This window comes from Mus musculus, chromosome 12 (genome assembly GCF_000001635.26).
Source record: "Mus musculus strain C57BL/6J chromosome 12, GRCm38.p6 C57BL/6J".
Lineage (NCBI taxonomy): Eukaryota > Metazoa > Chordata > Mammalia > Rodentia > Muridae > Mus > Mus musculus.
In genome coordinates this window covers 25,560,792-25,632,880 of record NC_000078.6, presented here as the reverse complement: position 1 = coordinate 25,632,880, position 72,089 = coordinate 25,560,792, and positions in this window count along the sequence as shown.

Below are 72,089 nucleotides of genomic sequence, written 5' to 3'. Positions count from 1 at the left end.
CTAACCAAACTGGTATTGTATGTAGACATGGGGCCTAAGAAGATACTTGAGATTAATGGAGGACATGAGAGTGGTACCCTGATTTCATAGGGCTGTTGCTATTCTGAGAAAAAGAGGCACTTGGGATCTGCCTCTTTGCCCTATAAAGATGAGTGGCCTTCTGCAGCCTGAGGAGAAAGTTTTTAGCACACTCCACAGGGGTGGCATCTGTCAATATTCTATCTCCACACATCAAAATACACTCTGAGTTCCAGAACTCTGGTCCGTGCTATTTTGTTGTGGCAGCTAAAGTTGACTGATACAATCGCATTTAGAGATTCTGATGGGGACTCTTCATCTCAGTGGAAGCAATGAACCTCATTAGGTTCACTCTATCCAGGAAGCCAGAGAAGATAATTATTTACAAAGATCATCATCCATTTAGAATGGAAGTCTCATCTATTTGAAACAGGACCCCTTGTTTCTCAGTAGTTTGAAACAAATGATGCATTATCCAGCAATGTGAATAATGGCTGTTCCTATTACCATAGCTGGGCACATGGGTGGGGTAAGCCTTGGTTTAGAGGCTCCCCCCTGTGTACTTGCAGCTGTGCTGGTTGGGAAATGTTATTTTTGTTGAAGTCTGGTGCTGCTGCCTCTGCACATGTGGTTATTATCCCATTCTCTTACAGACATATGGCACAGAAAGTTTAGAAAATACTGACCAATTTGTCTAAATACCAACTCATGGCCCAGCTCACCACAGTGCCCGATGTTTGAGGAGCAAGCAGCTGTATAATCTGATCAACATTGGTCAGAGGGAGAGCTGCGAGTTCAAGTGCAAATCTCAAGCCCATATTCACCTTGGCACATTTGTATCAAGCAGGCTAATGAGGGAATTCGAAGGGTAGAAGGATAGAATGTGGGAAGAGAGACATCCTGTAATCCTGACCTAAACATAAATTTAAAACATGTATCCCACTCGCCTATGCTGGAGAATATAAAGCGTGTATTTTTTTTTCTGTTCCCAGCTAACTCCCACAGTGCAGATTTCCAAGGTATAGAATTCAGAAAATCATGAAACTAATACGTTCCTGCAAAAAGAAAACAATGCCTATCTCTTAAACTCTACCTCACATCTACTCGAAGGAAGCAAACCTGCACAATGCTTCTCTCCTCCCTAGAAATGTAGATCATGGAGTCAGGAAACATTTGGACAGTAAATAAGGAATTTCCATTGTGCAGTTCTTAGAAAAGCAGGAGATCAGCATAGATGGATGGCTTGTGCTTAGGAACTCACTGATTCTGTCAGGGAACATGAGTACTTGCTGCATGCAAAACCATGGGCCAACACTTTCCAAAGAAGTCTGAGGGGTTGCAGGCAATGCCAATGCGCTTTCCATGTGTCTGCAAGGCTGGCTTGGCCCTGGGGACTCTGATATGCAAATCTCCCTTCTTGGGCCCTCCAGAAGTCTGCTTATCAGATCTCTTTCTAATTGCAACCAAGAAGAGCCTCAGCAAGCTAATTATGTTCACTTTCTGCCTCAGAAATACCTGGTATTTTTTCAAAAGCAAGACATCAAGAGTTCAGGTGGTGGTGGCCAAGCCATATGGTCCACATTACCAGCTTGTGTTCAGAGTATCACCTCGGCGATCGGGTTTGTAACAATTGATTGCAGTTTCTGTGGACTGCAGTAAAATCTGAAGGTTACACAAAATTGGGATGTTTTCTATTTTGTTGCTGAGGGAAATTTTCCTTAGTGAAATCAAGTCATTGTAAGCAGCTTGTTATCTAGGCTACTTCTCCTTCAAAGCTTCTTCATGGTTTTATGGCTCTATTCAGCTTTAGATCTTAAACAGGAAAACATGGTACAGATGATGCTTCCTCATGAGCAGAAAGCCTACTCCCAAGTGCCCAAGACTTTGAAGGTAAGAATTCTTTTTTTTTTTTTTTCTCCTCCTAAGGACAACATTTAATTGGGGTTGTCTTATAAGTTCAGTCCATTATCATCAGGGTGAGAACATGACAGCTTCCAGGCAGGAATGGAGCAGGAGGAGCTGAGAGTTCTACACCTTCATGCGAAGGCTGCTAGTAGGATACTGACTTCCAGGCAGCTAAGAGGAGGGTCTTAAAGCCACTCCCACAGTGACACACCTACTCCAACAGGGCCAGACCTCCTAGTGTCACTCCCTGGGCAGAGCACATACAAACCGCCACATTATTTAACATAAAAACATGTAGTCAGCAGTTTACAAAAATACAGATTTATTGTGTTTCAACATTTTTGCAACTGTACAGAGACTGAGATACACAGTCTTCATGTTAAATATAGACAAACACCAAGAATATTATAAAAACAAAGTTTTCTCTGGGCACCAATGGGAGTCCCTTGGTCCTGTGAAGGCTTGATGCCCCAATATGGGGGAATGCCAGGGCAGGGAAGCAGGAGTGGGTGGGTTAGTGAGCAGGGGGTGAGGGGATGGGATAGGGGGTTTTCAGAAGGGAAACCAGGAAAGAGGATATCATTTGAAATGTAAATAAAGAAAATATCTAATTTTTAAAAGGAAAGAAAATTATTTGTACTTGAGGCATTCCTCCTAAATTGCATAGTGATGGGAAATTCTTTTTTAATAGAAAATATTTAAATATGGAACAAAAAAGTATTCTCTAATCTCAAACACCTTTAGCTATTGTTCTACATTGTCTGAGCTGTGGAGGTTCATGCATGTGAATAAATACACACCATCCCAGTTCTTGTTCAGAATAAATTTCTCTTGACTTCAACAGCAAAACTGAAAAGATATACCTATTTTATTATAACTTTGTTCTTGTTTTTATATTTGAGATGGGGTCTCATCTAGCTCAGGCTGGCCTCTCACTTGCCTATGTAGCTGAAGGTGCTCTTGAGTCTCTGATCCTCCTGCCTCCACCTCCCAAGTGCTGGGGTTACAGCTGTACACTATCACACCTCAGGTATAAGATGCCAGAAATTGTTCCTAGGGATTTCTATATGGGAAGCAAGCACTCTTCAAACTGACCTACACCACCAGACCCCATTTCTCCAAATCTCTTGAGGGCTAAGTTATATTTCTTACATCTTTCAGCATGAGATGACATAATCAGTAAATTAAGGTAATGCAGTCATACTAATCAGAATCATGTCATTAATTGAAATAATCATTTATGGGAGCACTGCAGGGTGCACTTGCTCAAATTAAGATGACCATGACATCACTAAGGGATACAGTATCATGGGACTCTGGTTGTATACGCATTTGACCTTGACCAAAATGTCCCGATGCTGCATATGAATACAATTTCTTCATAACTATTTTCATAGTAAATGTAGACTTCCCATAGATCAGGCTGCAATTTGTGTTTGTGTATTTCTTCTACCCAGCAGTCTTAAATTGAATTCTCACAAATGAACAGCTCTCCATACCTTTATACTCCATAGGATACAGCATCTCCCCCCCCCCCAACACACACACATCATCTGAAGAGGCCAGCTCAGCCAACGAGCCATGATGACCATGTCCCTTCTCCCTCATATCTGACTTATAGAGCTTAATAGTCTTGCATCCACTGTTTCTGTGAGTTTTGCCTCTAGTTTCTTTTTTTGTTGGAGAGGACGAGGTTTTATACCTTCCCTGACATCATTTTCCTATACCATCCCATTCCACCAATATTTAGATTTCTTTTTACCTCCTTTGGGTTTCCCTCCCTTGACCTGAGTCATACAACATCCTGATTCGTTCAAAACAACCAAGAACTGTCTACTTTAAAGTTAAAATGCCATCTTTACCTGGAGTTAGAGTCACCACACACCTAGCCCTTTACCCATGCTTGCTTTGAGACCTGGAAGAATCCATCTGACCTCTCTCCCTAAAGCTAAGTTTCCTTATGAGCAGTCCTAGTAGCAATGTTCATCATCAACCCAGCCTTCTTCTAGGATGCTCAACTTCCTGATACACACATCCCTTACTTGCTTTTCCCATCATGTTCTCTTGTGGTTTCTTCATGTAGCACATCTGAGATGCCCTTTCTCCTTTCGCTGACCTGGGAAAGGTAAGGGATCTGTTTTCTTTGTAGTTGTGTCTCCACACAATCTCACTAATAGCTCTCTCTCCCATCTTCCTCAAGATCTACCCAAAACATATCCCCAAAGCTAAAAGTACATCTGTCTCTGAAGATTTTGCTTCCATGTGGATCCCAGAGTTTGACAGATTGATGATGTCACATACAGAATAATTATGATACAGTCATAAATGCACTGAGGAGATTTCCATGCCATGTCATAAAATTGAGCCATGGAAACAAAGAAATATGGCAAAGCATGATATTCCTGATTGTTCCTGTGATGCACAATCCACACCTTGAGAATGGTTCATTTTGGGACAAGCCATTCATCTACTGCACACAATCAGGCAACTCTGAGTAATGCCATGTTCCAGGAGCCAAGGATGCAAACAAATGCTCCCTCTGAGGAGGTATGGCATGACTGCCCTGTATTGTTTCACTCAAGTCACTGAGGTATCAATGTAGCTACTGGAAAATGGCTAAGACAGTCAGTATGACCATAAAGTGATAGCTAAACAAATAAGCATTAAAAGGTCTGAGGAGATGACTCAGTGGATAAGCATGAAGAAAATGTGTGGAACTTAATTCAGCTCCCCAGCACCCACATAGGTGGGCTGTGTTTGTGTGGGAGGGAGGTGGGGCTGCCTGTGTGGCATCACCAGCACTTGGGAGGCAGACAGGAGATTCTTATAGCAAGCTGGCTAGCCAGACAAGTCTAATGCATGGACTCTGGGTTCCAGTGAGCAATCCCACCGCAATATATAAGGTGGACAATAATTGAAGATAGCTGACATCAACCTCTTACCTCCTAATGATCCTAACATACATGTGAACCAACACGTGTAAAAATGCACACATGCATGCACACACAAAATCATATGCAAAGTTACATGGGAAAAATTAGAAGACTTTTTTTTAAAAAGAAGTGGTACATAAAAGAGTCAGCATTTGAACCTGGACTGGTCAGGACTGGCTAGTTGTACACATGAATAATGACATCAGAGGCAACAGAAAGGAAATAAAAATTACTCAGTTCTTTCCAGATCTGCTAACCTCCTGAAACAACACTCTCCACAAGGTGTCCCTGTGGTGTGAGGACACTCAAGCGACATGGTAACTGTACTTTCATCTGCTTAGGTCCTATTTAGGTTAATTTAATGTCTAAACCAGATCACTCAGTTCCAGGCTTTGGCTTCTTCCCATATCCCTGAAAATTGCATTTAATAAATTGTAGCCCTTGAGTGTCCCCCTGCTGCCCATTTAGTTGCTGTAGCTGCATGAACACATTCCTCGTTGGATATTTGTTATATTCTCCACACTAGCTGCTTCAGACCTTATCTAGGAATAACAAGCTCACACGTTAACATGCTGTTTACTGGGAGGGGAAGGTCTGCCTTTGTCCCCTGAGTAGCTTTTCACATTGGGGTGTTCTTTTCCCATTAAAATAGTCCATATCTCTCTCTGTGTGAGGGGTATGGTAGAGAGTCAAGGGAATCGGGTTCTCTGGTTCAGTTCTTAACTGGTCCTTGCTGGGCTTGTGACTCGAACCCATTCAATTACTTGCCTCATGTGCTTTTTTAAGTGTGTGTGTGTGTGTGTGTGTGTGTGTGTGTGTGTGTGTGTGTGTGTGTGTAAAAGAACAACTTGTGGGAGTGGGTTGACATTTCATCTTGTTGGGGAAGGGTCTCTGGCCTGTGCCCATAAACTTCCTATCTCCGTAGGACAATTCAGGCTGTGATTCAGGAACAACTTAATGGACAATTCCAAAGAGTAAGTGGAAGAAAAAAAAATCTCATCTTATTGGAGAGTTTCTTTCCATGGAGAATCCTGTGTGTTTACCAATACTGGGAGTTTTTCATTTAGGATTTAGCAGTGGAACTTCCATCAGCCCCTCTCGCATTCCCAGAGTTGGAGCTGGTGATTTAATTATTAATCCTAACCTGGGGCTATCTAACAACCTTATTCCCTATTCCCCACAGACCCATCAGTAAACTGAAATTTGAAGATTTCAATGAGGAGAGAGAGAGAGAGAGAGAGAGAGAGAGAGAGAGAGAGAGAGAGAGAGAGAGAGAGAGACTACAATACCACTGTCCTTAAGACTGTGGCCTTTCAATGTTGATGTGAAATGTGTGGCAACATAGATGTGTGAGGGGTCTGGATAGGGCCAGGACACTTAGCCAGATTCTTCACTGAGAGCCCACTCTGTTATGAATTCAAATCTGAAATAGTCTCCCCAGGCTCAGGTTTTATGCATTTCTACCATAGCTTATAGTATTCATCTCAGAGACTATGTGGCTTTTCAAATGCAGGGCCTAACTAGTGGTCAATAGTGGAAGCCTGTGAAAAGAGTCTCACTCCTATCAGTTTCTCTGATTCCTGGTCAGATATAATGTAAACATCTCTGTCACAGAAAACTGCAGCTGAGAACACTGCTCTACCTGCTCTGTCAGAAGAGACTGAAACTCTGAAACCAAGAACAAAAGCACATCTTTCCCCCTTTGAGTTGTTTCTATCAAGTTTTGATTGCAATGATCTGAGAGTAACACACAGGAAAGAAATTACAGAAAAAAATGAGATTGTTGCTTTGGTTAAAGGCCAACCATGTGATTCCTAGACATGTATTTCACAAGGACTGTGGAAGAGATTTTGAGACAGAGGCTAGAGAAGCCCTGGAAATCTATAAATAGAATTTAGTGGGTGCTTTGGGCTGGAATCCAAAAGATCAAAATATTAATAGGAATATAGACAGTGCCAGCTAGGCTCATATAGTTTCAAATGGAAACAAGAATTCTGGTAGGAATTGGATTAGAGGGGATTCATGTTCCATTCTGGCAAAAGTTTAACGTATGTCTTGAAATTTGAGTATGGCTTAAGAATGAAATATAATGGACTGATTAAGTGAGTAGGGGGATATTCAAGACAGCATAGTGTTCAGACTGCAGCATGATTGTTGCAAGCTCTGTTTAACCAGATATACAAAGAGAAAAGGAAACAAAAAGCTGAGCTCAAGGCTATGTAGAAGAAGGCAGTCTGGGCTGAAAAGAGCAGTGGTTAAAGGCACAGACAAGGGCATCAAAGCTTAAGTGGATCAACACTTCTAAAAAGAAATTGTAAGATTTGCAGCAGAGTAAGCAGGAAGTCTGGGGTATTTCAGGAGCTGAGGGAGAATATCTGTCCAAGATTCATAGGGTAAAACTACAAATGCATTTCAAATACTTTCCTTTAAAAAGAGCCACAGCGTTGCCTTGCAAAACCAAAGAATCCTAGGGAAATATTTTCCCAGGTTTAAGCAGACAGTCATTGCAACTTTAGCCCAAAGGCTTAACAGTTGTTTAAGCTGGTAGCAGAACATTGCTTAATCTTCATGATGCTGGGTAATAAGCATGCAAAATACAGATTCTAGGCTTGCACCTAGATTATGAATGGAAGTCTATGAGACCCAACAATGTGTCACAACTGGGTGGGAGGCCCGGAAAGGAGCCCTTGCAGGGTATAAGAGGGTGGAGCCTAAGTTGCAGTAGAGATCTTAAATCTTGACCATTGAATCTGAAATGTCTCCACACACTCATAGTTTAAATGATTGTTCTGTAGCATGTGGTACTATTTTTGAAGCTGTGGAACCTTTAAGGAGTGTGGCCTACATAGATGCAGCTCATTAGAGGCTTCCCCTAGAAGGTTCTGGCTTGCCTGTGGTTCCTGCTACTCTTTATCTCTGCTTACTGGTTTGCCGTAATTTGAGGAACTTCTGCCATATATCACTGCTGCTATGAACTCTATCATGTCTACCCTGTAATGATGGACTGAAACCCAGAGCCAAAATAAATCTTTCCTCCCTTAAGCTGTGGTCATCTCAATCAACAGGTGATGAATACAAGCCCAGACCCTTGAAGCACTCATAGCACTTGTTCTGGGCCAAAAGTATATACACTCTGTCCTGGCCATGTAATTTAATGCTTCCTTCCTGAATCAGGGACAATGGCTAGAGAGATATGTAATATCACTGATCCAATGCCAGCTGTGTAGCCATGGTTACCTTGACTCCAAAAGGAAGATGATAGAACCCAGAAGGGAGAGTCCTGGGCATGACAAACTTGCTTCTAAGTAGATTCAACCTTCTAACTCTGACATACAGTGATATATAGTCTCAGCAGAAGCATTTTAAAGACATAGTTTCTGTCTGGGACAAAAATCTCCTGATGAAAAAGGGAATATTTGGGCTTCCTTTTGGGGCTCTAAGATTCATTAATGAAAGAATTTATGAATGGACTCAAATGGAAGCTCAAGGATAATTTTATTAGAATTAAAAGAAACCCTTACCCATGCATGACAGGCATGCTCTTAATTGCAACAATTGCCCAGAGGAGAATGGAAGCAAAAAGGAAAAGAATCCATGCCACTTAAGCTGGCACCAAGGTCAGCCACACAGTGGGGAAGGAGGCTTTAGAAAGAATAAGGAGTCTAAAATGCTGGAGAAGCCTAACATGTTAAGGAAAGCATGCTTCATAAAAGAAAAAGAAGAAAAGGAGGAGTCAGAGATTTCAGTAGAGTAGGCAGTCTTAAGAAACTGGTAATCTACTATGATAGGGTAAGGATTCTAGGGAGAATACAGTATCTCAGTGAAGGACTAATTATTCTGTCTTTCTCTTTATTATGGTTTAAGATGAGCCTACCTTCACAGAGATGGTCCTTTGGCAAGAACCCAATCTAACAAAAAAAATCATAGGTCTCTACCTAGGGAAAAGAATTTCTTCTCATGATCAGAAGGTAGTTTCCTTTGATGGGTCTTTATTGCCATTCTTACACACACACACACACACAAACACACACACACACACACACACACACACACACACAAACACCTACCTTTTTTTTTCCAATTAGGATTATCAGTGACCATCTGTACAAAGTTTGCTCATAAGGAATTTCTTGTTTTCATTTCCTCTTGAACCATGAAGTGCGTCCTGCAGTTGAGTAAGTGTAGCAGCAAATCCTCTTGTCTATCCACTCAGTCACACAGAAAGGGGAACAGTAGAGTCTCCACTTTCTTTGGATGCAGTTTGCTGGGATGTGAGATGCTCTCTTGGACTCTTCAAGTCTCCCCTGGAGGATGTACAGCTAGGGATCCCTGGGCCCTGCTTCCCACTCACAGCAGACCTCCAGCTTCTTCTAGCCAAGACATATTTTTAACACATAGCTTTTGAGTTGCTGACCATCTGTCTGTTTTGAGCCCTGTAAACATCTACCTCATCGGCTCTTTCATCTGGCTTGGTTTTCTAGCATTTGGAAATTTAAAAGCAGAAGGAGGCCTTTTAATTCTCTTCCAGCTTCACCGAACTCCAACAGTATGTCTGCCATAGATGGACCTGTCCCAAATAATGCATGGTCTACAACACAAAGCCACTGTCCCGAAAGAGCCCCTCTCCTCTGGATTTGTTTCCTGGTACCACATCATAAGCATATTTTACAAATGACAATTATCTGTCTCCTAAACTAACAGCAAATGTTCAGACATTTTGGGATAAAAGTAACATCTTTCTCAGAATATACTAGAGGCTCCAATAGTCACAAATGAGAGAGTCATTACAGTTCATTACTGTGTCTAATCTTACACAGGTGATAGGAACTGTGGCTTTATCCATAACAATGTAAGTCATTGGAAACCATGATCTGGAGATAATTATTTGAAAAGGAAGAATACATATAAACATGTGTAGCCATCCCTGCACCAGCAACGACTCATCAATAATCAACATGACTTTCCTGCCAATACTTCCCTCTCTAGGCAATATGTGATTCAGCGGCTTGGCCATGCGTCTATGTAGAGGATGAGCCCACAGGCAGCACAGCACTATCCATGGCTGCCTCTACCCATGTTCAGATGCAGCTGTCACAAGCTGGCTCGCTTGCCCAAGCATCAGTGGAGAAACATGAGTCAATAAATACATTATTTGTGTGTATGTGTTTGTTATATATGCCATGGTTCTTATGCAGTGCATATAGGCATAAGTTCCTACCTGTGTGTATGTGGAGGCCAAGCATGATGTCAGATGTCTTCTTCTATTTCTCTCTGCCTTATTGTCTTGTGACAGAGTAACTCGCTGAATGAAAAACATCATTTCAGCTAGGCTGGAGGGCCATAGAGCTCTCAGAATCTCTCCACCTCCTGATGCTGGGATTACAGGAACCTGCAGCTATGCCTAACTGTGAGCTCAGGTCCTTATGGTTGCAGAGCAAGCACTATTACCCAATGAGCCATGTCCCCAGCCCACTAACACATCTGTGTATGGATACCTGTGGACATGAGTTCCTATGACAGGATATAGTCTTATGCCACTTAAGTAGCAATGTCTCTCGACCTGAAAGGATTTTATGCAAACCCATCCAAAGGACAGAGTGAAATAAAGAAAAACCCAATCAAATAAGAATAGAATTTAGAACTGAGAGGGAAAGAAAGCATAATTGTAACCTTTACTTTAGAGACCAGCAAAAAGATGCAGAAAGATTAGACCCCAGGACAAAGAGTTATGTCCCTCACAGGCTTATGGTTTGACTGTTTGATCACCAGTAGGACAGGATCTTAGGAAGCAGAGCAACCTACAGAGGCAAGGAGGCCTGGTTTGCAGATGTCCATATCAGAGTAGGCTTTTGAAGATGCTAGCCCTGATGCATTTCTGGTCCAGCAATGAGCTGAGCCCCTCTACTAGGCTTTCCCATGATGATGCAATTTTCACGCATGTAGGCCAAGAGCGAAAGCGCTTCCCTTGTGCTGCATCTGCCAGATACTTCTCACAGCACAAGCTACTGATGCCCAATCTACCCAGAGTACAAAACAAGTGCCCAGGAATCAAAAAGAGAAGTATTTGTTTCCACCAGCCTGAAGCCAGTCTAAGACCAGCTTGCACCCCAAAAGGCACTGAGCTCATTGAGTCAACACAGTATCGAAAAAACATTTATAAAGAAGCAAGTATTGTATTCAACTCTTGAGCTGACTGAAATAAAATCTGAGTTTCTAGTTTTAAGTTTTTAAAGATGAATTATTTTATTATGTTGCATATGTGCATGTGGAAGAGTGTGTGTGTGTGTGCGTGTGCATGTGCGTGTGCGTGTGCGTGTGTGTGAATGTATGTTCTCATGTGTATGTAGGTACCCACAGAGATGAGCAGGGATGCTGGATTCACCAGAGCTGGAGTTACAGCTTTGTGAGCAGTCTATATGGCTCTATCAATGAAGGTGTGGTCATCTGCTTGGCCCCTCTATTAGATAATGGGTCTGGTAAACTCATCTTTAAGCCATAAAGTAGTGATCTCTGGGCCTAGCTGCTGAGAAATTTGTCTTTCAAGATTCCTTTCAAGAAAACCCATTCTAGGGTCAGGCAGGCTACAGAAGAGCAGAGCCTATTGCCAGCATTCCTGCTGCTGGTGACAATGAAGATGTTCCCACTGCATGAGCCAAACCCGCTCCTCACAGATCCAGCTTGGTGTGAGCCAGCAGCTCCACAGACTCCTGGCTCCTGTCCATCAGTCTCAGGAGGAACCCAGCTACTGGGGAGAACAGCTCATGACTCAAAATCAGGTCCTGTTGCTAACACAGCAAGACCTCCATCCAAAGACAAAGTGTAATCAGAGGATGTCGGAGTTTATCTTTAGTAGAGACAAGATTCTCCATATGATCTCAGACCCAGCAAACCTGCACTGGGATAATGCTATGACCCAAGGCACATATATCCTCCTACCTGCTAATAGCAGCTTATAACATACTTAGACCTCCTGGTATGTACACACATATACTTATCTACCTGTTCATATATATATGTATGCACACATAATTATATATGTACAATATACTCATGAATGTACACAAATGCTCATAAATGCTCATAACATATCTTCACTCATACATACATATTCTTTCATGATCACACATCCATGCATATACATACTCTGGCCTGCACATATTCATGCTCTTATTCATGCAAGCCTACAAATCATTTTTGCAGCTGTAACAATGATAAAAACAAATGCACACACCTAGGTTTGGGCAATGCCAGCTGTTAATTCTACACAGGATTGAAGCCTGAGAAAGCCCCTCATAAAACCCATCTTTTGCATCAAGCAATATTCTTTACATAATAGTACATCTAGGGGACCATGAAAAAAAAACCTTTATCTCTATATCTCCTCATTATTTTTTTATTTACATGAGACGGAAGAAAGATAAGTGCTTAGAAGCTTCTGCCTGTAGTAGATGGTGATCAACACGAACTCTCACAAACAGCAAAGTTACAGAGAGTAAGAGACTGCAAAATGCTCAGCCCCGAGGGAGCACAGATTATACCCTCTTCTCCCAAGGTTCAGAGAGCATTGCATAAAAGTGAATGGAAAGAGGGTGAGAGCCACAAGATGACTGCAAGGAAATAGTATTTTCCAGACACAGTAGGGTAGCTCAACTCATGTCGGTCACAACAGTATGCACAAGACATACATAAAGTCAAGCAAGACCAAATCCCAGCATGGAGAGCAGATGTGCATAAAACCTGTCCCCGGCTGGGGAGTGATTGGCAATTGTTAGCTGGGGACAGAGAAAGGAAGAGAGAGACAGAAACAGAGAGTGAGACAGAGAGATAGAGAGAGTCAGAGAAACAGAGAGACAGACAGAGAGACAGACAGAGACAGGCAGAGACAGAGAAACAGAGAGAGACAGAGACAGAGAGACAGAGAATTAAGATGGTGAGTGGACTACACTCCAGTGGAAGGTCACACAACCAGGAATATATGAACAGCACAGATTCATCCCGATGCAAATAAATAAATAAATAGATAGATAGATAGATAGATAGATAGATAGATAGATAGATAGATAGATAGATAGATAGATAAATAAATAAAATTTTTAAAAGACATCAAGTTGCATGGGTAGTGAAAGTAAAGGATGGATCTGGGAAAACGTGGCTGTGGGGGTGAGGGAGAGAGAGACTATAATCAAGCTATACAAAGTTTTAAAATAAATTTAAAATAAAAACAGACCGTAAACAAAAGGTAAGTGCTCAGCTTGAGCACTGGAGTTTTTTGTGGTTTTTTTGTTGTTGTTGTTGTTGTTTTGTTTTGTTTTGTTTTTTACTAAAATGAAAGGTATTTTACCAGAAAAAGTACTAGAAAGTACTTAAAAATACTAAAACTACTCTGTCAAAATAGAATCTCAGACTGGTGGATTTCCAATGAAAGTATTCTACTTTTTAAAAAGTGTATTTGTAAAGCTTAACTGAAAGGCAATGTCCACTAAACCAAAGATGGCCTTTAGTATCTCTTTGAGTGAGCACACATCCATAGACTCTGATGCCATTGATAGCAAAGTGGGAAGCTAGCATGGCTTGCCCAATCCCTACTTTTAATGAGGAAATGGGAACGGGAGAGCCAATGAAAAGAAAGCACTCTGTCAGTTCCTATGAAATGCTTTGAATGTCTCTTTTTTGGAACACAATAGGATACACTAGGCTAGATGCAGTTTCCTTTGCTGGCAGTTGGATATCATATACTACCATAAACAAAATCTTAAGTATATGAGACACCCTTAAATTGTGCCTTTACCCACTGTTGACAAGCATTAGAATATGTGGGTTAACACTCAGTTTAGGGTTTGCTTGGCTAAGTGGATGAACCACTATGGGATGATGCATACTGTGACATGGCAGCTACTGGGAAAGGTGGGTCCAGTCACTGTAGCTTACAGACCCAAATGTTCTCCCAAGAAACACATCTGCTCCATAGCTATACAGGCATACAAACCTGACGCTTTCCTCCATGACCACTGCTGCCTCAGGCAGCTCTGTTCCCTGAAGTCATCCTGCCATTGGCCAAGCCTAAGACAGCTACTTTTATGAGCAAGGACACTGTGGCTCCTCAGCCACCATTCCTTAAAGTACATGTCAAATATAGTCCTCCGGAAGAGCCGCCTTGCCCCTCATGTTACCACAGAATCTTATAGAAATTGTTTCTTTATTTTTCTGGAATATCAAACAGCTAGAAGAAGAAAGGGGCATGTAATGAAGTAGAGATGTTATGTCAAGGTGACGTAAGGAAGCATTTGCGTGCCATGAGAAAGGGCTTATAGAGACTGTTAGGGGCAGAATATTTGCATGCAACTCAAATTCACACACTGAAGCCCTAACTTCCACTGTGACAGTATTTGGAAAAGGGGCTTAGGAGTGTTATTTAGATGAGGTCATGGAGTTATGGAAGGGGAAGCTGGGGAAGTAACTCATTTGGTAAAGTACTCGGCGTGCAAGCATAAAGATGCAAATTCAATTCCCTGGACCCATGTAAAAGAGCAGTGTGGTGGAGATGGGAGAAATAGTGCTAGCACAAGATATAGTTGTCTTGCTCTGTTACTTTCTATCTGAAAATAGGGATTGGTGGTAAACCATGTTGACAAACTTCTCACCACACATGGAGAGTGGTCTTTACTCTACCCAGCCCAGTCCAGTCAAGCAAGCATCCACTCTCAGCGAGTACCATAGCGGCCTGCCTCACCCTGTGTCTGGGAACCAGGATCACTTAGCTGTACAATGTATGTGCAAGAGAGAAGGTAGACACAGAACATTTTACTTTAGGTCTTCATCCCACCAACTATGTGAGGCCAACATCTCCCAAATTTCCACATAGTGACTTTAAACCTCAGAGACTGGCCAGGCCACACAGCTGGTGTGCCACTGAGTATAAATATGAACCCAAATCATAGGTCCCCCGGCTTTTGTTCTTCCCACCACATGAATTCTTTCTCTCCCGTGCTCAGCACATTTATCAGACTTCATTTCTCCAACTGGAAGCTGCCAATCCCACTGATATGAACTAGAGCCCTGGTCTCTAGGCTTTCCTTCTGGTGGCTTTCCCTCTCCCTGTGCCCTGAAATGAAGAGCCTTGAGTACAATAGGTTCCTGAAGAAGCAGAAGAAGGTCATCTGGGGGTCACCCAAAGTCCCGTCAGAGAGAGGGTGTGGCAGAGACAGGAGGGGTAGGAGGGGATCCTGGTTAGATGGATGAAACATAGGCGCCAGCAGCTATGTCAACAGAGTGGGACAGAGGGTGACAGAGCCCTGGGGCCGATGGGGGCCCTAGGAAGCAAGCTGGCCTGCCCACAGAGCCACAAAGTCTAGACTCCAGATGTGCTCACAGCCAAGTCAGTCCTAGTGGTAAATATTCCTACCAGATGACGAGGAGCTTCGCTACACATTGATCACAAAGGTCAGAAATAAGATTAGAGCTAATGCTGGACATTCCTGATGCTTGCCAGAGAAGAACTCATGCTCATTCCTACGTACTGTGTGTGTGTGTGTGTATCTGTGTATATGTGTTTCTGCTGTTTCTGTGTCTCTCTGTGTGAATGTGTGTGTGTACGTGTGCATGTGTACGTGTGTGTATCTATGTATATGTGGGTTTCTGTGTCTCTGTGTGTGAATCTATGTATATATACATGTGTGTGTGAGAACAAGAGCAAGACACTTCTCCAAGTTATTATTATGACAGTAAGTTATATATGTCCTTATATTTTTCTTGCTATGCTTTACACATTTCCAAGATAAATTGCCATAATTTAGTTAATTAGACACTTAAAATGACCTGATATTGGACACAATGAGAAAATCAAGCCATTTTCCTAAAGGGAGAAAGGCTTGTTTGGACTTCTGCGTTCTGCGGTCTCAGCCCAGGGTCACAAGCTCTGCTCTTTCTGGAGAAGCAGCTCATGACTGGCACTATGGGCAGGGCAAAGCTGCTTACCTCAGAGGAAGCATGAAGGATGAAAGAAGGCTGGACAGGGGCAGGAGAAGAGAGAAAGAAAGGGGAGAAAGAAGACAGAGAAGGGGCAGAAGGAGAGATAAAGAAAGAATAAGTGAAAAGGAGGGTAGGTGCTGTGTGACTTTTTCTGGGGGACATGAAAAACAAAAACAAAAACAAACAAACAAACAAACAAACAAACACAGCTATTCCCTGAAAATAGGTCATCAACAGCAGATGGAAGAAGAGATTCCACCAGAGTCCAACTTGTCAAACTAACAAGTTTATTAGGGTTATTCAAAGGAGTGTGGTTGAGGGGTTACTACATGAGCAGGAACATCTTAATACAACAGCATCACTGAAATGCCCACCCCTGCCGGGGTGGCAATTCATGAAACTCATGTCCCAGGACCTCACTGCATGACTTGCAAGTGGCTCACCAGGTCCAGGAATCTCTACTCACTGCTTGTAGAACCTTAGAAAGGGAGGGGTCTTGTGAATCTGATAAGTTTCAGAATTTTTCTAAAACTCGTGAGCTGATCACTTTCTGAAGTTTAAGGAGTCTCTTTCAAGAATGCAAATGTTTGGCTTTAGAGGATATTGCTTGGCAACAAAAGAGAGGAAATGAGGAAGAAAAAGAAGGAGGCAGAAAGATATGACCCCTATAGTCTTATCCCTAAAGACTGACTCCCTCCACCAGACCCCACCTCCTACACTTCCACCTCTTCCTAATAGTGCCGCACATTATCAGCACATCACAGATGAATCTAAGTATGAAGTCAGTGCCTTCACGATCCTGTCACTTCCTCCAAACTCTCCTCTCATCATTTCCTTATTGGGACCAAGTCTTCATCATGCATGTCTTTAGAGGCACGTTTTAAATCCAAACTATAATGGTTTTGTTGTTGATTATGGTTGTGTATGTATACTCTCATATGTCAGCAAGGGTGAGTGTGCAAATGTATGCTAGGTGTATGTGTCCAAGCACATTCAGAAGCCAAAGGAATTTGTTGATTTGTCTTCTTCTCATTCTCTGCCTTAGGTTTTTAGAGTCTCTCACTGAACCTGAAAGTTGAGGATTTGATTACGCCCACAAGCCAGTGAGCTCCTGACATCTGCCTGTTTGTCTCTCAAGGACATGGGTACACGGACAAGTAGTCAAGCTCAGATTTTTACATGGATGCTAAAGATTTGAATTTAGGCCCTCTTTCTTTGACAAATGTGCTTACCCACTGAGCAATCTCTTTGGACCCAACAGGGAGTTTTAAAAAAGGTTTTTTAGAATGCAAGACCATGAATTATCCATTTGTTTCAAGAGTTTTGCAGTTTTGAGGAAATCAGCATAGACCTGAATAACAAAAACCTAAAGATAGGACTGCCCTCCTGCTTCCCCAACCCAAATGTTTATCACTGTCTCCCACGCCAGCCCTCCCAAGAGTCTTCAGCTGGGTCACCTTGGTTACAGCTAGTCTCAGTGATGTCACAGGCTGATTTCAAAATCTGACTCTTTCCTGTCTCCCTCAAGCAATCGTAGGGAAAGAACACGGGGTTTCAATAATTCCAGAGTTGTAATATCTCCTTGCTTAAAATATATTGGCACCTGGTAGGAGGTAAGCTTTGACTTCCTTGTGAAATTACAGCCTTCCATATGTCAGAGACAGCAGCTGAAGCAAGAGAATGCTGGGGGTTTTATGAACTCCTTCTTCCATCACCAGGCTCCCAGGAGACTCCTCAGTAATATTGCAGCCACTTTCACTGTGTTCCTACTTTGTTTCTGAAGAGGACAAGGTCTTATTGGGAGGAACAGCAGACCCAGAGCTGGAGTCTAGATCAGTACTGCTTGGACTTAGAAGGGCACCTGCAAAGGCTTTTCCTTACTACTCAACAATCATGAACATGTTTGCTGACATGCGGCTTGTCCTAGCTTTTGCAATCCTCACAGTATCAGAGAGTTGCAAAATAAACCAATTCTATAGAGATGAAAGGATAGCCTGTGACTGGCAGAGGATTTGATCCCCATCCCAATGGTTTCAAAGTAGGAATTAAGCAAGTCCTAGAGAAAGTATTCAGGGTGAATAGATCATGTGGTGGTGACTATACAATCTCTGGCTAAAATAACCAACATTCTGTTTAATTTCTTAAATGTGCCCAATCTTATACAATTTGATGAGTCCATTATTAAGTATAAAGCCCCAACTAATGTTCACTTTCAGAGCAAACTCAAACCTTACCCCTCAGACAAACCAGAATAAAGTATTTACAGTGTAGGCTAGGAGATGGTTCAGCTGGTTAAGTGTCTGTTTCTAAAGAACGTGGACTGACTTTGGATTCCTGGCACCCGTGTACAAGCAAGCTGGACTGGTGTCTATGTCTGTCACCTTCATGCAGGGAAAACAAAACAGGTGAAGCTCTGGAGCTGAATTGCCAGCTAATTTAGCCAGTTGGTTATGGAGGTGGGTCAGTCGTTAGAAATGCCTTTACACAATGATGTTACAGCTGATGATTTGAGCTGAAATCCCCAGGACCCACATCAAAGCCAGACACAGTGTCTAACCCCCAGAAGCTCTTGGACCAGCTAGCCAGGAATACAATATAGTGATGAAACTTTATATAAACCAGTTGGAAATGTAGGGAACAGCATCTCATCTCCACATACATGCTATAGCATGTGCATATCTGTACTTCCCCCACATATACAGTGAAGATATGACAAGATATCCAATGTTGCCTGTTAGCCTTCACATGCATGCATACACACACAAATAAACACACAACAACACACCATGTAGTATATCTAGATCTGCAATCATATGTACTTCAAGAGCTGTCATGAAAATTAAAGGACTCCATACACAATCCTCTAACAGTTCTCCCTGAGCCATCATAGTGTCCATGAAGCAAGCCATCATTATCTCTTAAATGTGCTTCTGGGGACAATGGATATAGTATTTGAAACCTAGATTTTTCCCAGAATACCTACAACATATGGTCTCCAAAATTAGAGATAAAACATCCAATAACCAATATGTTTCTGAAAAAAAAATGTCCCTTAGAAACAGGAAACTAAAATTCAGTTCTGGAAGTTACCCTCTTAAGGGCAGCTTGGAATTTCTTTAATAAAAGATCCTTTTTTTGAGACAGAAGATGCTTTTTTTTTCTATGATTGTCTGCTTCACCATTTCTCTTTATATTATCTCCTCCTCCAAGTTGTCAGCATTCCCATTAAAATAACCCCAACATTCCCACCAGCACCCAAAATGCCCATTATTGGTGAGGATTTTCTTTCCCACCTCAATTCTTTGGAGTCTGACCCCCATGCCTACCCCACACCTCCTCCCAGTGTAGGAACTTCCCACTGAGACAATGAGATCACTTCCTGCTGACTCAGCATGTCTCTGGCTGAGTCAGGACTTGCTGAGCCACTGGGAAGGCTGTAATTAAGAGTGATTGCTGGAGCTAATACAAAGCCTCAGAAATGTCATACAAGAAGGCCTCAGGAACTGAGGAGACCAATTACTGAACTGCATCATCCTTGGGCACCCCATGGCCCCAGTGAATGTTCTCCTGGCTTGGTTTCCTCTTCCCATTCGTCTTTCTCGTTGGTTGCCAGGCATGACGGCTGAGGTCTTTTGGTATATTCAGCATTGTGTTTGTTGTTTGCCAACTATACGATATATAGAGATATGTATGTCTAAAATATATCACAAACAATATGGATTTATATCTGAATCCAAGATAGGCTTAACATTAGAAATTTGATAAGAATTATTGACCACTTTAACAGACAACACTTGAAAACTATGTTCTCAATGAATAGGGGAGAAATTAGATAAGATTCAAAACTCACTCCTGAAGAGAAATCAAAGGAGAATTTGAAAGGGACTTCTTTCCATTGAACAAAAACTGCAAACAATAACCTTGTAGAAACCCTAATCCCTAAGTTCACACAATGAACCTCAGAGGTGCCCGCAGGCATGCCCTGCCTCACTGCTCACTTTCAGTGCAACAGGGTTATGACACAGGGTGGAGAGGAGGGTTATGTGGAAAGTCACATTGAGTCCTATCTTATTCCTGACATTAAGATCAAGCCTTGTCTGATCTAATATAAGTAAAGAAGGCAGAGTAAAAACAGCCCACACCCTTAGTTCAGATCCCAAAGAAAGACCCAACCTGCTGTCACCATTTCCCACCCTACCACCTGCCCACATTGCCATGCCCCACCCCCACCTAAGATTGATATCCCCTGCTCAGGTGCAGGCCATGCCAACTCTACATTTGACAAAAGACTAATATCCAAAATATATAGAGAACTCAAGAAACTAGATGAAAAAAAAAACCAACCAAATAATCTAATTTTAAAAATGGAGTACAGATCTAAACTGAAAATTCTCAATAGAGAAATCTCAAATGGCCAAGAGACACTTAAATGTTTACCATATTTAGCCACCAGGGAAATGCAAATCACAACTACTTTGAAATTCCATCTTACACCTATCAGAATGTCTAAGATTCAAAACACATGTATAAGCTCATGCTGTTGACACATGGAACAAGGGAATGGAATACTCATCCATTGCTGGTTGAAGTACAAACCTATAAAGCCACTATAGAACTCAATATGACAGGTTTTAGAAAATTGGGAATCTACCTCAAGACCAGCTATACCACTCCTAGGCATATACCCAAAGGATGCTCTATCCTAAATAAGGACACCTGCTCAACTATGTTCATAGAAGCTTTATTCATAATAGTCCAAAACTGGAAGCAACCTAGATGCCCCTCAACTGAAGAATGGATAAAGAAAATGTGGTATATTACACAATGGATTATTACTCAGCTGTTACAAAAGAAGGACATCATGAACTTGTAGGCAAATGAATGGAACTAGACAGAATCATCCTGAGTGAGGTAACCCAACCCAGAAAGACCAACATAGTATGTACTCACTTATAAGTAGATATTATCCATAAATAAAAGGATAACCATACTATAATGCCCATATCTAGAGAGACTAAGTGTGGAGAGCCGTGAGCAATCGCCATTACAAGATGGCGCTGGCTTCTGCAGTGCCTAACTGGTAAACAAGTAATGTGTACAGGTGCAAGAGTAAATTTGTGCCAAGTCACTGCCCATCCCGGGGCATAGCAATGGGGTGATGGGTGAGCAACCAATCAGGTATAGACACGCCTCTCCTAGGCCTATATAAGCAGTACCATTTCTGGGGCTCGGGGTCTTCCTCCTAATGAAGCAATAAAGCTTTGCTGCAGAAGAATCCAGTTGTCCGAGTGTGTTCTTGCTGGCGAGAAACTAGCTCGGGATAACTAAGTAACAAGGGAGTTTAAGAGAGGACACATGGGTCTGCGTAGGAGAAGAAATAGAATAGATTCTTGAGGGTGGACTTGGGGCAAGTGTAAACAGAAACTGGAGGAATCTAGTGGTGGTGAAAGGAGTGAAAGAATATAGGGAGAGCTGACTGGAATTGGAGGTCATTTCAGGAGTGAGGTAGAAACTTATTGCAATGGAAACTCCCTGAAATGTATGTGGTGATCCTATTGAAGATATGGAAGGTATGGACCCTGAACCAGTGATCTTTTGTAACCAGGCAAGGCTTCCAGTGGAGGTACTGGGACACCAACCCAGCCACAAAACCTTTAACCTATAATGTGTCCTGCCTGTAGTATATGTTAGGGTAAAGGTGGTTCAAAACTTGTGGGAGTGGCCAATAGATGACTGCTCCAACTTGAAGCTCATGCCTTGAGAGAAAGCTCACTCCTGATATTGCCTGGAGGGTCAGAAATGAGCAGCTGGATAGCCCAGAGACAGGAAAAAAAACCAAGGAAATGATTCCCAGTGATGTTCTGCTATCCTCATAGATAGAGTCTAGTAGAACCATCATCATCAGAGAGGCTTCATCTAGCAACTGATAAGAGCAAATTCAGAGACCTATAGCTAAACATTAGGTGGAGCTCAGGAAATCCTGAAGAAGGGAAGGATTGGAGAAGCCAGAAGGGTCCGTGATCTCATGAGTTAGATGTCAGTAAACTGAGTCCCACCATAAGCATTTTGGACTCCTGGTGGAGTGGCTAGGACTTTTTTTTGGAGTCCTATAGGTCTGAATTTAAGCCTCGGGCTAAGTTATTTGCTATTTGTCTATATTGGCTACTTTTCCTGATGCAGTGGCCAAATGCCTGACAAGAAGCCACTTAAAGGAGGAGGATTTATTCTTATCTTACAATTTTAGGGAGTTATATTCAACCAGGGATAGGAAGATATAGCTGGAAATGGCTCCAAGATGGCAGGAGTGGATAGTTGGGATTCCCTACCCATTCCCATGTTGGTGGAACAGGAGGCAGAGTGTGGACAGGAAATAGGGCTGCTATAAAACCCTGTGCTAGCTATTTTTTTCTATTGCTGTGATGAAACCCCATGACCAAGGCCTTCTTTATAGAAGGGAAGATTTATTCGGGGCTTAACAGTTCCAGAGAGTTAGTCCATGATGGTGGAGGTGGGGAGGCACCAGAAAAAGCAGCTAGAGCTAGAAGCTGGAATCTGGGGGCTCATACCTCAAACCACATACAGGAAGCAGAGAGAGCAAGCTAGAAATGATACTAGTCTCAAAGCCTGTTCCCAGTGATGTACTTCCTCCCGCAACTCCATGCCTCCTAAGTCTTCCCAGATAGGACCAAACAGAAACCACCTATTCAAATGTCAGGGACTAGGAGGGGGTGTATGTCATTCAAGTCACCATAAACATAGGACTCCTCCCATCCTACCCCTGTACATGGCACACTTCCTTCAGCAAGGTTCCATCCACGCCTGAAAGGTCCACAAGTTTCCAAAACTTACCAGCAGAGGACCAAACACATGAAACTGTAGTGGATATTTCACACTGAAACCAAAACAAGGAGCTTGGTCAAGCTAACCAATTCCTCTAAGCTTCAATGTTGTGGAACAGAGCTGATAAGGCCTGTTGGAAGCATAGGTCATATATTAACTAAATCAAACATATGTATTTCTATTATTTTATTTGTTTGTTTATTTATTTATTCACTTCCCAACCTAATATTAGCCCTTCCTCACCTCCCAGTACCCCATCACCCAAGTTCTCCCCCTATTCAACCTTCCCTTTCTCTTTTGAGAAAAGGAAACCTAACTCTGGGTGTTACACCTCCCATAATCCCCCATTATTTTTATTAATGGACAGTATCAAAATTATATAAAATCCTGGACTCACTTGAAAAGTCTGACTGGTGATCATAGGTGGTTACTGGTGGGTTCCCTGTGCTCCACTGGATACACATATACACAGCACTAACTGGACTTAATGGGTTACCAAAAAAAAAAAAAAAAGGCATAAAGATGAAGTTGGAAAAGAGCTGTGTTGGGGGGATTTTGCTGTCTATCAATGGAGGGTGAGCTGACAGGGGCCACATTTTGAGCTGGTGCTCAGAAAAATTGGCTCAGAAACCATTGCAACTGAGGAGACTTGACAGGCATCGAATGGGTGGGTGGGAAGCCTCTGGAAGGAGTCTCCAAGAGAAGAAATAGAGATCCTTCGCACACACCCAATCCCCTGCAGAGTCCCAGTGAGAGTTCTTCCACAGGGCTGTGCATGAATGAGATCTCCACTGTTCCCTGAACTCGGGACATTTTCAGTTAGATAATTCAAGAACCCTGCTGAAAGCATGGACATTAAACCATGCAAATGTCAAACTGGATGCAGGTTCAACCAAAGCCACACATTGTTTGAACTCTCAAAGGAGCAGCCCAGCACTGTGCACATGCCCTGCCCAGTGATGTGGCTTAGCAACCCCACACAGTTAAAGACAGCCACTGGCCAGCTGGAACAGTGCCCGGGAAGCCTGTTACTAATGATAATTTGCAATGGAAAAACTTTCAAATGTTTCAGCATTTTTCCCTTTCTCTGCATCTAACTTTTAAATCATTCTTAAGGGGGAAGTTTGAAGGAAGGATGGCAGACACTGAGCCCTTTTGTAAAAGGGAAGGTTAAATGAGTCAATACCTAATACCTAGTAATCGTATTTCAAAGGCTACGGAATCACTTCACACATTGAGTCTGTAAGAAAGTCCACAGACAAAATGACTGGTGTCTTAAGAAATGACACATTCTAGAAACACAATCAAGTACAGTTAGGAAAGAAGACACTAAAAGGTGACAAATGTACCCCGTACTTGAGTGCTGACCCAAGGCAGTAACTGAAGAGTGTCATTATCATAAGCAGCTCTTTTGCTAAAAAAAAAAAAAAATTCATTTAGAATTTTATTCATGTGTATAGTGAAATACTATCATATAGACTCCCATCTTTTCCCCCTCCAGTTCCTCCAAAATCTCCACAACACAGATCTCTTTCAACTTCATCTTTATGCCTTTTTTGTGACCCATTAAGTCCAGTTAGTGCTGTGTATATGTGTATCCAATGGAGCACAGGGAACCCACCAGTAACCACCTATGACCACCAGTCAGACTTATCAAGTCAGAGGGCATTATAGTTAGAGGGCATTTTTGAATTGAGATATTTTAAGAAGTGTGTGTGTGTGTGTGAGAGAGAGAGAGAGAGAGAGAGAGAGAGAGAGAGAGAGAGAGAGAGAGAGAGTGGGAAAGACCTTTAAGGGAGATGCTAACAAGAAAGAAGTGATCAGAAAAAAAAGAATTTAATTGGGAGAAGGAAGGGACTCAGATACAGAGTGGCAGGGACACGTGGAAAGGCGTTAGGGAAGGGGAATCAGTGAAAACTAAGCATAAAGGCACACATGTATGAAAACGCCATCATGAAACCCACTACTTTACAAATGCACACATGGAAACATGACAACATAAAAGGAAGGGAAGGAAAAAGAAAGAAGAAAGGAAAAGGAAGTCAGAAGTTAGCGTAGGTAGAGGAGAGCTGGGCTGGGATCAGTAGCAGAAATGTAACCTTGACAAAAACACACAGTTCAAGATCTCCCCACCCACCCCGTCACCTCAACTGTGAATTCTTTCTTCAAGAGCCCGGCCACTGGAAAGTGTGCTTAGGAGAGTAAGGGCAGTGTGGCTGCTCTAGGGATGGCTGGGCACCAGCTTCCACCTGTCTTCTCTCCAGTCCACCTTGCTAGCAGGGGCCTCACTCTCAGCCCATGGCCCAGAGACTCTCTAAGAGAGACATGGATCTGGGATCTGTGGCGTGGAGGTTGGTCCTTGATGTATGGATCTATGGTTTACCTAGGAGGGGTCAGGCAGGAGCATCACACATCCATCCATGACTGGCCACCCGGGGAATGGCATGAAGATCTGGTTCCTGGGATAAAGGTTTTAGAGACATGTGACCTCAACAGATATCCCAGATTTCTATGCAGAATGCTAAGTATGCGTTCTCAACACATTTTTCTTACAAACCTGTCTGTGGCCCATGAATGATAATTCTTCAATAACCATGAAATACTCCAGAAGAATTCAAGTCAGCAGAAATAAGTCATCATTAGCATCATTATTGTTCCCTTCGGGCATGGGTTGGATCATTGTAGCCAGAATTTCCCACCTATGTGCGCGCGCACGCGCAATTTCCAAAGCTCTGAGTTTGGGAGTTTCAGACCCTGAAATGAACTGCTCTTAGAGAATATTCTTTCCTATGGTTTTGAGGATGCAACATTGTTTCTTGTTGCTCATTGGAAGAAACTTTGCCCAGTGAAAGGGGACACTGGTCTTCATGTGGTGTCCACTCCTACCTTTCATGGAAGAGTTTTACAGAGTTGAAACATTCCAAGGCAAGAAGAAGTGGCAGGGAGATAGTGTCATTTGTATCTGAACCAAGGCCTAGGGTCTCTCTGTTTATCTCTGTTTAAAGGAGCAGAAGTTCATCCCTTAGTATTTCATAGACCCAACTGTTTTTGCAATGGTGCCATTACCTTCTTAGACTCATTTTAGAGCTAGATTAGGGAATTATAATAAAAAAAGCAGATTTGCCTATTTCTCCAGCTTTCCTCTTGTGCATTCACATGGGCATGCATTTATACCTGGCCTCGACTGAGGGACTCTCTTACCTTGGAGGAATAGGTTCCTGTCATTCTTCTGGTGCTCTGTGGTGGCCACACCAGTACCCTGAAAACCCTTTAACCAGTGGCTTTCACTGGGAGTGTGTGCCCGCGCATTGAGAGTTTAGTATATCCAGCAATTTCAGTTGCTATTTTGGAGCAATCTGTCAGAAGCCTTGACAATCAATGAGAATTGAAAACCATTAGTTACAGTTGTGGATCTCTTCAACTTTATGGTCAGCATAACTTCCTAGAGAAAGTGCTGCCTGGAGGCAGAGGCAGTATGGAATATTGTTTTTAGGAAGACAATAGTACCGCTGCCTCAGGAAACAGCCCAACATTTCCCTTTCTTTGTTTGTTTAATCAAAGTTATTTCCACCTCCTAAAGGCTGGCTGATTTTCAGAAGTGACTCTGTGGCTCCCATCCCCATACACAGTGCACTTGGTGTTGAAAACTGTACAGCTAATCTGGGCGTGATGCTTCCACCCAGGAGAACCGTGAAGAACCGGAGTCCTTTCCTCCAATCAGAGACTTTTCTGAATTCCCCTGAAGCAAGGGAGGATTCCTGCTTTCTCTCATTCCATATCAATCACCCGGATGACTTCAGACTTGTGAAATAGGCACCAATCCCTCAGCTTCCGGGAGTGGTTTTGGGGAAAGAAAGGCCAATATGGAAGCTGTTCTCAGAACTGAAAACCCCATTTCTCCTGCTTTTTCTGATCATCAAATTGTATGGCCTCTGTTTTGATTTGTATCCTCGACTGCTTGTTTCTGGTCATGACAGAACAGTGCTGGGAGGAAATGCTCACTAAGTCCTTCCAAAGAGTTCTCTTTGTTGAGGTCTACAGCCAGTTTGGGCTTGTGAGTTCTAGAAGGCAGGAGGGGCTAGAACAGAAATCTATTCCTGAGTAGGTAGCTATGTGAAGACCTCTTTCCAGGCTAGGGATAGGGATGTGGGGGCATGGAGCAGGGCTTCACAAGAGAGACAGGTAGGTGGTCTTCACACACATTCATGGACCTAAGTAATGGATACAGCTCTGCTACCCATGATCCTCGACTGACTATAACTGTAGCCACCCCAATATAGTCCCTGTAGTTTCTAAGTCCTCCTCTGTGAATTTAGAGCAATCTCACTAACCTCCAGTAAATTTGTTGTCAAAGAGTAAAGTAACAGTTGCATTTATCACAGATTTGGCGAATAACAGACAACACAGAAATTTCACAGGGCTTGACAGATCTCATCTGTTTTTATTGTGGGCTCCCTGACTTCTGCTTTTATGACTAAGAGACAAAGGTGCTGGGTTGTCACTATTGGTTTGGTTCCTTCATTTCACTTGCCTCTGACTCTTCCCTGTTGCCTTCACCCCTCCTCTCTGCTATCCCGAGTTCATGTTGAGTGCCCTGGGAGTGGCCTGAGAGAGAAAGCAGCTGTCTGTATCCACATGCGCAGTTTAATTTTCCCAGAGTCCTTCTGTTCTTATCCCTCATACTGAGACCAGCATAGCTGGGTGAGAATATTGGACCCGCCCATGTCATCCTCATTTTCTTTTCTCCATTTCCCAGAATGCCTGGGGAGATGAAAGACCAGGAGACCACTGTACTCCTGAGAAAGCAACAGAAGGTTGGATTTGGGTCCAGAAACTTCTGGAAGGGGCATCCCTAAAGGGAACCCCCAGGACTGGAGATCTACATGTACTGCCACAGCCTCAGAGGAACTCCTTCAGTTTACCTCCTTGTCTTAAAAATTAGGTAAATCTGAAGCATGACGTGAAAATTCACTCTGCATTGCCCACATCTATTAAGATATATTTGGAGCAAAGGCTGCTGGAGGGGAAAAATGTTCTGACTCCACATCTCCCCCTCAGTGGTAACGAGAAGGATGGGAAGCTGCTGTTTCCCTGGAGCCAAAGTAAGCCACATCCATTGCTAGAGATCCTCTCTCTTCTTACAATCTGCAAAACAGAAACAACAGGAGACCAAAGCAAAGGCTGCCAACTTCTCCAGGCAGGTAGCAAGGAGGAGCTGGAGCCTTAGGACATAAAACTGGATTTACAGTCCAGGTTTCTCTTCTCCTTAACTTGACACTGGTCCCATGCCTGGGCCACCATACCGGCCATAGCTGTTGCAAATAGATTTATTCTCTGAGAAGGGTGAGATGTTACGCCTCACATCAAAGGCGCGACAGCTCTTCAGATGCTTCTTAAAATATACACATTACTTTTCTCTTTAGCTCCTTTCTGTTCTTTTTGCTGACTGGTGCTTTGGAGTGCAAAGCATAGTCATCAATCAATCTTCTTCCCTCCTTTCTTCCTACTTTCAAATTTTCCTTCCCTTTCCCTCCTTCCCTTCTTCCTTCCTTTCCTTTCTCTCTTACTTCTCTCTCTCCCTCCTCCTCCTCTTCCTCCTCCTCCTTCTTCTTCTTTCTTCTTGTTCTTGTTCTTGTTCTTCTTCTTGTTCTTGTTCTTGTTCTTCTTCTTCTTCTTCTTCTTCTTCTTCTTCTTCTTCTTCTTCTTCTTCTTCTTCTTCTTCTTCTCTCTCTCTCTCTCTCTCTCTCTCTCTCTCTCTCTCTCTCTCTCCCTCTCTCCTTTCTTTTCTTCCTTCTTTCCTGTGTGGGTTTAGGCATACATATATGGAAGGCAAAAGACAATCTCTTGTGTAGGTCCTCAGGGGACCTTCCTATTTTGTTTAGGGAGGTTTCTTGGCCAGAGCTCCACAGGCTACCTGGCTGAGACTGCTACAGCATTTTCAGGGGAGTCTCAGGGAAGGGTGTCCCACATGACCATCAGAAAGACTTCAAGACAGATGCTGTGCTGGGCTACTGTGCTGTCTACCTTGACAATGATCTCTGTAGTTCCATTCTTGTTGAATTTTCTCGTCTCTTTAAGATGGGGCAAGTTAGGAATTCAGACCACAGTCCTGGGGGGAGGTGGTGAGCTGAGCAAGAGGCATCCATGAAGGGGGGGGGACCTGCACTGCCCAGCAGGAACACAGCCTTGAAGGAAAACCTGACCTTCTGAAGGAAAGGGAGAGGCAGAGAATAGAGCAAAAGTGAGACAGCATAGCCCAGATGGAGGAGCACAGGGCTGATACCCTAACAGGACTTTAGGGTCCCTTTCACCATTTTATAACCTGAGAAGAAGCCGTTTGGCACTTTTGCATATTTGGTTCTTAATGTATGCAGTAAAGCAGTGCTGACTTCTCTTAGGAGCTTCTGGGGGTAACACTGGATGAGGTCCCAAGTGCTAGTCCTTACTGAAGTATGTATTAGATGCTCATTTTGAACCTACTGAAATCTGCCTGAGTTGGAAAGAGATAAAGGAGAGGCTGGGACCCAGTCCATGAGGAAGGGGACATCTCTTTTAGAAAAATCCTCTCCTTTCTGCTGTCCCCACCTCCGCAGGACCATGGTTCCCGAAGACTCTCCAGCTCCATGTAGTTCTCTATTCCAGATTCCATCCTTGGGGTTTCCAGAACCTTCTGAAGGCTTCAGATGCTCCACCTCACTGGTTCCAAGACTGCCTACCTACACACAGCTGCTCAGGGGTGCAGCTGACAGCCACATTCACAGGCAACAGGATGGAAAGAGAGTGACTTCAAGTGGAGTTGGGGTGAGCTATTTACCTTGCCTGCACCTGGGTATTAGGACACCTAAGATCTGGAGCCTGGCTCTGTGCCATGTGGTGCTTCGGCCAGGATGGGAGGATAGCACTAGAGATCCAGTCACCCATTTTTGCTTTGCCAACAGCACGTTTCCAATTAAAAGCACAAGTTTGTGGGTGTGATTCATGCAATTTGTAAAAATTCTGCCTTGTGATGACTTCTTTTTCTTGACACCAAATAAATTAAACACAGTGAACTTGGCCTACTTTCCTACCACTTCGTCTGTGGAGCCCAGGTTAACATAAAGAAAATTGACTGAACTGACAAGTAATTTGACTCTATAATTTAGATTCTGTAGGCAAATTATCTTAAAGAAATGAAGAGTCAAAATGCCATTTTCTTTTTCAACCAAAGGACGGATATCATCCCCAGGGAATCTTGGCAGCTGTAAAAGCTAACCTGACAGGTACATTCATGGGAAATGAAAGTTCAAGGTCCCAGGTCAGCGTGGCTGACCCCAGAACTCCTGAAGAGTGCTGCACTGCTTATTAAGGCTTCTCAGAGGAGAGACAAGACAGCAAGCATTTCAAAGCCAAGTCTAAACTTGAAATTAACTCTGCTGAGAAGAAACTGCCTTCTCACTGGCTAATTTGCTTTAAAAATATATTATTATTATTATTATTATTATTATTATTATTATTAATCTTTGTTGCTTTCTTTTTGTTCTGCTCTGTTTTGTCTTGCAGTCCTGGGAATAGAACCCGTGACCTCATGCACACTGGGCTAACATTCTACCGCTAACTTACAGCCTAGAGTTCCTGTGTTCCCACTGTACCCTTGTTACTCAGAGGAGCTCCTCTGAGGACAACCGTCTTGGCATCTACTAGCACATGGTCACGGGCACTGGAACACAGGCTGTAGTCAGAGCCTATCCCATCGGAGTTTGCATTCGGGCAAATAGTCCATTTGAAACTCAAACACAAAGTAATTAATTAACTGAATGCTGTTAAGTTTTGTGAAGTGTTGCCTTGAGATATATGTAATTAAAAAAATTATTACTAAACCACTTCATACAAGTATAGTCATATATACAATATAACCATCTTTTAATCATCTATGGAAATTCCAGATATTTACAGTAAACTCTGCCTGTATGAACCCTTGCTACTTTCCAGCCCATGCCCACAGTCCCAAGCCTCTTTCATTCTCAAAAAGCAACTAAAACCTAGATTACCCTCATCTCTTTCTTAATCTGACTTACCCATCACTTTATCGACTTAACTGTGTCTTCTACAAAGTACTGTGTTAGAGCCAACTCTCCAGTGTGATAGTGTTTCAGTGGCCCAGAGGAGGTTATCAGGGTCAGATGAAGCCCTTAGGTTTTCTTTATTGTATTCTTGTCCATACAAGGGACACCAGAGACCATTTCACCATCAGCCTGCTTGGGCCTGGGCTACCCAGACTTGTGGCAGAACATCATTCTGGGTGGGTCACTGGTCTCGTCTGGCCTTTGGGTTTGGACTGAAGTGTTGGCTCCTGAGTCCTCCTGACTGCTGGTTTTCAGACTAGAGCTTACTCCACTGACGCCTTTGTGTATTTGGGATACAGTGGCAAAAATAACACAGAGGATGGCCTAAATAAGAAACATGTGTTCTTCATAGCTCTAGAGACTAGACAGTCCAGGTCAAGAACTGGCAGTTACAGTGTTTTGTGAAGACTTGTTGCTGGCTTAGAGGCAGCCACCTTCTGGCTGTAACCTCACATGGAAAAGAAAGCAAGCTCTTGCCTCTTTCTTGTTATAAGAACCCCAATCCCATTACTTGGGTTTTGCCTTTATGCCCTCACCTGTTCTCCATCATGTCCCCGAAGTCCTACCTCTTAGTATTATCCTATTGGAGACCTAGGTTTCAACACATGCGTTTTCCTGGGATTTCATGCATTTAGTCCTCACACATTAAGCTTCCCTGGTCCTTTGAGTGGACCAGAATCTTCTGACTTCCAGAGTCTCCAACTAAGTAACTGCAGGTGTTCGGTGTCTTATCCTCACGCCTACTGGTAGGGTCAGCTGATACTACTAAGTACTCCCAGTTCTGCCCTAGGTCTCTTTAACTATCAAATTGACTAAGCCTAGATAGATGAAAAGGGAGTCTCAATTGAGAAGTTGCTGAGATCAGATTGGTCTGTGAAGCATTTTTCTTGATTGCTGATAGGTGTTGGAGGCCCCGCCTACTGTGAGCCACCTCATTCCTAGGCAGGTTCTTCTGATCTATATAAGATCAAAGTGGGCTATATGATCTAGACATGTAAGTCAAGCAAAACCTTTCCTCCTTTGAGTCTCTGTCAGTCAGTGTTTCATTACAGCAACAGGAAGGAAACTAGAAGTCACCCTACCTGGGTAATTACCCTCTCAGCTATATTTCTCTGGTGAGCTTTGAGTAGTGCAGTATCTTAAGACAGTAGAGCTGGGGCCACAGGTAGCAAGTATGAGAAAGGACAGTCCTTTCTGCTCCCCTTTCCTTCCCACTGACCAAATTGAAGAAAGATCTCCAGAGAGTGATCTATCTGGAAACTCAGAAGAGGGTGTAATAAGTAGATAGGGAAAAATATGACTCCCCGGGCCATGCTAGACCCATGGAATATTATCTATGTCCTGCTGAGGACAGACAACAGAGCTCAGAATGAGAGTCATATCACCAATGGACCAGGAGCTCAGACCTATTCCCCTTGCTCTAGTTTTCTTCCCCCCTGCCTCTCTTGCTCTTGAATGAGGCCAAAGGCATGAAGCTACAAGCCTCTGGGTCATGTGTTTCCAATGAGGCCAAAAGTAGCAGAGTCCCTTAACCTTCTCTCAAGATGAGACTGGTTCTCAGAGGACCATCTAAGACAAAACCTGGCCAGAAGCCCGTGACTCCTGCAACACTTTTAAGCTAATTTCCCTTTGTATCTTGAGTGTGTGGAATCTTACCTAATGGAGACTTGAGAGTCCATCTTATGAGCAGATTTTTTTTTTGTTGTTGTTGTTATTTTGTTTGTTGGTGGTGTAGGATGTTTCTCTTTAAGAAAAAAGATACAGCCTCAAAATATAAGTGAATATTTATTCAGAATAAGAAAATAAAGCAAATTTCAAGAAGTAAGAAAGAAGCACAAATACCACAAACATCTAAAAGACAAGCACAATTTTTTTTTTTTTTGTTAATTAACTGTTTGACACATCCCTAGGATACTTTTACTCTTACATTTTTGGCAGTATACTCAATGAAAAGTATTTCATTGGACAATAATTTGTAATCATTTTTAGCAACAAGAGAGGGGTGACTTGGTCTTCTTGTCACATAGTCTCTTAAAATTTTTAATTTCTCTTGGGATGTGTGAACTACAGCATCCTAACATGAATATGTGTGTCTGGGCCTCTCCAACATGGGGATTCGAAGAAAGTATATTTTGTATGAATCATGTGTGCCATTGTGTTGTCTGGGCTGAGTATTCCTGCTGGAGAAGAGCTTCCAGATTCAATAGGTATCCATGCAAGCAACATTTTTATTCTGTGGCTTTACGTGTCAGACAGAGAAAAGGACTTTTCCAGACTAACTTTCAAATCTGTGCACTCCCCTTCACGACTAGCATTCCACCTGAGGAAAATAAGCCAGGACCACCCAATGAGATGGCTGCTTATTTCAGGTGGCCAGAGCAAGCAGTCAACTGCCAGAGCTGAGTTTGAAGGAGCAGTGAGGGGCACCAGAACTTTCCAAGAAGCAAGAGGGGGCCTTGCGTGGACCCTTGTTGGAGGCTGCTGGCCTGGGAAGTTGAGAGGCAGCTAGCTAGAAGCAGGGCATCATTGCTCCATTCCATTGGTCCTGAGTAAGAAGAAAGAACAACAATTAAGAGATTGCTCCAGCAGTTTAGTCATGTCCCAGCCATCTGCAGCAAACTTTACAGAAATCGTTGCTTCCAGCCTGCCTGGTCATTGGAATAGCAGGACAGCTTTCTCAGTGTGGCTGATCAAAGGTTGGGCTCCTGGGTTGTTTGTGAGGAGAAGCAGGCTGGCTTCCTGGGTGAAGTGCTGCAGGCTGAGGAGCAGAGTTCTAATTTTAGATCCAGTGGCTGCTGGGATATTCAGCTTTTGGCCCTGCTGTCTACCAGGGATGTGACTGCTTCAGAAAAAGGAGTCTGAGCCCACTGTGTCTGTTTGTCTTTGTGTTTGTCCTGGAACCAGCTGAGCTTGGAAATGAGCTTTGGAGTGAACCAGCCATGTATGAGTTCCCCAGGCAGCCCTCTGTGGATGCCCTGAAGTCAGCAGGTACTTTGTATCAGGGTAGGCTTCTGTGTTTAAAATTAATTTTTTTAAAAAATTAGTTACTTTTCTTTTTGAGCCAGGGGCCTCACCTAGTCTAGGTTGGCTATGTATCTAAGGATAACCTTGAACTTGGGCTCTTGCTGCTTCCACCTCCTGAGGAGTGCCGGGATGACAGGTGAGGTGTGTACCAGGATAACTGCTTTAAGCAGTGCTGGGGAATGTTGGACAAGTATTCTACCAACCAAGCTCCACCCTCAGCCCAGGATATAATTCTTAAGTAATATAACAGAAGTATAATGATTATTGAAACCAAGAATCCCTCTGAGTCTTGGATATGTAGGCTAAAGCCCACCTGTGGTGTCTTCCTCTGGCAAGAGTTCATTGCTCATCATTCCTGGATTCCTGGGTTAATGGCACAAGGGGCTGGAAATACTATTTTATGAAGTTTATTCTCTGAAAACAAAGGAAAATCATGTTGTCATTTAAAAATGTAAACTGTATAAGAATTAGTTCCTAGCTGAGTTTTATTAAAGACCTCAAACTTTACTAATTCTTGGCCAAGAAATGCATGTACCACTAGCAAATGCTCTTCACTAATACAGTGGTTACTTTAGAAAAAGCTAATAAATGTTATCTGGAGTTAATTTTTGCTCCTGAGGAAAGTTTGCCAAGAGCTTAGGAGACATTGGTAGAGAAGTCTACTTGTTAGATCTGTGTACAGTGTTTGATGGACCCATGTGTGTGTGTGTGTGTGTGTGAATGAAAAAAAAAAAAAACAATGCACAGAGAGCTGTGCCCAGGAAAACTGAAATCTGATATGAAAATGGAAAAAACGTGAGGAATTTTGCATAATCAATCAAAGGAACTCCTGCAGCCAGCATTGCTGTCGATTTTGCCTTTGCAGTGACTCTTGCTTCAGTGTATTCCATGTGCAACTAGTGTTGTGTCAGTGAGCTTTACTTCCAGCCCTTAGCCATATTTTTCTTAAATTTACTTATAACTAACCTATTTACCAAAAGAATCAACAGAATAATAACCTATATTTTAGGACAGATTGTCTTGTTTTATGTTATCTTTTGTTGTTGTTGTTTAGATGAGATTTTGTTATATTGCCCAGACTGGTGTCTAACATCTGAACTTCAAATTTTCTCTTATCTCATGAGAATGGTGGCTTCATGAGAGTGGGAGCTACAGGTTCTTCCACCAACATGACCCAAGTCTGCCCCTTAGCCAGGAAATACCTCCATTTTTCTGCCACTGTTTCTCAGTTTACCTGCAGGTTTTATCCTGACTCAATAAGGAACTGGTGATAGAATAAAGGATCCAAGTGGGTCTGCTTGGGGTTTTAAACCATTTCACTCTGTACAAGCCTTGCTGATGTAAGTCACACCTCTTCAGGTTCTGGGAATTTGAGGCGGAATTTATCCTTACCTTGGCAGAATAGTGAGTTAGATTTAAACTTGTTCTTCATTGCAGAACTTATTGTGTGCCCAAAGCATTTGTATTAGAGTGAGAAACAAGTAAAGTTGTTCTAGCACCTCTCCCCTCCCCTCCCTTTCTTTTTCTCATTCATTTAGTGCTGGGGATCAAACCCAAAGACTTCCTCATTCTAGCTGAGCAATGTACCACTGAGCTACACCTTCAACACTCCACCCCACCCCCAATTTATTTTTATATGCCAGGCTGTGTGTAACCTGAGGAAGTCTTAAGAAAAAGATCCTTTGTAAAGCCGTACAGTGTGTGGAGTCTCTATGGATTTAAGAGTTCTTTCTGAGATTTTATTTTCCCCAATTTCTCTCTTGCACCCCCCCTTTATTTGCATCCTTTCCTTTTCATTCCTTTCTTTTTCCTTCCTGCTCCCCCTGCCTCCATGTCTTAGGGTTTTATTGTCCTGAAGAGACACCATGACCAATTCAACTCTTATACAGGCAAACATTTAATTGGACCTGGCCTCAGTCCATTATCATCATGGAAGGAAGCATGGCAGCATGTAGGCATACATGGTGCTGGAGGAGCTAAGGGTTCTACTTCTTGATCTGAAAGCAGGCAGAAAACTCTCTTCCACACTGGGTGAAGCTTGAGCATAAGACCTCAAAGCTCACTCCCACAGTGCTGAACTTTCTCCAAGTCCTCATCTACTCCAACAAGGCCACAGGTCTTAATATTGCCACTTCTATGGGCCAAATATATTCAAACCACCACACTCCACCTCTCCCCTTTTTGTTCTTTTTATAGGAAGTCTAAACTAGGTATTATGGCTATAAGAGAGTCCTGTTCAGGGAGAATAGTTTAGCATAATAGTTTAGCATAGGCTTAGGCAAGGTACTTAATATGGTGTGTGTGTGTGTGTGTGTGTGTGTGTGTGTGTGTGTGTGTGTGTGTGTGTGTGTTAGCAAACTGGGCTGCAGAGGGAGAGTTAAATAAGTAAACACATGGAAAGATACATGGAATAACCCTTAAGAGCCACTACCAGGAGGACTGACATTACAAATAAAAGCCATCAAGGGAGGGGTTAGCACTGACTGTGCTAAGGTCCAGCTCTGGGCCATTAAGAAGGAAAGCAACAGGAAGACATGGAACCCTAAGAGTAGAGGAAGAAACTAGATCAGAGGCTGGTGGTTGTAATGAACCACTTGCCTGTATTAATAATAAAAACCAGGAAACAATCTCATGGTGACTTTGCTGATTCAAAGAAGAATAAGAAAAGTAGAAAATTCCAAAAGTGTTGTAGTCTTGGAAATTCACACATCTTAGGACTTTGAAGTCAGGTGAGACTCTTGCTACTGTAGACAATGCTGTCAGAGCACTTTTAGCCATCAATCATCCTTTCAGTTAAGAGGGAAATTCTCTCAGTGGCTCAAAATTCAGACTTTGGAAAATGGATCTGCATGTATATATGTACTGGGTAGAGCAATGTGTGTTTGACATTTTTTTAGTAGTTTTGTATATAATTAGAGCAAAACTTAATTCACCATTCAAAGAAAACTTGCTACAAGTGGCTGCAGTGTACTGAGAGAAAGTTCAGTACATGTGTAGAATGAAGCTATCATACAGGCAGGGTCAGAGAAAGCTTCTGCAAGAGTGTGGCATTTGAAGTGACTTCTGCAAGAAAGAAACTAGAGATGGTAAGTATGACATTTCTAAGAAATGAACAAACATCAGTGCGTTAAAATACAAAGAGCAAGAGAGATACGTCAAGTTCATATACTGAAGAGACATCTGATACCTTTTCCCCAAATCAACCTTTAATAAATTGCTGAATCAAATAGAAAATACCAATGTTTGAAAGGGGTACATATAGGAAAGAACAAGGACCCAGCATGAGCACCAGGAACTGTCACCATGGACTGAGGCATCATTAGAGATGGTAGGTAATGCTATAAGGCAAGAAAAGTAGGACACATAAGGAAACTGTCTTGTTTATTGTTGGTATCCAGGTTAGCTTAAACTGCTAACTAAGTTGTCATAGCATGGACTCATCTCAGAAGGGAGTCTCAGTCAAGAGATTACCCACATCAGATTGGACCATGTTTGTGTCTATGGTAGATTGTCTTGATTGTTAGTCGATATAGGAGGCCCAAGTCCCCTGTGGATGCACAGTTCCTAGGTAGGTGGTCCTAAACTGTTTAAGAATACTACCTATCTAGCTAAGTATGAGCCTGAGAGTGAGCCAGTAAGCAGTATTCATTTGTGCTTTCTGCTTCAGTTCCTGCCTTAATTTCCCTCAAGAATGTACTATGACATAAAAGGGTATGCAAAATAAATCCTGTCTTCCTATAGGCTTCTTTTTTCTCATGGAGTTTGCCAGAAAAAAACAAAACAAAAGGAAATTAGAACAGTCAGGATGATAATAGATCTAGAAAATCAAAAACAAGAGTGAAATAATTGTTAAAAACTGTTATTAGACGCGTTCTCACGACCGGCCAGGAAGAACACCACAGACCAAAATCTTCTGCGGCAAAACTTTATTGCTTACATCTTTGGGAGCCAGGAGAGCAAGCGCCCAGCGCCCAGCCCCAGAAACGAAAGCCCCTCAAAAATTTTAGGAGCCAGAGCTCCGGCGCCGCCAAAGCGCAGAGCGTGCTCTATTGTTTACATCTTTAGGCAGCGAGCGAGCGCAGGGCGCGCAGAGCCAGAGAGATGCCAGCGAGAGCGAATGGCGGAAAACCCCGTCCCCTTTAAGGAGGAGTGATCCTTCGCTTAGGACGCATCACTCCCTGATTGGCTGCAGCCCATGGCCGAGCTGACGTTCACGGGAAAAGCAGAGTACAAGTAGTCGTAAATACCCTTGGCACATGCGCAGATTATTTGTTTACCACTTAGAACACAGGATGTCAACGCCATCTTGTGACGGCGAATGTGGGGGCGGCTCCCAACATCTCCCCCTTTCCTTTTAATAAGAGCAAATAGGCCACCCATATTAATGAGAGTGGAGATAGAGGTCAAATCCCCAGTGTGTAGGTAAAGGAGCCATGTACAGGATTAGCTCTTAGGCTCACAGGCTTTTACCCAGAGCAACCCTGACCTGCTCCCGTGTCGTTTTGCCTGGGGGAAGGGAACTAGGACACTGAACCTTCATGAAAGATGACATGTCTCCCTAGAATAGGCTCATATATGCCGCAGAGCCTTTCCATTGCAGTGCTTAGCCTTGCAACTCTCTCGGGCTGCTGAAGCACACTCACTCTATCCCGTGCAATGAGTCTAGCCTCGTGAGATATAAGAGCTGAGTGGCCAGCGACCTATTGCCTAAGCATAGATAACCATATAACAGGGGGAGCTCCATGTTCTAGTCCTGCAAGCGCCTGGGCAATAACCACCTTGTCTCTCTTAGTTTGGGCCTTAAGCTTACAGACCAATCAAAGAAGCAACACTAATCCACAGCAAAGTGTATCTCCACATAATATTAATCCCACCCATTTTTTAAAGAAAGAAAATGCTGAGGAGATCCAATTGGGTAATCCTTTGGTCAGCGACAGGTCCAAGCGCGTGGAGTTGACCTGAAGTCTCAATTCTCGAAGGATCTGTTCAAATTCAGCCATCCAATTCTGTAACATATACTGAAAAAGACTTTTTGACAAATTAGCTGTCCTAGTAAATTTAACATACTGAATGGAAATAACACACAATCCCGGAAACTTTTGTTCACATCCCAGCTGAGTTATTTGTTTTCCAAAGGAAGAAACATGTGTAACATCCAATTGCCAGACCTGTAGAGGTCGAATGTCACGTGGGTTAATTCCCACATGAGGAACTGGCAAGAACTCACAGCAGCTTTGACATTGAGTAACAATGTCACGGGCTTCTTTTCTTGTCAAGGAGAAACGACTGCGTAATGTTTCAGCCGTCACATGAAAATTATTATGAAAATTTCTTGCAGCCTCTACCGGGGATGATAGGGCAGCAGCCACCACTTTAGTGGCCTTATCTGCCAAATCATTTCCCAGAGCCATGGGGCCAGGTAGGCCTGAATGGGCTCTAACATGAGTAATATAAACAGGAAATCTTCTAGATAACAAAACTAATTGTATCTGCTGAAAAATATTGGCAACTCTACTGGAAGGCTTAATCACTCCAGCCACTTCTAAAAGATTTACTGCATTAACCACATAACAGGAATCTGACACAATATTAAGGGGTTCTAAAAAGGTTTTTAAAACTTCTAAAACCACTAAACATTCTACCACTTGAGGTGAATTTTCATTATATTGTTTGGATACCACTTTACCATTAGCCACATAGGCACCTATGCCAGTTTTTGATCCATCAGTATATACCACAATCCCATTTTTAAGTGGGTTTCTTCTAAACATGTAAATATTGATTTCTCTCAAAGGAGGAAATATGCGTGACATCCATTTGTCAGACCTGTAATGGCCTGACGCCACGAGGGTTTACCCCTACGTGAGTAGATAAAATTTGACAACAATCTAAAGGCATTATTAAGTAATCAGAATCATTTCTAGTAGAACCAATCCCTCTTGCAGCTCTAGGAATACCAGAGGAAGAAAAAACAGCCATGTAGGCTTGGCAAAATTATTAGTTGAGCTATTTTGTCCCCTTGTGATATAGAAAAGACAACTTGAGGACAAGAACAGAGAACCTGAAGTTCCCCTTTATAATCTTGATCTACAACTCTAGGGTGGACAATAAGACCTTGTAGGCTGTAAGAGCCTGCCTCTGTCATTATTGTCCAGTGGCTTCACCTGCTCGGGAGAGCGCCTTCCAGGCCCTAATAGCCTTTTCATCTGATTCAGAACTACTAAGAACTGGCTTCTCTAATTGATCTTTTTTCTTTTCTTTTTCCTTCTCCTTCCTTCTAATCTCTCCCCAGGTATTCTTACCTGACCTAAACTTTTCCTCAGGTTCAAGACCCTTGGAAAGGCCTGTATACTTATTTTGTGTACCATATTTTCTCTTTGCTCCTATTCTCTCTCCCCGCTTTACTTCTGATAGATTGTCCTGAACTTCATCCAGAATCCGCCCTGCCTTAACCACTTGATAACATGTGAAAAGGAACAAAAGGGCTTCTAACACTAGAGAAAGTTCAAGGCCAAACATACCTTATAAAGCTATTTTCCACTTTACTTCTGATAGACTGTCCTGAATTTCCTTAGAAAGTTCAAGATCAGACTTACCTCGTAAAGCTATACTTACGGGTTACCGCCGTTCCCCAGCTGAAAAGTTCTGAATTCATGCAGTTGAATCCTTCTTAACAGTCTGCTTTACGGGAACCTCTATCACCGCGACCCGCAGTTCTGGTTCTGGAATGAGGGATCTTCCCTGCGCCGGTCCCGAGTTTTTTTTTTTCTCGTCCCGGGTTTCGGCACCAATTGTTATTAGACGCGTTCTCACGACCGGCCAGGAAGAACACCACAGACCAAAATCTTCTGCGGCAAAACTTTATTGCTTACATCTTTGGGAGCCAGGAGAGCAAGCGCCCAGCGCCCAGCCCCAGAAACGAAAGCCCCTCAAAAATTTTAGGAGCCAGAGCTCCGGCGCCGCCAAAGCGCAGAGCGTGCTCTATTGTTTACATCTTTAGGCAGCGAGCGAGCGCAGGGCGCGCAGAGCCAGAGAGATGCCAGCGAGAGCGAATGGCGGAAAACCCCGTCCCCTTTAAGGAGGAGTGATCCTTCGCTTAGGACGCATCACTCCCTGATTGGCTGCAGCCCATGGCCGAGCTGACGTTCACGGGAAAAGCAGAGTACAAGTAGTCGTAAATACCCTTGGCACATGCGCAGATTATTTGTTTACCACTTAGAACACAGGATGTCAACGCCATCTTGTGACGGCGAATGTGGGGGCGGCTCCCAACAAAAAACCAATAAATAATACTTAGCAAGGAGTACAGGTACAAGGTCAATTATTTCAATACTGCTTTTGGTTCTTGACAATTGAAAAACATAGTCAATACTTTCTCTGTTGACAATACTAAGATGACTGGTTATTTATTTAACAAGGATGTCAAAGAGTCAGTAAAATCCAGAAACATTGAATGAACCATCACATATGCCCATGATGGACATATTAATCAATGTGACTTCAAAAGCTCATGTGAAAGTTTTAAAACCTACTGGCAGAAAACAATGCCACATGCCCACAAAAGCTGACTGAGGCACAGGGCTTGGTTTCCTGATATTTCCAAGAATTTATTCTGAGAGCACTTAAAGCACCCTGGTCAATCGTCATCTCTCTTGTAAAGCCTTTCCCTACACATGTGGTGCTGATTCTGCATTCTTAGCACCACGCACATCCCTCTAACTACCCTCACATACCATATTTACATCACCTATATGGTTCTTTTTCTAGACTCTGGGTTCTTAAGGACAGCTTTCATCTTTTCTTTCAATTTTGTACACTTCACTGGCAAACACAAAATCTGAAATGAATTGGGTACTTAACAAGCAGCTAATGATATATGTAAAAAGGGTATCATTAACTCTAGATTCCATTGCCTGGACCATGGATTGATATGGATTTATAGATGTAAATTATATGTGATAAACATGATATGCATCTTGTTTAATAAAAAGATCATTTGGACAATGAATACACTTTGGGTTTAAGTCTATAGCATTGTATTATTCCTGAGCTGTAAAGAACTTGGAAATATTGCAGTAAGAGCTGGTTGTGGGTGTAGCTTGCTGTTTGCTATCCTTAGTTTGTCAGCTGTTAGGGGCATGAGAAATCTGTTCCTAAGAAATGCCTTGAGATGCCCATGTGACCTGAGTACATATTCTTGCTGGAGACTGCTTACTTGCCCAAGGGGAGCTTGAACAGTTAAGGCAGCACAGTTGCAAACTCATTTCTCTTGGGTCAGCCTGAGAACCCCCATTTTCCAAACTGCTAGAAAGTCTTAAGTGAAAAGGGAAGTGTTAACTCTTAGCCACACACAAGGTACCAGAAGGGGAAGACTCGTGGTAGGTTCTGTATTATACCATGGCAGCCCAGCACTGGACTAGCAACTGCTCAGCATCAGAACCACAGTGTCTGACTTAAGAATGTTGAGATATTCCAGGCATGGCGGGAGGCCTTGTTTATTATGTCCACAGGGCCAGGAATTGTGGGCGATCCAGCAGAATAGGAACCAGGCTCTCCATGTGGGAATGTGATATTCCTAGCCATGGTTTAGGTTGCTGGGAGGTATTGTGGTCTAAGAAACACATGTGTAAGTAACAGCATTGAGTTAGAAGCTGAGACTCAGACCACTCCCTGATTACTATGCAGCATAGCCAAGTGCTTAACCAGAAAACAATCCTTAATGAGCAGTTCTGCAGATGCCTGGAAGAGCAGAGCAGTGACACTCTCCCATATTGTTTGCTAAAGTGAAAGTGCAATCAAGAACAGGGTAGAGGCTGGGGTTGTTGACTGAAGCCATGGAAGAGCAAGATGGCGCCACACCTGCATTCTTGCTGGATTCCTGTGTGACTTGGCTGACCAGAGCAAACTCATTCCCCCCACCCCACCCTCACACACACATCTGGCTGTCTTTAAACCATGAATGATGGAAGATACTAAAGTCCAGGAACCTAGGAGGGGCAGGTCACACCTTGTCAATGCTTTGGGCTAAAGTGAAAGGTGAAGGGAGAATTAGGATACATGTTTTCACTACTCATAGGTGAAGCAGTGACTTCTGGCATGAAGCCTTTCCACATTTGAGGAAAACCTTTGGATAGAAATGTCCTCTGGGATGCACTGAATTACAAAGCTGCTTATCACACTTCAGTTACTTCCCACCATACCCAGGTGGACACAGCCTGTGAGCAGAATATGGAGGACTCAGAAGTGTATATACACTGTTTGCCCATGAGTTAGGCAACTGCTCATTTTAGAAGTCCCAGGGCAGCTGCTCAGAAATGGAGAGCAGGTAGCTGAGGTCTGAAAGAGTTATACCTCAGTATTCATGAGCTTTACCTCAGCTGAGGGAGGTTCCCATCGCAATCTCTGGAGGCAGAGGGACCTTCGTCTTAGCAGAGCCCCATAATCCTGGGAGGCATGAAATGAATACTTCCCTCTTATCAAATGGTTTTACTAGTTTTATAAGATTTTTTTTCTGTTATTTTCTTAATGTATGTAGGTCAGGCTGACCTTGAACTTGTAATCCTCTTACTTCATTCTCCTCATCATTTGCCTATCACCATGGCCACCACAACTATTCTATAATCGTTTCTTCCTCTCTCTACCCTTCCTCCTCTACATCCTCTTCCTCCTCTTCCTCCTTCTCTTCCTATTCTCCCTTCTCCTTATCTCCTCCCTCTTTCTATTCCTCTTCTCTCTCCTTTACTTTATCCTCTCCTCCCCTTCCTCCGCTTCCTCCTCTTCCCATTATTCCTCTTCTTCCTTATCCCCTCTCTCTATTCCTCCTTTTCTTCCTTTGTCTGTTTCTTCCATTTCTCTTCCTTCTTCTCTGTTGCTACACTGAAAGATATGCATCAATTTATTTTTTATTCCTTCATAATTTGACACTTGCATATACTGATTTTTGATCATCTTCTTTCTGCATTACACTCAACTTCTATCTCCGCTGTTTTCCAATAAGCCCCCTACTTTGATATTCTATTTTTGAACCACTGAGTTTAATTATGATTGTTTGCATGAGCATGAAGGGGGGTTATTTATTGGATCGTGGACAACCTATAAGTGGATACATCACTATAGACAGTGACATGCCTTCCTTTGGACACAGGAACTCTCTCAGACTTTCACGAGCCCTTCCTCTGTGCATAGTGAAATCCCAGTGGACTCAATCCTTTTTTTTTTTTTTTTCCATTTTTTATTAGGTATTTCGCTCATTTACATTTGCAATGCTATACCAAAAGTCCCCCATAGCCACCCACCCCCTCTCCCCTACCCACCCACTCCCCTTTTATGGCCCTGGCGTTCCCCTGTACTGGGGCATATAAAGTTTGCGTGGTGGACTCAATCCTATGCAGGTCTTGTGTAGGTAATCACAGTGACAGTGAGTTCATGAGTACAGTGGCTTTGTCAAGTCCAGAGATTCTCAAGTGAACAAGGCCATGCTTGTTCTGCTTCAAAGGCCACTGATGAATTTTAAGAGACAATACTTTTATTCTTTTTCCCTGGATCCCAGATAAGAGTATTCTGCCAGTTGCCATGTGGTTTCATAGAGAGTTCATGGCATTGCTTTGTGATGAACTGAATTCTCCAGTAGATGGATTGTTGGGTCCCATTTTGGCCCTGGTTTGGGCCTTGAGAACAAACCCGATCCTGGCTCAAGTTTCTGCAGCCTTGTGGGAGAGCCTAAGTTTTAAGACCTGTCTCAGTTACTTCTGTATCAGGGTGACTCAGCAAGACCTGTTTGGTCCTGCCTCTGCCCAGCTGTTGCTGATGTAGAGCTTTGCCATTGGCCCTGTCAGTCACTCCATACCCTCTGTCACCCTTTCCTGCCTCCTATGTCATCTTACCCCCCCCCAAAAAAAAGAAAACCTCAATATGTCCAGAACTTATATAAGCGAGAGGCTGATGCCATAAAGTTGAGTTCCTGCTTTGACAAGACTCCTGGCTTGGTATGTTTCTTTTGGGCCATCGACACTTTCCATCCCACTCAGCCCCAGAGAGACCCTGGAGGGACCAGGACCCCTCTCCAGTCTTGCCTGGACCTGTGGACAAGGGGCCAACAATGGATGTCTCTTGAAAGCATGCATATGTCACACATGAAGCATCTTTGTAAGTAAGAGTGAACCCTGCAGTGCGGTGCACAGTCCTCACTTTGTTGACACCTAGGAGTAGTACATGAAGTACCCTTGGATCCCAGAGAGACAATTGCCCCAAGTCATTCTCTTTCTTACTCTGTGTTTTCTAATGTCAGGTTTGGTGTTATGAGAAAGAACCAATAGGCCTATATATAGTTCTGGGGGTGAAACAGGGGTATGAATAGGTATTAGTTTGTACAGACTGGGATTGCTGTAATGGAGGTATTCAAGGGACATGATATAGAAGAGAGGGTGGTACCACTTGTCATTCTAGTGGAGTAACACAGGTGGCAGTGGCTCCTGCATTAAGGCTGTCTCCATTTAAGGCTCTCGTTCTTCTTGATGACTTCGGTTTGGCTCTCCAGAGCAATACCAATTCCACTGAGCTGCTCTCTTGTATGTGCTTTGTGTAGACTAGACCACAGCTTTCATATCTCCCCCAACTCTTTTCTTCAGTGGGCTAGACATTCTCCATTCCTTTATATTTCCCCATATTGAGTGGTTTCTGAGACTTCAACTTCATAATTTTCTGTATTGTCTGTTTTCATTTGTAAGTTTTCTTCTTAAAGCAGGGCTCCTGCAACGCTCCTGCTGTAGGGTATGCAGGGGGATATGCTGGGGCCATTTCATTCTCTGCCATGAATACCAATCACTTGCATTCAATCCTATCGACCCAGGCATCATGGTTCCTATGGGAAAACACCATGTATAGACCATATGCTTGAAAACTTGATCCTCAGCTGATGGCACTGTTTTGAAAGGTTGTAGAAACTTTAGAGGGAGGGGGACTCTTGTTAAAGGATATGTATAGCCCAGTGGTACATTCTGTCATGTTTCTGCTTTCTGTTTTACTGAGATGTGAGGCGTTCCAGGAACATAGTCTCACCAACAGAGTTCCCTACCATGGTGACTCTACAATGACGGACTATATCCCTAAAAACTGTAAGCCAAAACAAATCCTTCTCCCTGAAGTTGCTTTTGTCAGGCTCTCAGACACAGCTAATGCTCTAGGAAAACACATGACAAGCCCCTGCTCCTCGTTCACTAAATAGGCCATTTAGTCATTGGTTCTTGGATTTGGACACATTGTCCCAAAATTCCAGAACCTTGAATTATATTTGTAAAACTGGCAGCAGCTTAGAAAATACTATTCCCTGACTCATACTCAGAGACCCAAAGACAGCATTTCTTAGGGAAATCTGTAACTTCCTTCATGGTAGTAAGTCCAGATGTTTATTAAAATGTTAACTTCTTGTCTCCATTTGAGACCCACAGTTTCACACAAGCAAAGGTGGGGCTTCGGCTCATTATCTTCAGCCCTAGAGTTTGAATGAATCAAGTGATTAGCTGTTTGTAACATGAATAATGGACAGTAGTTTCAGGGCAGATGGTTACATCTGGTTAGTGCACTGAATGATGATTCCGTAGGTGAACACATGTTCAAAGAGCTGTGTTTCATTTTGAGACGGAGCCTTAGCTGACCTTGAACTTCTGATCCTTCTGCCTCAACCTCCAGAGTGCTGGGACTATAGTCACGTACCACTATGCCAGGTTTATATGGTTCTGGGAAGCAAATAAGGCTTTGCATGTGTTTGCAAATATTCTTCCAACTGAGCCACATCTCCAGGCTGTACTGATGAACTGGTGCCAAAGGAACCCTTGGGGAACTTGTAAAAACCACTGACCTATGACATCTTCCCCCGTGAGCTTGCTTCAACCCAGGCCAGGGAACATTTCCCCGGCTAGCTAGAGGTACAAACATGAGCTTGGCATTGTGGCTGTGGTCGCTATGCTGAGTGACATGAACTGCTCTTCTGCTTGGCTGTAGGGAAAGGCTAACCTCATGCTTGATTGGCAACACCTTTGGTCTCCCTGGACTCAGGAGCTCAAAACTGAGGGAACTGACTCACAGGTCTCTCCGCACACCCTACAGCTGACTCTACAGCTCTGACTTCACACCACAGTAGACAGTGTGGGCTTGGCGCTGTGCTGGGGAAGAGCCTCCTGGAACATGTATTTACTGAGTCATGACTCTCTAGACTAAGCTCTAAATTTATCAATCCAACATGGCTGCCAAGGTTCTACTATTCTCCTGTGGCTCTGATTCCACTCAGCTGTAACAATCACTATTTTTAATGCTGAATGAATGTCACATTTTTCTCTCTCCTTGGAGGATTCTAATTATCTGTTTGTCAGACCCCCCCCCCGAGAAAATGAATGTTCAATATTTCTTGAAGGAGGTCTTCTTATTCTGACTCCTCCCTCTTTTGGCAGCCATAAGAGTGTCTGGAGGTCATTCTATACTTTTCCAATACCTGTCTATACCTCTCCTATGATTTCTTGCAACTTACTGTGTATTAACATTTCCTTCAAAATATATTATATTGAAGCCTTTCTCTTATTTATAAACATATCCACTATCCTCTACCATTATCTGTGATATCAAGGAAAACTTTAAAAAATAAAGATGCTTATTCTTAAAGCAAACATGGTCATAGTTTGAAATGTTGAATCTAGAAGCATGGGGGAACCTATCATTAATTACATTATATCAACACTGCTATCTTATAACATAGTGTGAGAAACTCCTCCCCAGATTAAGGTCATGTGCACAAATATAACCTCATGGAGATACCTGCCTTCATTTTTCATTAGCAGATACCTGACTCATGTCCTCATATTAACATCAATTAAAAATCATTGTGTGGATGTTCCATTGTGTTGACCATAATGCTGCTTCCTGTAAGCAATTCCACAAGTGTCTTCACTTTAAGAGTTTTTTCAGTCTCCATATCTTTTTTGTCAGGATAAAAAAATAAGTGTGATACCAAGGGGACATTGTTAAGGTTCTTGATATATATTTCCCAGTTGATTTCCAAAAAGGGTTTTATCCCTTTAAACTCCTACCAGCAATATGTGAGTGTATTTACTGGTATAATGTATCTTATGAAAACCATAGTTACACATTCAAAGGAGGAAAATAGCATTCTATATTAGGAGAATGGTAGAAGTGTTTTCTGAGTTGAGCAGCTCTCAAGACATTTGAAGCACTTAGTCTATAGAAAGCTCGGCCAATTGCTTGTCCATTGCTTATAATGGGGTGGGCTTTCCAAAGCAGGAGAAAATACCAGCACTGTATAACTCAGATGGATTCTATGTTCAATGACCAAGCTCTCTGCCAACTCTCATAGTCAGTCATCCAGTGTCACCAGGAAACCAGAATCATTTGATAAGTTCAGTGTTGCAGGAATAGAGGATCCCAAGGAAACATTTGGGAGTGGCCTTACTCAGCAGCAGCAGATGCTTCTCCTGGGAGGTGACATATCGGCTGAGCTAGGAGACTTGTAGGCTATGGAGAAAGAAAGAATGGATGTTTCACAAGGAACTCTACCATTTGCAAAAAATGCCTGGAATCCCAGAAGGCACAGTGTCTCCGAGGAACTGAAAATGTTACTGAATTAGAGATGACAGGGTTAGGAAATAGGGAGCTATCAGGTTGAGAGCTGGGCAAGTCCAAGTCACAAAGGGAACTGTGCATCTTTAAAGTGTTAACCCTTGACACAGCCATTAGAGAACACAGACAGGTTCTAAGCAGCAGGTGGAACATGCTTATAAGGAACAGAAGTAGAAGACACAATCCCTAGGATAAGCCAGGAGAGTCAAAGCTTGGTCTAAAATAGTGGTATAGGGAGAACTGACAGACATACTAACCAAGTGAGAGCTCTAGGACTTACTTGAATAAAAACTTTGAAAACTTAGGTCAATTAGGATTATCATGTTCCTGAAGATTATACCATTGAGGAAAGAAACAAAAATGATTGAGTTGAAGAAATATGAATTTAAACCTTGTAAATATTAAATGTTAATGAAAAATTCAGGTAAGAAGCCATGTACATGAATCTCAAGCCCATGTGATTCTTTCTGACTTGGTAATAGAACTAGGCATGAGCACACAGGAATCAAGACATGGCAGAGGATGAAGCTGCCAGGACATGAGTGGTGAAAGGCTACTGTGGTACTTAGACATGGCATAGAAGCAGCCATAGACTTAGTCAAAAGGACTGTACTGTTATCATTCATGCTTCACATGTTTTTCTCTGCTCACTTATGTATCCATGTTCTAGTTTTATTTCTGTTGATATGATTAAAAATTTGTAACCAAAAGCAACTTTGGGGAGAAAGAGGTTTATTTTGTTTACAGTTCCAGGTTAAAGTCGATCATCAAGGGAAGCTGAGGCAGAAACTTGATGTCAAGCCTGTTTGCGACTTCACACAGCATAACTTCTGTTCAAGGAACTCACATTGAAGGGAGTAAGCTGGAACCATGGAGGATTCTGCTTGCTAGTTTGTCCTCAGCTAGTTTTTGTATCTATCTCAGGACCACTTGCCTACATATTGCTCCACCCACAAGTAGAGCTGGGCCCTCCTACATCAGTTAACTATCAAGATATCAATCACCCATAGGCACACTGGCAGGGCAGGCTGATCTGGGCAGTTCCTTTTCTGGGCATCTCCTCTCAGATGAGTCCAGGCTATGTCAAGATGACAGTAAAACTTCACTAAGACATGTATACTTGTCATCTTTCCTCTAATAATTCATGTAGATAGTGAGCAATTATTAAATCAGAGGGTTAAACTCCAAGGCGTCACACATCGATGAGACACTTACTCCTCTGAAAGAGGGATACATCCAGTCTAATGGCAAAGGCAGGCACGAGGACTCCAAATGGCAAAGCAGGTTAACATGCCTAATGTTAGCAGGGCATCATTTGATTTAGGTTGATCTTTCTCAGGGACTGTTTTTAAAGGTGATAATGCTCCAATGAGTGGAGACTTAAAAGACTAAAAACATATCCCCAAGAACTGGATGGGGAGGAAACAGAGTCTGACGAGATGGGCATTATAGATCAGAAATACATGAGCATTTGGAGAAGTCCAATTTGTCCAAGGTATCTGCACCTAGGAGGACTTGGGAGGTAACTGGAAATGAGGTAGGCCTTATTTCTAGGCACCCATGATGTAGGACACTGTGTGACATAATAAGAAATTCAACCAAGTTTTAGAAATATCACTGGGAGCCTTTCTTTGGTGAACAAGGATTTAGATTTTTCTTGGAAAACCTCTCACGTGCCTTATTCTATGACTGATTGGTGTGTGTTTTGTTGGTTGGTTGGTTTGGTTTGGTTTGGATTTTTGTTTTGTTTTGTTTTGTTTTGTGCTTTGTTTTTTTTTGTTTGTTTGTTTGTTTTTGTTTTTGTCCTCACCCATAACTCTTAGCATAAAACTCTTTCCTCATGTTCTAGTGTCCCAGACTCACAATAGACAGGCCATCTACCAGCAGCAAATCAAGATCCATGGTATAGATGGAGGGAATTGTGTGAAAATTTTACCTGTTTCTTTTTAAAGACAAGCCATATATTCTAACATGACCTACTGACCTACCTACGATTTACAAAGAGGTTAACATTTTAGCTGGTCAGTCACCCTGTCCACGTTAGAAGTGTTGGTTGGTAAGCCTGTTTATTTTTAGTTCTCAAAGCCTATCCCTTAGGAGGTGGAATAGAGAGGCAATAGGAACATTACTGTTCATTTCCAAAGCCCAGAGTCCTGTACTGAGAGAGCTTGGCCACAGGGTTTTGGAATGGCCTTGATGAGTATCTGGATGCTTGGGAGGCATGGAGGATATTGCAGAATGTGTTTCCCCCTGACCGGGAGTGTGAAGTGTTCTGAAAAGCTTCCCAACTATTTTCCATAACAAGGAAAACGCTAGTGGCTAATCTCAAGCTTGTCACCTATGATGAGTATTCACTGCGAGCTTTGGCTCTCTCCAAAAAGAAGAGCATGCAAACTCCCTGGTGGCCACTCTTCTAACACTGTGTGCTTTCTCACTGATGGGTTATCCACTGGGTGAAAAAATGCTGACAGAGAGTAAGAAATGATGAGCTCGGCGTCTCCGGTAGCGTCTTATATGCCTTCCTGCAGCCCTTTGACTCACCATGAGCTGTGCATCAGCAAGCATCAAAACAATATTTTCTGATAATAATTTTAGAGTCCTCTTTATCTTCTAAAGAGATTACAACTGTGGCATGCATGGTGAGAAAAAAATAACTAAGTAAATCAGATATAGCTTCCTAGCTCACATGGAGGATTCTTATAAAAGAATATTACAGATTCATTCAGATCAGTGAGATGTGTGTGTGCATACATGCGTATGTGGGGGTGGGACGTTGAGAAAGAGAGAGAAGAAATAGAAAGGCCAGGGTGAGAAAGAGAATGGATGTGAATGTCACCTGTTGTTCCATTGTCACCGGACCAAAGCCTCAGTGGAGTTAGTAGTAGCTGGTAGAAATGAAAAGCAAAGACAAGCCAGTATGGATAGCATGGGTTTTACAGTTACAATCAGGAGCTGCAGAGCATACGATCAGTGTGGCTTATTGAGGACTTGTCCCCACTACCACTGCCTCCCTACCTCTCAAGTCTCTCCTCTACCCAACCCCTACCTAGACCATGGAATTCACCAAGGCAGGTACCCTTCCTTGAACTAGACCTTTGCCTTAGGATTTCAGCTTTGCTTTCCCCTCCTCTTGAGCGTTATGCATTGGCTGTCTTATCTGCAGCCCGGTGGCATCCCCATTTTTCGACAGCTTTGGGATAGAGCTTCTAGGAGATAGGATTTTGTGAGACCTCCCTCTTCTCTCTCAGAATCCAGTAACTCAATAACATGTGACACATGCATGTCAGTAGCAGGCTTCCCTGATGCAAAGCTGCACAGGACAAAGATTACTCTAACCTCTGGGACTCTGTGGACATGCTTCATGTGTCTACTCTATGAGAACCCCATCACTCCTCAGTGTTCAGGTCTGTAATCCAGAAATCTTATTTCTGACTGCATCCTTGAGGTATACAGAATCAGTAGTTTCAAGAGGTACCTGGCCCCTTCTTACACTCACCACAATATTAGCTGAAGAGTAGTCAGTATATAGACACAACCCAAGTGTCTGCAGTGGATGAAGGGATAAAGGGATTTTTATACACACACACACACACACACACACACACACACACACACACACGAAAATCACCCACCTTAAAAAATGAAAGGAATTGTGCCATTTGGGACAGCGTGACAAAACTGGAGAGTTTCCCAAGTGATGGGGAAGATCTCATGCCACAGAACAAAAAGGGAAAAATAGAAAAAGCAAGAGTTTAAAAAATTACAGTGGTTCTCAACCTGTAGGTCACAACCCCTTTGACAAACAGTTTCTAAAACCATCCGAAAACACAGATATTTATGTTACTATTCATAACAATAGCAAAATGACAGTTATGAATTGGCAATGAAAATAATTTTATGGGTGGGGGTCACCACAACATAAGGAACTGTATTAAAGAGTCACAGCATTAGGAAGATTGAGAACCTCTGAATTAAAGAAACATTTTATGAACAGTTTGTGTTTATGAATATAGTCTATCCCTGAACATAGTCAAATGTATGCCACAGCCACAGAGGAACGGCCAAACCATACCGATGGGTTAGATTCTATAACATCCTCTCTTTCCCACCCCACCTCTGACCATGGAAGAGTCATAGGAAGGAGTTCATCTCCTCTGGCTAGTCCTCCCCTCTGCAATTTCAAAGGGAGGAAACAAACAACAACTGGAAACATTCTCTCTAGAAAAACACCAAGATGGGAAAAGAATTAAATTCTCAAGGGGTCTATTCCTCCAGTAACACGGGGCAACAGAATAAGAGAAAAGAGAGAGGCATGGGGGAGATGGAAGACTGAGCCAAAGTCTAAGGGCGGGGGGTGGGGTGGGGGCTGTGCCTGTGAGCGCAGCCGAGATGATCGAGGTAATCGCTGTGTTTAAGGTGTTAGCTGGTAGGGGCAGGGGAGTGTTTGATACTGAGAGACTTACAGAGCAGAAGGAGAAAGGAAAGCAAGACCCCGTGGTACATTGTGCACAGGAGATAGGCATAAATTATTATTTGGGCTGTGCTTTTTAAACTATACTGTTTTTAGACTGGATATTATAAGTGATGGTTCAATAAGAATTGCAGATAAAAATAAAAGTGTAAGAATTTTTAATGTGAGATTTTGAGGAGGGTTAGAAAAGAAATAGGGATGAAAGAGAGAAAGGAGGAAGCCAGTTAAACAACATAAATTTCCTGAACACCTGTTCTGTTCTAGGTCTGGCTGTGATCCTGGAAAAAGAGATGACTAACAGAATCGCCCTTGCTCTCAGGCATCGCACAAATAACAGGGAGGGAGATGTTTTTATCAAGAACGCCTAGGCATGTTACACGGGAAGTGTTACCACAGTGCTTCCAAACTCAGAGGCTCATCCCACTGGCCTCAAACTCAAACAACCGAGTATGATGTCAGTGTGGGACGCCAAGGCAGACTGGCCAAGAGAATCCTGCATCCATATCCGTGGAAAGCAAGATGAACAGTTCACAGTGTAGCATCAATGAAACACTCAGAAGCCCGTGAAAACCTATCCATATTTATCAGTGGCTACGAGGTAGATAGTACACCAAATGCTTAAAAAAGGATTCTCTCACTTAATCTTCCCACTCACCATATGCGTTGTAAGATGGTCACTATAACCATCCTTAGTTTAGAGAAGATCCTGAGCTTCAATCAGGGAAAATGATTTCCTTGTTTGTCACAGGACCAAGTGTTAAGTTGAGGCAGGAACAATCAACCCATGGCTCATGGTTTGGGGAGAGCAGGAGTGGGCATGCCCGGGAGAGAGGCGCGGGGTCTGGTGGTTCTGGGAAGATGACTAGGGGACTTTGGCTTTCTTCATTAGGACTCTGGAGTCTATGTGTGGGCTGCAGTGAGGGTTAGAGATCAGAGTTCTGCCTGGAACTCACTGCACAGTGTTGATGAAAGACCGCAGGGGCTGTCAGTGAATCAGAAAAGATGAGTGTTGTGCTGTGTGGTATTTTGGGCAGTGTGTAGTGTGTATGTGTCCTTGAGCGTGTGTGTGTGTGTGTGTGTGTGTGTGTGTGTGTGTGTGTGTGTGTGTAAACAGACAGAGTGGTGTAAACATGACAAAAAGCACGATCTAACATTCAATATATACCCATTGAGAATGTACACTAAAGTCCTATGTCACTGAAGAACTATGATATGTCCTTCGGCTATCCTTAGCTCCTATCATGGTCAAATAAAGTTATGCCTATCATTAAAAGGTGAGTGGAATTTTTATTGATGGAACTAGTGCTGTTTAAGAGATGTAGAGTCAAAACAATAATTGATTAAAAAAATGCTTTGAGTCAGTGGGAATAAAACCTAATAGAAAAATGGTCATAAGATAAAAACACCTTCCATAGCCAATAAATACTTGATCTTTGTAGGTTTGTTGAGATAAAAATGGAGACCACATTGACAGCACTTTATCCCGTTAAGATGTCAATAAGTTAATGGTTGAGAATATCACAAAGGTGTCCTGGAGAACCTCTTTAATTGGTCATAGGAAAAGCCATTCTATGTGATCACCATGGAGAACCAGCTGCCATTTCCTCAAATGCTAGCACAGCAATTCCACTACTTGATCTATACGCAAGAAGGGCAGACCATGAGTCTTGAGCAAGAATGTCCATGGGTATTTCTTAAGAGTGGCAGAAGCCAGCCACCAGCTAGAAAGTAGTTGAATAGATAGATGAAGTAAAATGGGCAAAACAAGCTAGAGCCATAGGCACTAAGATGGGGAGTGCTACAATGGAGAAAAGTTAATGTCATGGGTACTGTGGTTTGAATGAGATGTCTCCCATAGTCTCAGGCATTTAGATACTTGGTCCCCAGTTTGTGGTGCTGTTTGAGTAAGACCAGGAGGTGTAACCTTGGGAGAAGAGGTGTGTACTGAAGACAGGCTTTTGAGATTTAAAGTCTCCCAATAGTTTGTGTTTTCTCTCTGTTTCCTAATTACAGTTTCAGGATGTGAGCTCTCAGCTTCCTGTTCTGGCCACTATGCCTCTACTTTGCCATGATAGATTTTTTTTTAATTTTATTTTTTTATTAGGTATTTTCCTCATTTACATTTCCAATGCTATCATAGATTCTTATCCATTTGGGATTTTAAACCCAAATAAACTCTTCCATAAGTTACCTTTGTCATGGTGTCACAGCAAAAGAAAAGTCAGGGGGAGGGGCATTAATAATATCTTATGGGTGGAAAATTCAGATATAGCCAACAGACCTTCTCCATTTTTAGATCAAAAAATTTAAAAGAGCACCACATACTCTTATTAGAAACACATACAGATACAGCTGATGTGTATGAATAAGAGACTGACCATTCCAGAGGAAGGTGGGCTTGAAATAGAAGCATGGCCAAGGTGGCTGACTCTTAAGCTTGCATGCAACCTTCTCTTTTGAGCTGGTAGATTCATCAGTACTTTATGTATAGTGAAATATGAATTAACTACAACTAATGGACAAACATATGTAGACTGACTAGTACCACTTTCCAACCATTTATGGCCTTGCATGGACAAAGAGGAAAAAAATGACTCTTAAGCCAAAAGCTCTGACCACATTAATTGCTTCTGAAAAGGCCTTTGTTACCTGACTTAAACAACAAAGTCCTTACTGCTGCCAGTGTCACATGGATATCAGGCAGCTATTTTATGTGAACCATAGTGTTGGACAGAAAAACAGCAGGGTTTATTGTTCCAATACAATAGACTGCTGGTGCCACTTGTACCCATTTAGTGTGTGTATGTGTTTTCAGTTTAAGGCTTATAACAAATCTCTAAGTTCTAGAGAAACCTCATGTACATAAGGAAAGGTATGTTCCAATGGTAAAGATGAGAGGAACTTACCTTTGTGTATCTATACCAGTGGGTTTATTATTAAAACAGGAATGCAACTATATAATTGACTGCATGGGGAAACGTTATAGACATACCTAGCTATTGTCTATCCATATATCCATCTACTATCTATCATCTCTCTAACTTTCACGGATCCTCTACCACTTATCTCTTATTAATATATCTATCACCTATCAATATATCTATTTACATATACATACATACATTAATTCATTCATATATCATCTAATCTGTCTCATGAGGAAAGACAGATTCACTAACCAAAGAAAGAAATCTAAGGGAAGAAGCAGTTTAGAGAGGACAGTGAAAGGATTTCACACTGGAGGGTTTGAGTTTCCAGGGAGACTTAAGAGTTAAAGTAGGTCATTGTCTCAACTTTATGTTTGAGGTGACAGGATGGGTCATAACAACAAAAAAAAAACCCACAATTTAAAATTCACCTAGTTGGAGGAAAAAGTTTCCTGAGTAGTGAAACTCCAGACATAAACAGAAAAAAAAAAAAAAAAACGAAAAACAAAAAACAACAAAAAACAAAAACCATGTGGAGTGTGTAGAACAAGGATTCTGTCATATAGAGAAGCCAGAAGGGGCCAGAGGGGACAGGGCAGAGCAGTGCTGTCTGGGGGTTAGCAGGAAAGGCAAGACCCTTGGCAGTTCCGGGAAGAGAATGCATGAAGAATGGGGACAGAAGAAGCAAGAGCTGCATAAGCAGTGTTCCAAGGACATGGGAGAGGAGCTAGACAGGGGCAGTGCAGGAAGGGTGGCCAGCCATGAAGCGACTGTTGCACTGAACATGGACAAGCTGGGTACTGTACTTTTTAGACTCATGCATAAAAGTGAGCGTGCAGAGCTCTGAAACCAGTGCCAATTTTAAGGTGGTATCAACAGAGTTTGGAACTGGGCACAGGCAGGGTCTTATGAAGCACAGATCCTCCGATGACTGCACATGGCTTACACCCACAGTGCTGGCCTGCTTACAGCCCATGTCCAACCAGGATGCAGCTAATTACAGGCCTTGGGGAGGAGGATGTTAATAAAAGGGCCATGGCAGGAGGGAAGCAGGGTGGTAGAGAAAGGAGTCTAGCCAAATCTTGTTTCTTTTTTGACATAAAGACTTGGGGGATTTTTTTTTCCTCCACATGGGACTTCTCCCAAGCAAAGAGAAGTAACCCAGAAACGACAAAAAGAGCCATATTGGTGCCAAATCCAGAAGTGCAATGCCAACACGGGGCTGCATTTGAGCAAAGCTGTTAACACCTAAGAGCATCCAATAGGCCAGAATGGGAGTGTACCCCAGGCTCACGATTCCATAAAGGGTCATGGACATGAACAACGATCAGCTTATGAAATCCTCCACACCAACAACCACAATGTGTAACAGACAGGTATGTGAAGGGTCCCACAGCTGATACACTGATATCGCAATGTTTATTCCTGAGATGGGGCCACTGTTGGGCAGGGCCAGGTTCATCATCTCTCCCCTGATTAGTCTGCACATGCGTGAATCAATCTCTTGCTCTGTCTCATCTTTTCCTCCCCGACCCCCTTTCCTCCCTGTTACTTTCTCCTTCTTTACCCCAAATCTTTTATTTCCTTAATACTCCTACATCAATTCTTAGCTCCCGCCCCTCCCAATCACATCGGAAACAGACGGGCAGATATCTACCTGGCTCAACCAGGAACCCAGGAACCTCTCAAATTGATGTCATATTTTCAAGCTCTACCAATCCATGGCCTCAGGGGCCTCTTCCAAGGTGAGAAAATGGAAGGATTTTTGTGTTAACAATCCTGATACCAGAACTAGGGAGCAATTCCAATTATAGATCAGTCTGAAATTTCAACCTGTGCTTCCTCCGTAATTTCTCTGTTCTCACTGCTCCAGACTCACCGTGTGGGGTTGAGTGTACGGGTCAAACCTTGGAGTCCACACCACTTAGGTCTGTGTAACCTGGTGGCATGCACCATCCAAAGAAATTATCCCAATCCACTCTGTTTTCTTCCACAACTTTGCAGCTTAAAACCATTAAAAAAGAAAAATAAAATAAATTTTATCCATGTTAAAAGATTGCTGCTATTGACAGCTGAGCACCTAGCTAGTGCATGGATTCTAATTCACAGCCTGAAAAGATAAAATGAGTCTTCTGAACATGGATGAAAACCTTCAATTTTATCATTTTCATGGCTGTTGAAGTTGGTTATAGTTGTAAAGCAGCCTTTGATTGCAGCTTAGTAGATAATTGTCATAAAAAGTTTGAGAAAACCACAGTCAATTAAGAAGAATGAAGAAAAATCCATCTAAAGTGGTCGCCCTGCTTTAACTGCTACTGGCATTTTGGTCCGTTTCCTCCCGCTTTTAACGCTTCTGTCTGTACACATGTGGTTTTACACTATTACCTTTCGCCTAGACCCTTAGCAGCATGCAGCATACATTCTTCCAAATCACTGCTAACTTTAGACAATTGCTTTATTACATGTAAGGAACCCAAGAGGTAGGTGTGTGTGTGTGTGTGTGTGTATGTGTGTGTGTGTGTGTGTGTGTGTGTGTGTGTGTGTGCATTGTTAGATTACTGAACTATTTCATTCAGGTATTTGAGAGATTCCAATATTTGTAATAATACTAGAGAATATGATTAATATTGTTTTGGGATAAAAGTTATTTTATTAACTCATTTTAGACTTTTGTCATATGCTTTATATAATTGGAGTTACATTTGAATTTCTTTTCTTCATAGCATATGGGGAAATATTTTGTTGCAGTTAACAGATGAAAGGTAATTGGTAGTTAAGATCTGAACATTTTTTTCTCTCATATTACTTTTTGGTGATGGTGGTGATGGTAGTAATGATATGTATGTGGTTTTGCGTGTGCATGTGTGTGTGTGTGTGTGTGTGTGTGTGTGTGTGTGTGTGTGTGTGTGTCACGTGCAAGTGAATGTGTTGTTGCATGTTGACCTGTGTACATAGTGCTCTGCCTTTATTGTCTTGAGCCAGGGTCTCTTTCTGAATCAGAAGTGCACGTCTCTGGCTATGCTGGCTTTTTAAATGAGTGCTGAGAGTTTGAACTTAGGTTCTCAAATTTGCAAAGAAAGCACTCATACCCACTGAGCCATCTCCCCAGTCTCTCCTGTGTGTATTTGTCAAATCACTTTCTATAATGTTGCTAATATACCATGTACGTTCTCGGGAGTAATTGCTTTGAAAATAAACTTCTGGCTAATAATATGTATGAACTCTGAGGCTGAAGGTGGAATCTTAACAAACAGTGGCTGCTTTTCATCAGAACTCTGGGATCACATAACTTCCACATGGCCATGTAGGTCTGCAAAATGACAAAGCAAATGTTGCCAGCAAATAGAAACTTCAGAGTGTCATGGGCAAGGGGGAGGGGTGGTATGAGTTATTGAAACGTGCATGAGCTAAGACTGACATTCCTGGCAAATGGCTGGCTGCCCTGATAGACTTTGATTGGAGCATGTGGAATTCTTCTGACACCGCCTTTAGTGTTTTTCATTTCTTTTGTCTAGCAGCTCCTTCCAGAAGACCGTCACATAGACTCTTCTCTGCTAGTTTGCTCTGTCACATTCTGGGTGTCCATACATTCTGGCGTATATTTAGAATTGACTTGCTTGCTCTCTTCTCCAAATTCCAGGCAGATTTCAAATGCTACTAAGCCAGAGAATGTATGTTGTAACTTTGTCATATAAAGCACATACGTCCACACATACACATCTTAAGAACCTATCCTGAGTAATATGGCCTTTGCTCAGGGAAAAAACTAGGAGAAGACAGTTTACACTGCAGTGTAGCAAAGACCATATTTTCTCGTATTTAGGAACAAAGGCATGTCAGGCTTTATTGAGCACATCACTAACTATATAACTAGCGTTAAACACTCTATTTGCAACTGTTGCTGTGTGTTTTGTGTGTGATTATCACCCCTAGATCTGCATCCTATAAAAAGATATTTCTGTTTGCTTAATTATAAAGCTCTTTATGAACAGGCTCCTCTGTAAATAGCTTGGTGCGGCTGAAATAGAAATATAATTATAATGAAGGCAGATGTTTGTGAGATACTGGCTCATGAAACTTGCTCAGAATCTACAAAGGAACAACGTCGGAGCATGTGTTTACTGCGGGCCAAAGCTGGAGCAAGGCATGTTTGCCTCTGGGCTGGGTACATTTGCCTCCAACTTTTGCACACTGGCCTCCATGTTGGAGACAGAATGAGGCTCACCTGGCTCAGGGCTGAGCAGAAAGGACAATCTGTCTGGAGAGAGACTTGAGGCAAAGCTGAGAAGAACAAAGTGCCCTGGGCCAGGTTCAAGTGAGGGAGCACAGCTGTGTGGTGGTTCTAACCACTTTACAACTCGGGCTGCTTTCGCAAGGACTGGGACTGGGTTGTCTTTGGGATTGTGTTGAAGTCCACTCAGGGGAGCAAATTTTCTTCCTCCGAATAGAATTTTCTAGAAGTCACTCACACAGCAAAGTGAGGGGAGAAGGGGAAAGGGAATGTTCAAATGGCAAGTTTCTCTCCATTGGGAAAACAATGTACTCGCTTGGAGAAAGGCAGTAAGTAGTCTGTGTGAGGGTTAAACATGGTGACACTAAACCAACACCTGGTCAATCATGCTTTCTCAGCTAACAGTTGTTTTTGACACAGCTTCGATTAAGGTGAAATCCCTTTCGAATTCTCTTGTTTGTAAGTGGACAGGACCCTTAGAGTTACTATAAGTAGAGTATTTTCTGCCCATGCTTTTTGAGTCACTATTGTGTTGAGTTTTTAAAGTATTGTGAAATGTTATTGCTGCTGTTGTTGTGGTGTTGTTGTTGTTGTTCTTACTTATGATTCCAAGAATCCAAGGAATTAAAAGCCAGGTTAATCTGTCTATGGGGATCTGGCTGTGCATATACTCATTATGGCTACACTTTCAGCAATGTGCTTGATGTTTCAGAATCATGGCCAAAGGTCAGGAGCAGCAACACCTGTGGTTTTTAGATATAATAAACCTGAAGGAATTTTCATGAGGTGTGTGTGTGCTTAGGCTTCTGAATCCAAGTACTCATAAATATACAGTTAGGTGCATATTTGACTATAAAATGTTAAGGTCTTACTTATTAGGGTTATAAGTTCTTCCATTAAGTGACCAATTTCCCTCCCTCCCTCATATTTTTCTATATAACTCTTTATGTATTCGTTAGGTGTAACTAGTATATAATAAATACTACTTATGTATACGTTTATATTTCCAATATAAAATATATACATGTAAAACATGTATATGATATACACATATATGTTGTATCTTTTATCTATGTTTCTCTTCTAGGGATGGGTCAGATTCTCACACTGGCTTCAGACTTTCTATATGACAGTGTATGACCTTGAATTTCTCACTCTCCCACCTCTGTTTTCTCACAGCTGGGAACATAGGCATGCTATATGACACTTGTCCTTGTTCTGCTTGTCATTAAGACTGGAGCTTTGTGTGTGCTTACACTCAGCCAGTTGAGCTACAGCCCCATCCACACTCCTCACCCTTGAGCATCATCCACTATGTTTAAACCATTTATAAGCCCTATGATCATGAATGACCGTGATAAACATATTTTCTGTCAGTTTCTCACCTCTTTTTCTGAATGCTCTTAACAAGACAGATTTTGTGCAAACACTCTTTTAAATGCCTAACTATCTGTGGTCAGCATTTGAGTGAAAGATATGCTATCATGGATATGCATGCCCCATACAGAGCAGGGACCTTTGTCCAAAAGCTTGATGTTACTCAGAAGTGAGCGGTTGGCTGTTTGAATCTTCAAGGAGAGATAGCAATGAAAAGAATTGCATACTAAGTGCCCACTGTTTGGTAATCAATGCCACATGTGTGCACTCTGTGCTAAGTGATGCTGTGCGTGCTTTGGCATTTGGCTTATACCAAGTGGGTTACAGTTCCTAGACTCTTCTGCATGAGGAGTCTCAGCTATACTAAGCAGTGTCCTGGTTTGCACTGATGAGTGCCTGGACAGTGCTTCTGTCCATGTCAGACTTAGAATCGCTGCTTAGTAGGGATTATTTCTGTGAGCTCTTGGTCTTTGTGAAGAGTCTTGCTATTTATTCCCTGAGGTTTTTTTCTTGGAAGGAAATCCATGTCTCTTCCCCAATAACTTGCTACTGTCATTAAAAACAGTCATGGAAAAGCATGGAGGGTAAAAGAGTCCCTTGTTTTATCTCCCAGTGACATTTGGCTTCTTATAAAATGTCCTGCCCATTCCTGTCATCCTTCATTTATCATTTCCACATTTAGAAAGTTGTGTGTTTTAGTTTTGATAAGTAAATCCTGCTTATATATTAGAAATATGGACTTTGAATCACCTTCTTTGGTTATCACATTTTTTTATGTCATTCAAAGTGACTAGTAATTGTCCTGGCTTTTATTCCATTATTTAAATGCTTTGGGTATCACTTTTTGTAAAGATAAATAAAAGATTCACTCTTCTGTTCATTTTTATGCTTTCTTTTAAACACATTTGTCCTTCAACTACCAACAGAACCAATACTATCAGTCCAAGGTGTAAGGTAAGACTCTAACCTCATGGAGGGCTGGGACTGAGCACAACGCTTGCATGAAAAGCACCCTTTCACTTTTGCTAGTGTTTAGCATTCTTCAGTGCTAATTCCATCACTGGATGAATTCATTTCTTTCCTTTAGCTTGTGATGTTTCCCCTAAAATTGTGACATGCATTTCTGGGGGTGAAAAGAGGATATTTATCTATCATTCTTCTCCAGTACTGCTCAAAATACAGGGGCTCTGTCTTTACATGGTAAGGACCAAAGAGGTCTAAGTAGATGCCAACAAACCAGCTCAGAGGACAAATCAGAAGGAGACCCAAATGGGTACAAAGTGATGGAACTCCTGCTTTGGTCTCAAAGTGGTGTGAGGAAGTTTGCTAGAGGCAGTGGCACTGACAATGACTTTGGCTGTGGGCTGAGAGGTTTCCAGGCTAGGTGTGTTTGCACAGAGGTGTAATGGCTGCCAGTTAGGGATGTGAGTGGTGGCAGGGCTTTGCCAAATTGCAGAGTTTATGATGACTACAGCCTAGACTGCTAGAGAGTAGAGACAGAGAGGGTGAAAAACAGACTCTGGAAAGCTGCTGATGACCTAGAAAGGAGCTTGTACCTCTTCTCAGACAGTGTAGGGCAGAGGGCAATGAACCTCCATGACAAATGAGGGTCAAGCACCGTTCACTGTGTGTTTACTATTTAGATCCTTCTCCCTGTACCTGGTTGTAAGCTGTAATAGGGGTAATGATGATTCTTGGAACCTTAGCAGTGCTTGGGCACAGCTGTGGCTATTAAGTTAGTATGAAAGACTTGGGTTCTCTCTCCATTTATTGGTGAGAAGATGGAGATGAGCAATAGGAGGAAATGGAAGCAAATATAATTAAAGAGGCAGATCTCAAGTGAGTTAGTCAGCCTTCTGTAAAACAAGACAAAGTGAGTTAGTCAAATAAGACAAAATGCCTGAGACAGATAACTTAAAGGGCCAAACATTTATTCAGGCTCATGCTTTAGGAAGCTTCTGTCCATGGTTCCTGGTTTCATTGTTAATATGTCTGTGTGATATGGGGCATCACATGAAGGAATGGGGTAGAGGAGAAGCAAAAACCAATATAAATAAATAAATAAATAAATACCATATAGTCTTTAAAGGCATACCCCAGAGACTGACTTTACCTAGGTGCCAACTCCTAATAGCTCCTGAAGCTATGTGCTCATCAGTAGGCTCACTACTTTGAAGAAACTTGCAGTCCTCAAAGTGTGAGATACTGAGGCCATTATCTCACCAGATGCAAAACAGAGCAGGCAGATTCTTAAGAGGCAGCATTTGTGAGGGACCAGTATTCATTTACCAAAATTTTAAAGCACTATGTTTGGCTGGGTCAGACAACAGAATATATGTTCTCAGTGTGCTAGAGGCCAGATGTGTGATATCAAGGTGTTGGGAGGTTCTTCTGAGGCCATGAAGAACAGTCTCTCTCAAGCTTCATTTCTTGGCTTAATCATGGTCCTCTTTTTGTGATCTCCATGTTCTCTTTGTATGATTCTATGTCTCAACCTACTTTATTTAAGGACACCAATCTTATTGCACCAAAGCCCACCATAATTGCACTGTTTTACATTAATTACCTCTGCAAATACCCTACCTCCAAATATGGCCACATATTGGGAGAAACGAGAGACAGCTGGACTTATGCAGGAAGATAATTCTTTAAAGAATATTACCTGCTGGAAGATATCTGCACATTCAGGGAGGTTCAGCACATGGTCCAGTCTGGGGAATCCATGCTTCCAGAACGGATGAACGGATGTATGTGGGCAGGAGGAATCTCTGATGTTGACACAGGTGTGTTGTTCTTCTTAATCTGTATGCATTTTTTCAATGTAGTGGATTTTTACAAAACAGAGGGATTTCATTGATTGAGTTCCTACCTACATGTAGCAGCATCTGCTTACCAACTGCTTACTTTAGGCTTAGATATAACAGTCTTTTAATTCGTGCAGTAGTTGAAGGGCTGTATAATGTACTGAATGTGTGAGACCAGTTACTGACTTCTTGTTGACTCCTATTTCTTTGATCAAATATAACATGTGTGTGGTAAATACAAAATGATCAAAAAGCTAAACACACATCCTTGACAAGTTCTCATTTCCTTTGCATTATCTAATCATCCATTGATCTCCGCCCCTCTGGTGGTACTGGGAATCAAGCCCAGGACTTCATACTTATGAGGCAAGTGATGTTCCACTGAGCCATATTCTCAGCCCTCAGCCTTCAATCACTGACATTAACCAAGACACTGCTCTGTGCTGGGTATACTGGGGTGCCAGGAACTCATACAACCTTCTTCTTTCAACTCTTGAAATTTCAGTCTAGTACAAATTACAAGACAGACATACAAAGAGCTTAAGACAGATGACACATAAATGATAGCATCTCTGAAGGAGACACAAATACTGCTCAACTAGGTGAGAGGAGGAGAGAGCACTTCCATTCTGGAGATATTAACCCATAACCGAGTCACTAGAAGTCTGTGCATAGCACATCCTATTCTGTGGTAGCAGAGTGTGACACCAACAAAACCAGCATCAATAAATCCTTAATTTCAACACAGTTTCAGCCATGTCACAGCACAGAAATTGGAAGCACCAACTTCCTATTAGGGCTTGTTGGCAGACATATACTAGGGCTTCTCTTTTAGAATGCCCAACCTTTGTCTGGGCAGTTACTAGTTCTCCATTAGGAGAGGCTTCTCTAGAGACCCACAGGAAAGCTAATGTGCAAACCCCTGGTAATGACTTTATAATAGTTTAGACCTAAAAGGGTTCAGAAAACATAGCTTAAATATGACTGACGGGCCCATATCTTGCCATTTAATATCCTCTGTGGTCTCGTTATTTTCTATGTCACCATTGATACGATGTGTTATATGCGGCACAAACATGCATGTACAAGACAGTGTGGCACACACACACACATGAGCACACATATAAACACTCATTCACTCTACCCTTTTTTTCAAAGGCACATAAAAAACTTGTCTCTCTTACTCATTGAGGTAATAAGTGACTGCATTGTGAAAAAGCCTATCTGTAGAGAAACGCATGTAGAACTGAAGCAGCGCTTCATAAGGGCAGTCTTACACCACATTCAAGAATATGGAAGTTTAGATTCTGCAACTACAAGGAAATGCTGTCTTCCAGAATCCTGGAGGAGCTCAGAGGTAGGCCCTTCAGTACTCCCACCTCTGATGCTGTTCTAGCAAGACCACACCTTGATTGAAACATCCTAGAGCCAGAACACAGGACTAAGCTAAGCTATGACAAGCCTCCTGGCTTATAGAACCAGGTAACAAATAGATGTCCTTTGAGCCTACACACTTTATGAAACCTTGTATATAGCATTAAAAATGAATGCAAATATGATGGCCAGATATGTGAAGACTGAAACTGTGAAGTCATAAAAGCCATCAATCCCTTGTGTATGAACTATAGGCCTCATATATTAATATGCTACCTATGAAGGAAGCTGGCAGAGAGAACTGAAATTTCAAGTGGTGGCTCTTGATTATTTGTTGATATAAAAAATTAAGTGGTGGGAGAGCAGAGTGGGGCCACTCGGCAAATTCTGAAGGTAGCATCTTCACAACAAAGTCAAAGAACAAGAAAAGGATGCATAAGCTGATATCATCGATAAATAGGCATTAAAGAAAATACTCGAGCAAATGCTACAAACTGGTTGAATTCAATGCTGGTACCTTGAGGTCAAGTGAGGTTTATCCCTGGAACACATGGATGGTTTAGCATACATAGGCCAATGCATATGATATACAATGTTTTAACATAGTAAATAATAAAAAATCCACATTATTGCCCACATAGATACAGAAAAAGCATATGTGGAAATTCAATATGATTCTGTGACTAAAAGTTCTCAGTCCACTATATGTAGATTGTATCTCACCAAAATCAAACCTTCAGGTTGTATAATAAGCCTAGAGCTAACATCATACTTAAAAATAATAAATTGTTGAAAATTTTCCTTACACCATTGAATATAAAACAAGGGTGCTTCCTCTCAACACTCCTGACAAATATAAAGCTGAAATTGGCAAGAGAATGGGCAAATACTCAAACTAGAAATAAAGAAGTAAAATTATAATCATTTGCAGATGACATGATCTTTTATACAGAAGACTCCACTAAACCCTTGTAGAACTAACAAATTTAAGACATTTTTGTGATTCACAATCAATATAGAGCATTAGTTTCATATCTGTATGCTAGTAGTGAACTACTGAAAAAGAACAAGGTAGTGGAAGGTCTGTACACTGAAAACTAGAAGACACTGATGAAAGAAATTGGGGAGTATACAAATAAAATAAATGGAAAGATATCCTGTGTTCAATGGTCAGAGGAATATTCACACTTCTTTAAAATATATAGATTCAGAGTAACCCAGTCAAAATCCTAGTGTCATTCTTCACAGAAATAGAAATGAAGACTCCAATTTCTAAAATGTGTGTGCACCCACAATAGCTACTGTAGAAAACACAATACCGGAAGTATCACACTTTCCAATCCCAATGTAAATGAATAGATATGCCAGTCATACAATATGGTTGGCATGAAAATAGCCACACAGACCAATGGAACAGACTAGAAAGCATACATACATATATATGCATGCAACCAGAATTTGACAAAGGCACCAAGAATACAAACATGGAAAGGACAGTCTCTCCAATATGCAGACAGTTATTTTACATGCATATAAAGATGAACTAAACATGGACTAAAGACTTAAACTAAAGCCCTTATATATCTGGAAAAAATTATAAAGAAAGCTCTTTGACGTTGGTCTTGGCAATAAAGATTGCCAAGTTTTGGATAAAACACAAAAGTACAAACAACAAAAATGAAAGCAGACAAGGGAGATGATATTAAACGGCAACACGTTTACTCAGCAAACCAAAACCCAAATTCCCCTTCTCTCAGAATCTGGCTGGATCTCAATCGCTCATATTTCATCCAGCCTTCATTTCTCTTCTTTTGATATAATCCAAAGTTCCACTGAAGTCACCTAGGGTTTGCTGCAATTGGTGATCACTTGGAGTATTGTATGGCAGAGGTCTGCTACCTACTCTGTCTGACTGACTCACTGTGTGTGTGTGTGTGTGTGTGTGTGTGTGTGTAGAGAGATATAAATACTACCATGTAGGATGGTGTAGAGTGTGTTAAGATATGCTTATATAATGTGGTATATGTCTCCTGCGTTTGTTAAATATTGAATTTAACAAACTAAAGGGGGTGTCTCTCCTTACCATTTTCATTCCCAACTTGCAATAATAAGGAAACCTGACAGACCTAAGGTTAAAACACACTTTCAGGAGACATAGAGCAGCCCACTGAAGAATATCACTGGAAAGCAAGTAGGTACACTCTAGTATTCACTGTCTCCTGGAAGTCCAGGAGTCTCGACCTTCACAAAGGAGATACTGGTACCCAAGCATTGCTGAATGGTACAAACACAAGGAAGTGAATGAATGTACTCTGCACTTGAGACTCATGGGCTCCCATAGAAACACCTTCTGTCTCAACACCTGTCTCCTAGGATAAAGGCAGCTAAAGAGTGGGATAGAGGGATGGACAAGTTTAGGGATATCATCCTTGTTGCCTGCATGTCTGGATAACAGTGGTCCCCATGGATCTGCTATATGCCCAATACTTTATCAGTGTATTACATAATTGCACTTAGCAATGCCATAACCACCAGATATATGTAGTTATTTGTTGTAGTTAGAATTCAGCTCCTTTGTCATATTAGGCATATTTATAGGGGTCAAGAGCTATGTATGGCACAGGATAGTTGTTTGAAAACAACAGTAAGCATTTTCACCTCAACACAGAAAGACATGCAACAAGGCTTTTGACATGATCAATTTGATAATGAAAGAGACTGGCTATGCATGCAGTTAAAAAGCACCTGCTTCGCCTGGATTCACATGAATATCAGTTTTTCCAGGACAAGTTGAGGAGGTGAATTGAAAGCCAGCTATGTGGCAAAGGTGACTCCTTCATATATATTACACAGTTCTAAGATACATTGCAATTTAGGTTTTGACTACTTGTCAATGAGGCTTTCATAGTGTATTGATTGAAAACATGATTGTACTCAGAAAGTCTCTGAAATGCCTGGCATTTCCAGATCAGCCTTTCCCTACTGAAAACAGTCTCATGTTTTAGGTTCATTCTGAGGAGGATAAGAGAATTCTATACTATTCTCACTTGAGTAGACCTTAGAAGCCAGTTAGACTTTTCATATTCATGGTTATTTGTTATCTATCATGCTGAATCATGAAAAGGAATAAGATATATCTTATGATATAGCACCTGCCAGTCATTTAGTCAAACACATTTTATTCAACATCAATCAATGTGCTGGATAGTGTGACACATGAGCAATTTAGACAATTTAGTTCTCTCAGTAGCTTCAGTTTAGTAAAAGAGATATCTTATTGTTTCATAATTGAGTAGAATATGATCTTGAAAAACTGTAACTCTGAACTACCATTTAAAAATAGAGAACTTGGTAGCTTTGTGAGTGTTTTTAGTCATGGTCTAGATGGAGTCAACATCTGTGAGGAAACCCATGTTGAGTTGAGCTGTGAAGACTGAATGGGGTTTAACCAAGTGAGGGAGAGGGGAGAGAAAGTACTGGCCCTTCCAAGGAAAGAATGAGAGCTATGCTCAAGGGTAGGAGAGACAAAAGACCATTAGCATACACAATGTGATGGGATGCTAGGAAAAGGGAGATCCATGAGAGTGTTCTACAATGAGACAAGCTGGACAGCCTCAAAGCCCAGACCATATCGAACTTATAAGAAAGTGACCTTGTTACCTGAGCAATGAGTGGGGGGGGGGATTTTTAAAAATTAACCATAGAGAGCAAACCCTTCCAGATTTATGTATGTCTAAATCACTCATATTCCTTGTCCATTGTTGAAAGCGGATGGTTTTGATTTTTTTTTGAGTTCAAGATGATCACTTCTATTCTGTATTAATGGATTTATGACATTTACACTTAATGAAATAACGTATATAATTGGGTCATAGAAAATTGAGGAATTTTCATTCCAAAGGAAACATGTTATCACAAAATAAACACTAGATTGGAAGTCTAAGCTCCTAGGTTTATTTTATTTTGACACTTCTTAGCTTTGAGGCTTAGATAGTCACTTAATTGTCTAATTTCAACTTACTGACTTCAACAGGTTGTTTATGATATCCCAGACATGGGACTATAAAAATTAATGAGTTGAGAATTTCAATAACTTGTCTAAACTTGTCTAACTTGTCTATGGGGATTATTATGGTTAAATGGTTCCTAAAAGTTGATGTCTGTAATATGTTCTTCCCTATATCTAATAGTGGCAAAAAGGGGATAGGAGGAAACTTTGAGTAAACTCCTTTCTGGGTGGTATTTTTCTTATAATACTTGTCATGATCCTTATGCCTACTGCTTATACTTCTTTTGTCAGAGTAAGTTCTTAAAAGTGGGAAAAACAGCCAGAAAAATTAAAATACCATATTCTAGTGTTATACAGAGTTCCTAAAGCACAATGCATACAATTCAATCACATTCTGAGAACATAATTCTGGAGCTTATGTCCAAGTGTGTGGAGTATGGAGTTTCTGAGTGTCTGGAGTCTCAGCCTCCAACATTCAGAAGACCCATTATAATCTTGCTCCAGAGCTGAAGAGAGATTGCATTTAACAATGTTTGAACATTCAACACCTCAGAGAGTTCTGGCTCTGCAACTTGCATCCTGGGTAATGAAAAATGTTTTCTGTAGCACTTGTGAAGTTTGGCAGTCAGGCCCCTTTGCACTGCACACAGTTAATTGTATTGCGTGTTTGCGTGACTTTGTGTGACTTGTCTCCAGGCTTTAGAAATTGATGCATTTGTGTGTGACTACTCAGCATTCCTGCAACATTACTACCATGGCACTCCAGATGGAACATGGGGAGAGAATTAAGGGGTTTTGCAAAGTTTTAGGGAACATTTAGTCTTGTATCTGTCTTCACAATACAGCCTCTCCTGTTGGGTAGAACTGCGAAGATCTTACTTCAGTCTTTGTGGGGCTCTGAGTTTACACAGTGTACCCCAGTTGGTGCTGCACTCCCTTGCCTTTTACTTCTGGGTACACTGTCCATTCTGTGCCCCCATAAAGTTTCTTGATACGTAAATCCTCTTAGGAAGGCAGCCTTCACCCCTTATTCTAACTTAATGGTCCAATCTTCCAGCTGCTTCAGGTTCTTCAGTCTCAGTCATCTGTCCCTTGTCCCAGGTCTGTTCCAATTTCAAAACACACTATCGGGAATCAACTACATTCCAGCTCTAAATTGTTTGCTTCCATTTTGCTTTAATGGTTTTTTTTTTAACAGATTATAACCTCCCAGTCTTACAACTGTGGCTTTTTAGGAGGCATCTGATAACTCCTCACCTCTACTTATATATGCCTCAAACCTTCTACTCAGACTCTATGCAATCATGAGAACTATCCTAAAAATCAAGACCACCAACTCTACAGACATATTTTTGGATGCTCCATTACATTTTTTCCTTTACCAAACCTTCAAAGATATTCTCTAAAAGTGAATATGTGTGTTTGGAAATATGAGGACATTCCAATGGGAACCTATGGGCCACAGCCAACAAGAATAGATTCAAGAGGCTGAGGCTGGGGGAAGCTATGAAGGGTCACATGAAATATTTTGAAGAGACAAGTTTGGTCACATGTATTAGTAACAGGTATTTAAGAACAAATAACAAGCATAGTGCCAGCCTAAAGCTGGACATATGGTTGCTGAAGGTCTCATTCTTACATGAGCTTTCTCTGTATAATGTGGTGACTTTTGTGGAAGGCTGTGGTCGCAGCAGTATCTTTTGTGACTAGTTCTTATTATCAGACATACAATCATCATATCCCTCCATTTGCAGCTTCCTGACCTTATTTCATAGTAAGTTTTGGTGATAGCTAAAGTGACTCCATTTTGGCTCTGGCAAACTTCACAGGATACTAAACGTAGACAAACAGAAACTATTTCCAATGCCAGTGAAAACTTTCCAGACCCCACAGTAAGATCTGGTTTGTGTTGAGACTCCAGAGCCTGGCTTTGAAAGAGTCTGGGGGACTTTAGATCCCAGGACCTAATCATTTGTCCTGCTTGGCACCCTTTTAGCTTCCTTGTGGTGGTCAACTTTGAGAGACTTTCAGTGAGCATTTGTGCTGCTGGAGGAGGACATATATTTTTGAAAAACTACATTTAATGGGGGTGGGGATTATTTTACTCTTTCTAAGAGTCTGTCTCTACTTTGTACATCATAGGAATAGGAAAGGAAGAACACAGAAGACCATTGGGTCTCAGTGTGCTTGGAGTGCTTTACAAGTCAGAAAGAAAGCTGCCTTGTTCCACTTTCTTCCTGGCATGGTTGGTAACTAGAGAATATTTGAATGCATTAAGGATATCTCAGTTAAGCCAGGGAGAGAGGATCTTCCTGTCCCAAAGAGATTTCTTGTCACATGGAAGCATTTCCCTAGAGAGCAGAACTCTGATCTTCTGCCTCACTCTCCCACCCATGATTTCCCTCATCCCAGAAGCAGCTTTAGTAAAGTGTGCATCATCCCTGGATTTCACTCTTTATTTAATGATGCTAGCCAGTTTCA